General features: G+C 50.3%; 2 protein-coding genes and 1 pseudogene across 2 annotated transcripts; 1 reads left to right on the top strand and 2 right to left on the bottom strand.

Moving 5' to 3' along the window:
- Positions 1–11,160: 11,160 nt before the first annotated feature.
- Positions 11,161–28,886, bottom strand: LOC129530290 (glutathione hydrolase 1 proenzyme-like; annotated as a pseudogene).
- Positions 28,887–29,275: 389 nt separating this feature from the next.
- Positions 29,276–67,953, bottom strand: LOC129530382 (immunoglobulin superfamily member 3-like). Its single transcript, XM_055377163.1, is given in 10 exon segments — positions 29,276–29,552; positions 29,769–29,837; positions 31,781–31,850; positions 37,230–37,563; positions 37,565–37,641; positions 48,438–48,839; positions 52,113–52,514; positions 59,442–59,831; positions 65,258–65,668; positions 67,548–67,953. Coding segments are annotated over 10 exon segments (2,607 nt in total). The 3' UTR covers positions 29,276–29,506.
- Positions 55,768–56,712, top strand: LOC129530289 (N-lysine methyltransferase KMT5A-like). Its single transcript, XM_063703389.1, has one exon. It carries the CDS (start codon positions 55,825–55,827, stop codon positions 56,710–56,712), a length of 888 nt encoding a protein of 295 aa, XP_063559459.1. The 5' UTR covers positions 55,768–55,824.
- Positions 67,954–71,540: the final 3,587 nt, after the last annotated feature.

Raw genomic sequence — 71,540 nt, 5'->3', positions numbered from 1 at the left:
AAGTCTTGTTCTGTCACCAAGGCTGGAGTGCAGTGGCGCCATCTCAGCTCACTGCAGCTTCCACCTCCGAGGTTTAAGCGATTCTCATGCCTCAGCCTCCTGAGTAACTAGGACTACAGATACTCACCACCACGCAGGAATTTTTTGTTCTATTTTTTTGTAGAGACACGGTTTCACCATGTTGGCCAGGCTGTTCTCAAACTCCTGACCTTAGGTGATCGGACAGCCTCGTTCTCTCTAAGTACTGGAATTACAGGCATGAGCCCCTTGCCCGGCCTCTCACTACATTTAAGTGACGCCATGGCTCATGGCTGTAATCCTAGCACTTTGGGAGGCCAAGGCAGGTGGATCACCTGAGGTCAGGAGTTCGACATGAGCCTGGCCAACGTGGGGAAACCCCGTCTCTAGTAAAAATACAAAAATTAGTCAGGCGTGGTGGTACAAGCCTGTAGGCCCAGCTACTTGGAAGACTGAGGCAGGAGAATCACTTTAACCAGGAGGCAGAGGTTGCAGTGAGCCAATATCATGCCACTGCACTCCAGCTTGAGTGACAGAGACACTGTCTCAAAAAAAAAAAAGAAAAAAAAAGAGAAAGAAATATGATGCCGGGGCATCTCGGCCTCAATACCTGCGTGAGCACAGTCATGTCCAGGCCAGGGCTGCTGGTCGAGGTCCAGCCCCATCTCTTCCAGCAGAAAGGGAATAAGCTTGCGGGGTGGCTGGGGGACAAGATCCCAGGATCTCGGCCTCTGTTCATGGATCAGCTCTGAGACACCGAGTGAGCTCGGGGTGCTCTGTGCGCTTTGGTTTCCCCAGCTGTCAAGTAAAGGGATTGGATGAGGAAGTCTTGTCAAGGTGGAATGATCTCACATTTGGGGCAGCAGTGAATGATCCCACTCCGTGGGCCATGCCAGTGGCCTGGCCTCGGCTGAACACAGCCCCAACACTCTGGAATGGGGATGAGGGGGCAGTCAGCTCTTGCTCCTAGTAAGAGAGATGCAACAGGGCTCTGTGGCTGAGGTGGGTGCCTTGCCTCACACCTGTAATCCCAACCTTTGAGAGACTGAGGCAGGAGGATTGCTCAAGACCGGGAATTTTGAGAATAGCCTGGACAACATAGCCCGACCCCATGTCTACAAAATAATAATAAAACACACAGCTATAGTCCAAGCTACTTGGCAGGCTGAGGCAGGAGGGTCCCTTGAGTCCAGGAATTGGAGGCTGCATTGAGCTATAATCACACCACTGCACTCCAGCTTGGGTGACAAAGTGAGACCCTGTCTCTAAAAGAAAAAGAAATTGGCCTGTGAGCATGGGTTTGATTTTGAAACAGGACCCGGAGGGTAGGGTAAACGTGTGGGTAAATCTAAATGAATGTTATTGGTATAAAATGACAGTAGTATAGAAAATGATATCTTGTGGGGTTTAAAATAAGTAAAACATACTGAAATATGTATGGGTACAGTTATATATCTGGGATTTGCACTGAAATAATGTGGGGTAGAGGGAAGCAGGAAAGAGTATACATGAAATTAGCTTGGCCATAAGATTGTTGTTGAAATTGAATGGATACGTGGGGCTTCATTACACAATTCTCTTTACTTTTACATAGCTCTACACTCTCAACATAAATAAGAATAAAAAGACAAAAAACACACAGGTACATCTATGCACACACACATATTTAAAATACACAAAAATATTAGCGTATAAGTCACTGGGGGTAAATTTAGTTCCTGTTCCAAAGTCCTTGTACTGACTAGGAAGAGGATAGAAGTACTAACTCATAGGCTGGGCGCGGTGGCTCACGCCTGTAATCCCAACACTTCAGGACGCCGAGGTAGGCAGATCTCTTAAGGTCAGGAGTTCAAGACTAGCCTGGCCAACATGGTGAAACCCTGTCTCTACTAAAAAAGAATACAAAAATTGGCCGGGCATAGTGGTGCACACCTGTGGTCCCAGCTACTCATGTGACTAAGGCAGGAGAATTGCTTGAACCCAAGAAGTGGAGGTTGCAGTGAACCAAGATTGCTTCACTGCACTCCAGCCTGGGCAGCAGAGGAAGACTCTCTCTATCTCAACAACAACAACAAAAAGTACTAGCTCATGTTAGACTTTGATAAGTGAAGGATGCATGTTGTAAGCTCTAAAATAATCCAGTCATCTTTTAAAATAACTCTGACTGCACAGTTATGAAACTAATAGAGAAGGAGGAAATTAAATAATAAAAATAATAAATCCAAAACAAGATGTGAGAGGAGATAAGAAGAAATAGAATAGGCATGGAAAACAAATTGGTGGTGGGTTTCAACCCAAATAAATCATTAGTTACATTTAAAAGGACAATAAAAATTAAAATAATTGAAAATAAAGTAAAACCCAACTAGTGCCTTTTATATAAGGATACAGAGAGGTGGAAAATAATGAAAAATATGTCATGCATGCACTAACCAAGAAAGCTGCATAACTTTTTTTTTTTTGGAGATAGAGCCTCACTCTGTCTCCCAGGCTGGAGTGCAGTGATGTGATCTTGGCTTACAGCTATCTCTCCCTTCTAGGCTCAAGCGATTCTCCCACCTCAGCATCCCAAATAGCTGGGACTACAAGTGTGCCAACTTAGAATTATATTAGCCACACCCAGCTAATTTTCATATTTTTTGTAGAGGCAGGGTCTCGCCATGTTGCCCAGGTTGGTCTTGAACTCCTGGGCTTCAGTGATCCACCCACCTCGAACTCCAACAAAGTGCCAAGATTACAGCCATGAGCCACCATGCCCAGCATAACTATTTTTAATGAAGTAGACTTTAAGAAGAAAAGTATTATTAGAGGTAAGAGACACATCACGGAAAAGAAGAATTTACTAGGAGCCAGGAGCAGTGGCTCATGCCTGTAATTCCAGCACTTTGTGAGGCCAAGGCTGTGGATCACCTGAGGTTGGGAGTTCAAGACCAGCGTGACCAACATGGAGAAGCCCTGTCTCTACTAAAAATACAAAAATTAGCCAAGCATGGTGGCACATGCCTGCAATCCCAGCTACTCAGGAGGCTGAGGGAGGAGAATTGCTTGGACCCAGGAAGTGGAGGTTGCGGTGAGCTGAGATTGTGCCATTGCGTTCCAGCCTGGGCAACAAGAGCAAAACTCTGTCTCAAAAAAAAAAAAAGTTACTAGCTAGTTTCAGTAATTCTTAACATCCAGGAAACTGGATGTGAAAGCTTTTCAGAGAAACTAAACCAATAGATTATACATAGAGAGATATTTATTTAGGAATTGGCTCACATGATTGTGGGGACTAGCAAGTTTAAAATCTGTAGGGCAAGCCAGCAGGCTATAAATTCAGGTAAGAGTTGATCTCGAAGTCTGGAACCTCACATCTGTAGAGCAGTCAGGAGGCCAGAAACTCAGGCAGGGTTTGTGTGTTACAGTCTTGAAGCAGAATTCCTGCTTCTCTGGGAAACCTGTTTTTGTTCTTAAGGCCTTCAACTGATTGGAGGTGGCCCACCCATATTATGGTGGGTAATCTGTTTTACTTAAAGTCAATTGACTGTCAGTATTAACCACATCTATGAAATAACCTCCCAGCAAGATATTGACAAGTATTTGACCAAACAACGGGGCACCATAGCTTAGCCAAGTTGACACATAAATTAACCATCAGGAACGAGTAGAATATCCAAAAAACAACATACTGGGGTATTATATCTTATATAGCTATTATAATTATATAAAACATATAATTATAGAATGAAGATATTAAGATAACCATTAGAACAAAAATATAAACTTCTCTTTCTTTTTTTTTTTTTGAGACCAAGTCTTGCTCTGTCATCCAGGCTGGAGCGCAGTGGTGCAATCTTGGCTTACTGCAACCTTTGCCCCCTGGGTTCAAGTGATTCTCCTGTGTCAGCCTCCCAAGTAGTTGGGATTACAGGCACCCACTACCATGCCCAGCTAATTTTTGTATTTTTAGTAGAGACGTGTTTTCACCATGTTGCCCATGCTGGTCTCCAACTCCTGACCTCAAGTGAGCCACCCCCTCGGCCTCCCAAAGTGCTGGGATTACAGGTGTGAGCCACCACACCCAGCCAAAAATCACCTTTTTCACAAGGATCAAAGCAGTCATTATGCTGGAGATGACAGACCTCACTGTCACCATGCTCCTTTTGTATGTCTACTAGGCACGGTGCTGGGTCCACACTCACAGAAAGCTTAGGAGCTCGCACCCAGGGGCTCCGGCTGTAGCAGAATCCTAAGAATAAAACCTGGTGCTGAAAGAGTAGGAGATGAGGCCGGGCGCCATGACTCACTCCTGTAATGCCAGCACTTTGGGAGGCCAAGGCGGGCTAATCAAGAGATAGAGAACATCTGGCCAACATGGTGAAACCCCGTCTCTACTAAAAATACAAAAATTAGCTGGGCATGGTGGCTGGCACCTGTAGTCCCAGCTACTCAAGAGGCTGAGGCAGGAGAATCATTTGAACTGAGGAATCAGAGGTTTCAGTGAGCTGAGATCGCGCCACTGCACTCCAGCCTGGTGACAGAGTGAGACACCGTATCAAAAAAAAAAAAAAAAAGCAGGACACTGAACTCTGGGAGGGCCTCCTGGTGAGAGGTGAGCACAGAGGGGAGAGATGGAGGCAGGAGCATGGGCTTCTGGTGGCCCCAGCAGACCCTGTGGCAGTGTGGCCAGGGTCCTCTGCAGGGAGGAATCTTGGCCAGGATGACGCTGTAGCAGGCCTCTTCCTGAGGCCTCCAGCCAGCCCGGCCAGGGTCCCAGCATCCAGTGACCCCTGTTTCACAGCAGCAGCTGGGGCCAGCCCCAGGCTCTCTTCCACTCTCAGCTTCTTAAAACTGGCAGTGGACAGAGTTGTTTGATAAAACACTGGGGCAAACCACATCCTGCTCTTCACCAAGGGAGAGTTCGAGGGGAAGCTGGCAGAGGGAGCTTTAGAGTGGAGACCCCTAGCCAACCAGTGACCGTCAGGCACACAGCAGGTCATGCTATGGAGACCCCCAGACAGTCACTCGGTGAGACCCAGCAGGTCCAGACTCTTCAGAGATCTGTGGCAGCAGGTCCCCACTCCCAAAAGCCACGTGCCCATGGGTGGTCTCTGGTGCCTGAGACCCCAGTCTCATTTGCATCTTTGCAACTTCGAGTTTAAGTGGGTGTCGCATCCCTGTATGTCCTCCTGAGCAGAGGAGGGGCACAGCCCGGGGTGGCAGCTGGCATCAAACCCTCAAATCCCCTGAGAGCCACTGGGGAGAGTAAGCAGTCCCCAGCCCCCACATGTCCCTGAGCTGCCATTCTCAGCCCTGTGGGAGGAGACAGAAAGCCCTGAAGAGAAACCAAAGGATCAGGTCAGGAGGGGCTAGGGGGGTGGCGTGAGCAATCAGGACAGGGAATGATGGACAGATGGGAGAATGGAGGGAAGAAGGAATGAATGAAAAGGTGAATAAATGAACAAAGAGAGAGAATGGCCACTCCTCCCTTGCTTTAGTTTACAAAGTACTGGGATCGTCCCAACAGCCTGCAAGACAGAATTTCTGGGAAGCAGACCAGGTGGCTAGCAGGGAGGGGAGGCTTGCCCTGGCTTTTGTGGGCCCAATGGGAGGCAGGGGGCAGGAAGGGGCATCCTGTATGTGTCCTCCCTGCAGTGGCAGCAGCACCTTCCTGGAAGAGGATCAGGAAACACCCACTGTGGCCCCTCTCCATCACGACCTCATCCAGGACACCAAGTATCAGTCACTCAGCTCACGAGACCCAGGCCCTGACTCAGGAAGAGAGGATGTGAGGGGTGGGGCACTGGGCTCCTCAGGACTGAGAGACCTGAGATGTGGCCCCGGGCTGGGTGTTGGGGCAGACTGGCTATGGCAGCATTGTGTGTACCCCAGCAGGCCAGTACCACGCAGGGAGCCTCCAAACCCCTTCACCCATGACCCTGGGAGAAGACCCCAGCCTTGGAGAATTGGCGTCACTGAAGGGGCCTGCGCCGGCCAGCAGGGTCAGGCGGGGCCAGACAGGTTCCCACCTGGGATATGCACATGGGCCTCCTGAATCCTGGAGCCAGGTATGGACTCACACACCACCATTGTCCCAAAGTCCCCATCTGCCCCACGGGCACACCCTGCCACCTGTTCTGTGCAAGGGCCCTGAGGCTGTCTCCTTGCGCTCAAGCCCTGCAGGTGCTGAAGCCCACACACACAGCTCCTGCTTCCTGGGCCAGTGCACGTGCACACACACACACACACGCACACACACACACACCCACACATACACATACCCACACACAATCACACACATTCACACATACCCACACCCCCCATACTCACCCTCACACACACACACCCACAAACACCCACACATACACTCACACACACACTCACACACATTTACACACACCCACACACTCACACTCACACACTCACAGTCACACACACCCTCCCACAGCAAAACACAATCACACATATTCACACCCACCCACAGCCCCACACACTCACACTCACATATACTCACACCCACACACACCCACACACTCACACATACACAAACACAATCACACACATTCACACCCACCCACACCCCACAAACACACTCACACATATACCCACACACACTCACACTCACACATAATCTCACACACACACACACACATGCTCACACACACACACGCCTTCTCCAGGAGGGGCTGGCTGCCAACGGCCACCCAGCTTCCTCCCACGTCTCACTCACCGTACAACATTTGAGCAGACCTTGGAGTCAGCAGCAACAGCAGCGTGGACAAAGGCCTGGGGGCCACTTGGGGCCTGGTGTCGAAAGAGGAACACAGCCAGCACAATCACAGCCAGCGCCAGCCCCAGCCCCAGCCCCAGCAGGACCAGGTCAACCATGGCTCCGCAGTCCTGGGCCATGGCTCTGCAGCCCAGAGGGAGAGGGGAGGCCGGTGGGCAGACGGAGGGACAGATGGTTGGGCAGATGAATGGACAAGAAGATGCATAGATAGACTCACAGGTAATTGGACAGATGGACAAACAGGTGGGGGCTTAAGACAGACACGAAGATGGATCGACAGACAGGCCAGATAGCTAGAAAAAGAGGACAGTAAGAGAAAGATGGTCAGATAGACAATGGGACAGAGATGGGCTTACAGATGGGCGGACAGACAGACAGGTCTGAACAGCGGGCTGCCAGATGGACAGATGGGTGAATGGACAGATGGCTGGCAGCTGTGGTGAGCTGCTGCCCTCACCAAGTGCACACTACGGAGTGGCCAAACTCACGCCTCAACTTCTAGTTTTCAGCTCCTGCTTGTTCCTGGCAGGAGGCCAGGCAGCAAAGCGTCTGAGGGGAGTTTTCTTTGCCTAGAGAAGTCAGCTGCTGTGTTAACTCCCTCACTGCTGGTAGGTCCAAAGGCCCCACCTACCGCCTGCCAGAGCCCATGGTCACACTGTCGCAATGTGCAGGAGAACTTGGTGCCTGCTGCACTGCTGTTGCCAGGTAGGGGCAGGGCTCCCTGGAACCTCCACACCATTCCCCAGGTTCTCAGCAGCTCTGGGAAAGCAGAGCTGGGGCCGCTTAACTCTGCCCTGGATCCGGCAAGGCTGCCCCCCTCCCAGAGTGGAGCCCTGCTCCCCAGCTCCCATCTCTATCCCCTAACCCTCTCCGCATGGCCCAGCCTAGTCAGCATCAAGGTGGAGCTGAACAGAGGCAGAAGGAGTAGGACCCAAGGTGGTGTCACTCAGGACCCGGGTTCAAGTCCTTATGCTTCTGCAGCCCGGCCTGGGTCCCCCAACCCCCCCAGGGTGACCAAGGGCTTCCCAGTCTGCACAGAGGACAGGGGGACTTGACAGCATCAAATGCTGGTGACTACGAGACACTGACGTGGGAAATGCAGACAGACCATGCCTCTCGCCCTTGGTACCCGGCACCATCCATCCCTGGGACTTGCTGTCCTGGAAATGCAGCATTGACCTCCAGGGAGGGGGGCTGTGCCATGTGGGGGCCCCACCCCACCTGCAGCTCTTTCCCACCCTGGCTGCAGGTCTGCTTCCCTGAATCCAAATCCGCTACTACTGTGCTGGCAGCGCAGCCTCTCTGGGGACACTGGCCTGGCTCTGTTCTCCCCAGGCCTCAGGGTGCCTAAATGGGAGGCAGCCAGGGGAGTGAAGACCCACTGAGGGGCTCCATTGACCAGGCTCAGCAGGGGTGCAGGTGATGTGGGGTGGAATCCTTCCCACATGGCCCCCACAGTCCTCCCCGCTTCCTCCCCAGCTGAACACTGCCTGCTCCAGATGTCTACACCTGGAGTCCGGGCGCCTCCATCTGGGCAGCAGAGAAACTGAGGCACAGAGACAGACTGTGTCCTTACAGGCCACACAGCCTGCCAGGCCCCTATGTCTGGCCACAGCCCCTGGTCAGCCTGGGCCGCAGTGATTGTTTAGAGGTAGGCTGTTCCCACGGCTGCCTCTCATGGTATGGGGGCCTGTGGACGCCTCCTCCCGCCCCCACCCGACTCCCAAGCCTCAGTGACATTGCTCAACCAGGAGCTGAAGTGCATTCCTGGGCTCAGGCCAGCCCACCCATCGACCCGCTGCAGTCCTGGAAGCCCAGAGGCCTGGGCAGCAGGAACAGTGGAGACAGCAGTGTGGGGGACGTCCCCCCTCCTCTCCCCACCATCCTCGTCAGGCAGAGGCCAGGGTGCAAGGACCACCCGAGCAAAGGCCCAGGGAAATGAATGGGTGTCATTCTAGTCCTGACCCGAGGCACAGCCAGGAAGGTCCCTGCAGGGAAAAGAAAGAGATATCAGACTGTTACTGTGTCTACGTAGAAAGAAGTAGACATAAGAGGCTCCATTTTGTTGTGTAGTAAGAAAAATTCTTTTGCCTTTAGATGCTGTTAATCTGTAACCCTAGCCCCAACCCTGTGCTCACAGAAACATGTACTGTGTCGACTCAAGGTTTAATGGATTTAGGGCTATGCAGGATGTGCTTTGTTAAACAAATGCTTGAAGGCAGCATGCTTGTTAAGAGTCATCACCACTCCCTAATCTCAAGTAAGCAGGGACACAAAACACTGCAGAAGGCTGCAGGGACCTCTGCCTAGGAAAGCCAGGTATTGTCCAAGGTTTCTCCCCATGTGACAGTCTGAAATATGGCCTCCTGGGAAGGGAAAGACCTGATCATCCCACAGCCCGACACCCGTAAAGGGTCTGTGCTGAGGAGGATTAGTAAAAGAGGAAGGCCTCTTTGCAGTTGAGATAAGAGGAAGGCATCTCTCTCCTGATTGTCCCTGGGCAAAGGAATGTCTCGGTGTAAAGCCCGATTGTATATTCCATCTACTGAGATAGGAGAAAACTGCCTTAGGGCTGGAGGTGGGACATGCTGGTGGCAATATTGCTCTTTAATGCATTGAGATGTTTATGTATATGCACATCAAAGCACAGCACCTTTTTCTTAACCTTGTTTATGACACAGACATTTGTTCATGTGTTTTCCTGCTGACCCTCTCCCCACTATTACCCTATTGTCCTGCCACATCCCCCTCTCTGAGATGGTAGAGACAATGATCAATAAATACTAGGGAACTCAGAGACTGGTGCCAGCGTGGGTCCTCCATATGCTGAGTGCAGGTCCCCTGGGCCCACTTTTCTTTCTCTATACTTTGTCTCTGTGTCTCTTTCTTTTCTCAGTCTCTTGTCCCACCTGATGAGAAACACCCACAGGTGTGGAGGGGCAGGCCACCCCTTCAGGTCCCTGAATGTCCTTCCTCAGGAAATGATGGGGGAAGGGGTGATGAGAATGAAGGAGAGGATTTAAGTCCCTCACCCCCCGAGGTAGTCCTGGGCTGAGCCCCATGGGACCTGGAGAACCAGGCTGTACCCCACCAGCGTGTCGGGTCCAGGAAGTCTCATGGCCAGCTCCCACTTCTCTTGCTGCTGTGCAACCAAGAGCAAGGCCTGCCCCTCCAGCTTCAGTCTTCTCCCCTGCAAATTGGGTCACAGCCTTTCCTCTCAGGCCAAAATAAGGATTGAGGCCGGGTGCAGTGGCTCACCCCTGTAATCCTAGCACTTTGGGAGACTGAGATGGGGGGACTGCTTGAAGTCAGGAGTTAAGACCAGCCTGGTCAACATAGTGAGACCCCATCTCTATTGGTTTAATTTTTTTAAAAAAAATTAAATAAATAAAATAAGGATTGAAGAGTGACTTGTACACCAGTTGAGCCTACCTCCACCTCACCCTTGCAAAGCCCCAGAGACACAGCCCTCCAGAGCTCAGACCCAGTGGGACTTGACTCCACAGGCATAAAACCCTGTTTGTCTATGGGCCCTTTGGAATCACCAGGTTTTCGGGGCTCCTGAAGGATAGTCCCGACCTGGCCTCACCTGGCCCCTGGCCCCAGTGCCCCTGGTGATATCCAGGTGCTGGGCTGTGATCAGCGCCTCCCACCAGCCCACCTCCACCAGCCCTTCCCAGAACCCTGCTCCAGGTGTTGGAACTGTGCACAGAGGAGGGAGCAGGCCCCGAGGGAGGCCTGGAGGGGCTGCCAATGGTGAAGGCTGCTGTGTCTAGCTGTTTCCTTCTGGACCCACTCCCTCTGGGCTGCGTCCCCGGCTGGACCAAGCCCTGATCCCTGGGATCTGGGGACATCTTCCCGTTTGCTGTTCCCTGAGAACCAGGCCTCCCTCTGGAGAGGATCACAAGCTTGGGTTTCAGTCTGGGCTTGCTCTTGGGAACCCCCCAGGGGCGTGGCTCTGACCGAGATGTTTTCCTCCAGCCTGTTGCCCAGTCCCCATTCCTCGGACGTCAGCTTCACCGCCAGTGTCATCGGCAGGGTGAGCTGGAGGCCTACGGGTCTGAGAAGGCGCCCGAGTTCCCAGCATCAGCTGGCCACCCTCTGCCTAAGAAAGCGCCAGGGTCGTGACACCCGCTGGTGGCTGCTCCTAGGTAGTGTCACTGCCCAGCCCCAGTAAGGGAGGGCCTGGCCCCAAAGTCCGAGGGATCAGGGTGGGAAGGGGCAGGGCTTGGTGTGAACCTTCCCCTGGCCCCCAGCCATGTGCCCCACTCTCCCCATGCTGAAGATGCTGAGGCTAGTTCCAGTGCCCGCATTGTGAAGATCTCCGAATCCCACCTCTCTGTTCCTCCCCAGCCAGATGGCTCCATTTCACACACAATACACTGAGGCCCAGAGAGTGGGGAGACAGGCCAGGGAGGCCACCTGGAGCCTGGCACAGTGGCCTCATTTATTATGCTGCTCTGCTGCTCACAGGGGAAGCCTGTCCCCCAAAGTCCTCTTCCTCATCCTCGTGAGTATCTTGTCCCTGGATTGCTTGTCAGCCTTGTCTGCCTGGAGCAACCAGTAGCCAGCAGGTTCCCCGCCTTTCCTGGAGTCCGAGGCAGCTGCCCAGCCACCAGCCGTGCGGACGATGGCTTGCACCACAGCGATCAAGGTGGACGCGATCTGGGTGTGATGGTGCCGGGTCTCCAGGGCTGCAGTCACTGCCTGGGGGTGGGAGGAGAGGGGAAGCCTGAGCAGGGCTCCAGATGCCACCTGAACCACGCCTGTGTGGTCACAGGCCTCAGCCCAGGTGGTGCCATTTCAGGCCAGGTCATCAGGAAGAGCAGGTTGGGGCCTTCTGGGTCTCATTGGAGCAGGGGGTTTGGCCCTCATGGCACAGGGGCTCCAGATGGCCCAGACACTAGAGAGAGGACACCAACCATTGTCCACTCTGTGATGATCCAGGCCTCCAGCCCAGGATGCCCTGGGACCCCACACCATGACTCAGTTTCTCCAACCCTGGCCCACCTGGTCAATGTTTCTCTCCACTGTCGTAATGTTGGGCAGAAGCTGGTTGTGCAGCCGGGGCTCCTCCACGGCCCGCTTCATGTCATAGCCGAACCAGAGGTTGTAGATGATGGCCTGGGGCATGGGAGTGTGATCAGCATGGCTTGGGGGCTGTGCGGAGTGGGAAGGGCCAGGGAGAAAAGGGGTGACGCATACCAGTGCAGTGGCTGTGGTGATCTGCGTGCCCCCAGCAGCTCCCACCACCATCCGGACCTGGCCGTCCTGGCCCACCATGATCGTTGGGAACATGGATGGGAGCGGCTGCTTCCCTGCAGCTAATGGGAGAAGACAGGGATGCCCGTCAGCTGCCTGCCCAGGACACCCGCCCCTCTCCACCCCAGTCCCCCACCCCCGGACTTCCACCCCATACCTGGCTGGATGAAATTGGCAGGTGAGGGGGGTACCCCAAACTCATTGGTGATGCTGGGAGAGCTGAAGTCGTCCATTCATTATTGAACAGGATCCCGCTGACCAGGGAGCAGACCTTGGAGCCAAAGCTACCACCCAGCCGGGTCAGACAGCGCCCGACCTTGCCTGGCCCAGCCTGGTCCCTATCCACCCACTGAGGCTGTAACATACTCACTGAGAGGCCCAGGATAAGCTACCAAGATTGGGCCTAAGTTTCCCACCAGGAAAAGAGGTGACGGGGCCACCTTACTGGATAAGTGGGCGGTCCCTGGGCCACCCGTCTCTGGCACTTTCCCACCCAGGTGGCCCAGCAGCCCCTACTAGAGGTTGATGGTGCTGGTGGCGGACACAGCACTGCCGTCCTCTGTGATGACAGACAGGTGAGCAGTGCCCCTGTCATCCGGCGTGTAGAACTCGGGCTTGTAGTAGGAGATTGGGTGAGTGGTGTTGTCAGAGATCTGGGCCCGGAGCTGGGCAGCGAAGAACTCAGAGGTCATGTTGCGGACCACCTGCCGAGACCCCAGAGCTGGCCTGATGAGGTGGGAAGGGAGGGTGGGGAGGTGGCACAGGTCTCAGAAGGCCCCTGACTGTGACTCTGACCAAAACCTTCTAGCACCCACAACCTTCCGTGGCTCCCCAGGACCCAAGGGCAGGCCCAGGACCTTGCACGACCAGTCTGACTCCCTGTCTCTGTTGCGTTTCAGTAACTCTGAATGTCTGTCTGCCTGGTCCTGAGCCTCCAGACCCTTGCCGCATTCAATCACTCATTCCTTCATGCAAAAAATATTTCTAGAGTTTGCACTGCATGCCTGGCACTGGTGAATCAACAGGGAACAGACACTTAGGTCCTGCCCTCATGCCAAGAAAAACACACACACACAGGGAAAGTGCTGAAACCACAAGCCAGGTAAGGGGAATCAAGAGGCATGAGGTATGGGCAGAGTGGTCAGGGAGGGCTTCTCAGAGGAGGCAACGTGTGAAAAGAGCCTGGAATGCAGCCTAAATGGTCAGTGCAAAGGCCCTGAGGCAGGTGGTATAGGCTGGTGAGCGATAGGCAGAGAGTGAATGGAGTGGGGTGGGGAGAAGAGGATGAAGATGCAGGCTGGGGCCCAACCCACAGGACCTCCTAGGTCCCATAAAAACTGGCTTTTGCTCTGTGCCATGCAGGCTTAGGGCAGAGGAATGAGCAGGCTGGGGAGTGTTTTCACAGGGTCCCTCTGGAAGCTATGACAGGGATAAGGATAAATCCCAAAGGGGAGGCTGTGGGTATCAACCAGGCAAGAGATGATGGCCTGGGTGGGAGAAAGAGAAGAATCAAGGATGGTGCCGACTAGCGAAGTAAACCCTGCAGAAGGGGCAGGTTTGGGGATGGTCAGAAGCTTGATATTGGACACTTCATCAGACCTGAAGAGCATGGGTGCAAGTATAAAAAAATAAATAAATAAGCATGGGTTCACAGGCAAGGGCAGGCTGAGAGATGAACATGGAAGTATTGACATTGAGTGGCTGCTGGGTGCCATGAGCCTGGCCAAGGTCCCCAAGGCAGTGGCGAGGAGGAGATGAGGAGGTCAAGGAGGAGACAGAGAGGATGGACCCAAAGGCCGAAGAAAATGCCTCAAGAGAGTTTCAACACCGGGCGCGGTGGCTCATGCCTATAATCCCAGCACTTTGGGAGGCCGAGGCCTGAAATCCCAGCACTTTGGGAGGGCGGATCACGACGTCAGGAGATCGAGACCATCCTGGCTAACACAGTGAAACCCCGTCTCTACTAAAAATACAAAAAGTTAGCTGGGTGCAGTGGTGGGCACCTGTAGTCCCAGCTACTTGGGGGGCTGAGGCAGGAGAATGGCGTGAACCTGGGAGGCGGAGCTTGCAGTGAGCCGAGATCCCGCCACTGCACTCCAGCCTGGGGGACAGCCTGGGGGACAGAGCGAGACTCCGTCTCAAAAATAAAATATAAAATATAATAAAATAAAATAAAGTTTCAGCAACACCCCACAGATTAGTTGGCCAATCCCAGGGAAAGGTGTTCTGTCTGAAACTGCCCTCAAGGAAACAGAAAGGCAAATCCACGATGTGGGACATTTTCCAAGACTACTGCCCTGGGCTTTAAAAATCAACAAAACAGGCCAGGCACGGTGGCTCATGCCTGTAATCCCAGCACTTTGGGAGGCCGAGGCAGGAGGATCACGAGGTCAGGAGATCGCAATCATGGTGAAACCCCGTCTCTACTAAAAATACAAAAAATTAGCTGGGCGCAGTGGCAGGCGCCTGTAGTCCCAGCTACTCGGGAGGCTGAGGCAGGAGAATGGCGTGAACCCAGGAGGCGGAGCTTGCAGTGAGCTGAGATAGCGCCACTGCACTCCAGCCTGCCTGACAGAGCAAGACTCTGTCTCAAAAAAAAAAAAAAAAAAAAAAAAACACACACCTGTAATCCCAGCAATTTGGGAGGCTGAGGTGGGAAGATAGTTTGACCCCAGGAGTTTGAGACCAGTCTGGGCAAGACCCTGTCTCTAAAAAAATACAAAAATTATCCAGGTTTGGTGGCACGTGCCTCTGGTCCCAGCTGCTCAGGGGGCTGAAGTGGGAGGACTGCTTGAGCCCTGGAGGTTGAGGCTGCAGTGAGCCAAGATCACACCACTGCACTCCAACCTGGATGACAGAGACTCTGTGTCTAAACAAAAACACAACAAAAACAAAACAGCCAAGGGAGCCTACTGTAGGCAAAGAGAAGGGACAGCAGGTTGTGTCACCCCAACATCCTGCTCTGCTATGTTCAAGTCTCACTTTTGAGACACACCCTGAGGTGTGACATCAGTAACCTACTGTGGAATCCTTCAGAAAAACACGAATCCCAATAGATGTGGGTGGAGACGGAGAGAGTTAGGAAATCTGGCAGAAACGTCCACACTGCAGACTCCAGGAAAAGGGAACATTGATGCTTGGGCAGTTTTGGGATTTTTTTACATTTTTGTAGGTGCGAAAAATTTGCAAAATGAAAACTCGAGGAGAGTGTGGTGAGCTGTGTGAGATGCTGCTGAGTGGGGCCTGATGGGGAAACTGAGGCTGGACATGGCGATCTGGTGGCATGGGGATAGAGCAGGGGAGGGGATACCCTGAAGGGAGAGAGGACATAGCCCAGCCATGTTTGCTCTAAGAGGAGCAAAGGACAGAAGGAGGCAGCAGATAGAAATTTCTAGAGCAACAACAGCTGCCTTTCTTTCGGGAATAATCCGTGATAAAGAAGTAAATCGTCAGAGGCAGAAAGGAGCATTGTAGGAACAGCACCCCGAGCCAGCAAGTAGATGAAAGAGCTGGCCTTAGCCAAAAGGGAGGTCAGAGGGACATGCTGCAGTGGCTCTGTCCCCTCAGAGAGACAAGACACCAGGTCACTGGCTGCAGCGGGAGTCAGAGGTGCAGAATGCTCACGGGGAAAGAGAAGACACCACCCGGGCAGCTGACGCCCCTCCTGGGAGGTCACTGGTCAGTGTGGGGGGGTCTGCAGATCCACCCAGGAATGCCAAGGACCCAAGTAGGTAAGGAGGAATGTGAGGATCCTCAGCAGGAAGGGATATGACAGGGTCTTATAGGGACCCAGCGTGGAGCTGGGGCAGCTACTGAGTGAGTGGGTCAGGTGGTGCAGGGCTGAGGGTGGCATCTGGGAAGCGTTAGTTTGGAGTGACAGGGAGTGGGTGGCCGAGGTCTCTGTTCACCTGGCCCTCTCCCTTTCACCCATCCATCTCACCATGCCCGAGGGCTGCAATGCCCCCATGTGTTCCTCATCTCAGCACTGAGCACTCGAGAACCACAGCATGTGCAAAGGACCTGAGGTAGGAGGGTGGCCACTAATTCCCCACACTGTCAGTTCTGTGGGGCAGAAGCCAAGACTGGGGGTCACCCACCAGTCCATCTGAGCACACAGTAGGCCCGCAATCAAAGTTTGTGGCAGGAATGGATTCATAAAGCATATGTGAGGCTGTAGCCACCCTGGCGAGCCCACCCGATGCCTCTACAGCAGGCCCCACACCCACAGTGGGCCAGCCCCTGCCCCTTACTTCAGTCACATCCACAAACTTGGGGTCCCCAAGCAGGGTCCTCTTGGCGTAGGCAAACCGGAAAGCCTCTACGATGCGGTGGTACGTCAGGCCCTTCTGCTCGGGGGTCTCCACGCTCTCCCGGGAGAAGTTGTACCCTGGTTGATCAGAGCCAAGTGCATGTTGCTGAGCCCCAGAGACTCTGAGGGGCTCAGAGGGTTAACAACTGCCTGAGCCACTTTGCCCACCTCAAGGAGCATTTAATAACCAATAGCAGCAGCTGCTTCAGAAGGCTGTGGTGAGAGTGAAGTAAGGTGAGGGCTCCCGAGCCTGGGCCTCACGTCACGCATCAGCTCTGGCCATTCAGTGACCAAGTGGCAGGGTCACCCACTGGACCAGGGACCCTCTGGACCAGGCCCTGCAGCCCTGAGCTCCTGCACCTCTCTCCCTCCTGATGACTCCTGTTCCTCCTCCAACCCTTGAGCATTGCCCGCTTCAGCCCTGTCGCTCTGCACTGCCTCCTTCAGGACATGGTGAGCTGTGACGCAGGGACACACCTCGGGGGCTCAGTGATGGAAAGATGTGGCATGGGGGGCGAGCAGAGATGCAGCAGGGGTGGGGCGTGGGGAGAGAGAGGCAGTGTCATGGGTCCTACCACACGGCTGTGGTGCAACCACTCACCTTTGAGGATATTGAGGATGAGGGCCAGCACGGGCCCACTGAGCGGCGCACTGGGCACGTACAGCACCGCGTCTCCCAGGCTGATGTTCAGCGGGTGCTCGATCAGCTCAGCACAGTAGTTATTCAGGTCCTCAGCTGTCACAATGCCCCCTGCAATGGGACAGCAGCTCGAATGGGCACTGGGATGGGGCTGCACCACTGCGTGGAGGATGGAGCTGCACCAGTGGTGTTGGGGGCAGGCATGGCTGCACCATGGTGGTGGGGAAAAGGCTGTACCTACCAGGGAGGACAGAGTGCACTACTGGAGGGGTGGGACTGTGCCCTGGGAGGGGGCCACAGGCAACCTCACCTCCTTGGGAACCTCACCAGCTCTGGCACTCCTGTCTCCCTGACACTGCTAACCACCTGACAGCCAGTCTGGGGCCACCTGCCCTCTGCCTGCTTGGCTTAGTGGCTTCCTGTCTGCCTTCTCTCATCTGTGGCCAGAGAGTGTTTTCTGTTTTTTTTTCTTTTAGAGAAAGGATCTTGCTCTGTCACCCGGGCTGGAGTGCAGTGGCTTAATCACAGCCTTGAACTCCTGGGCTCAAGTGATCCTCCAGCAGACCCTCCCCAGTAGCTGAGACTAAAGGCACAACTACACCCAGCAAATTTTAATTTTTTTTGTTGTGTTTTGCTATATTTCTTTTTTTTTTTTTTTTTTTTTTTTTTGAGATGGAGTCTCACTCTATCGCCCAGGCTGGAGCGCAGTGGCGTGATATCGGCTCACTGCAAGCTCCGCTTCCCAGGTTCATGCCATTCTCCTGCCTCAGCCTCCCAAGTAGCTGGTAATGCAGGCACCCACCACCACACCTGGCTAATTTTTTTGTATTTTTAGTAGAGATAGGTTTCACTGTGTTAGCCAGGATGGTCTCGATCTCCTGACCCTGTATCCACACGCCTCGGCCTCCCAAAATTCTGGGATTACAGGCGTGAGCCACCATGCCCTGCCGTGTTTTGCTATATTTCTTTTCACTATGCTTTGAATTTTTTGTTTTCTTGTTCCCCACCCCCACCCCCACTGTATTTATGTAGATTCTCAATTTTTTTTTGTAGACTCACTATGTTGCCCAGCCTTGTCTTGGACCTCCTGGCCTCAACTTCTACCTCAGCCTCCCAAAGTGTTGGGATTACAGGCATGAGACACCAAGCTTGGCCTCAGAGGGCCTTTTCTTTCTTTTTTTTTTTTTTATGAGATGGAGTCTCACTCTGTGGAGTGCAGTGGTGCAATCTCGGCTCACTGCAACCTCAGCCCCCCAGGTTCTAGCGATTCTCCTGCCACAGCCTCCCAAGTAGCTGGAATTACAGGCACAACCCACCATGCCTGACTAATTTTGCATTTTTAGTAGAGACAGGGTTTCACCATGTTGGCCAGGCTGGTCTTGAACTCCTGACCTCAGGTGATCCACCCGCCTGGGCCTCCCAAAGTGCTGGGATTACAGACGTGAGCCATGCACCTGGCTCAGAGGGCCTTTTCTAACTGGAGAATTCCTGCCGGCGTCCCTGCTGCTTGGCCTCTTCTCCTCAAGATGAATGGATAGAGGGAGGGAGGGAGGCTCTTAATTCTCCTGGAGTCAGCTCCAGACACAGGGTATTGGCATGCCAATTTCCAGCCTCAGTGGTAAAGGTCGACAAGCTAATCACCCTCCTCCATGAAACAGTGACAAAAATTACCTGAAGAAAGCCACAGCCAAGCTCCAGGCCCCTGCCCTACAAATCCCCTTCCCCATGCCTCTCTCAAGGCGACCCTCATCCCTTGTAACCCTCTTCGTGAATCAAAGCCCCCTCTACTGGGCCTTAGCCCAGCTGTTCCTCTGCTAGGAATCCCTTCCTCTCTCTGCCTAACGAAGTTATCTGCAGCCCAGCCACCACCTCCTCCAAGAAGTCCTCCTGGATCTTCAGGCTGTATTCTAGTGCTTCCCTAGCCTTGGCTCTTGCCTACACCTGCATTTACCCCAACAGGGACTTGCTCTCCTGGACTGTGTGGCCTCTCTTGGTTTTGATATAAGCAGGAGCTGTGGACCCACATGGCCAGTCACTGACCCTCCTCCACCAGGAACTTCCTGCAGGCTCAGGCAAGACAGGAGGACCCCATGGCTCTGGGCTACAGCTCAGGGTTTCCACTGCAGAGTTCCTCACCCGGGCCCTTGAGGTTACCCACTCACCGGCCGCCTGGATGTCCTTCACAATCTGGGCCGTGAGGCTGCCGTTGTAGAAGGCCTGGGCACCCTGAATGGCCAGCGTCTCATAGGTGTCAGCCAGCCGTGGCAGGGTCAGTCTCTCCCCCTCCCGAAGCACCTTTCTATCCTGGCAGAACACCTCACTGGGGCAGAGGGGGCTCATGTGAGGCAGCAGGTGGGGTGGACTTAGCCAGACCACCCCACACACCTGCCCACACAGGAGACCAGCACAAAGCAGGGGCAGCGCCTGTCACAGGTGGGTGGCCCTGTCACTCAGCGCTCATCCTCCTAGTGTCCCTTCCGGGAACCTCCTAGTGTCCCTTGCCACTCAGGACACATGGCCAGCCACAGTGGCCACTGGGACCCCACGCTCAGAACGTGTCCCCACACGTGGTGGGAAGGGTCTGTATCTCCTCATCCCATTATCAGCGCAGGGTCCTGAAGGCAGAGGGCCGCTCCACTGCTGCTACAGCCTGCAAGGTCCTTGGGCTGTGCCTGCCCTGCCTGGGTCAGGGGGCCACACCCACAGACATACCACAAGACAGGCTGCTGCTCGATGACCGTCCGCTTGTTTTCCAGGGCTGCTGCCAAGCCCTTGCCCACGGGGAAGCCCTGGCGGGCCATCTGGATGCTGGGCTGGAAGAGGCGAGCCCAGGGCAGCCGCCCATGCCGCTGGTGTGCCAGCTCATAGCCTCGGATCTCCCCAGGCACCGCCACCGACAGCCCTCCTGGGGAGAGAGAGCCACAGTTAGCGACCCTGAGTGGGGGACATCGGGATCTCTCGCAGGCAGCATCCCAGGCACAGTCCCTGACTCGTTTTACAGATGGGGCAATGAGGCTTAGGAAGAAAGATTTTTTTTTCTTTTTTGAGTTGGGGTCTTGCCATCTTGCCCAGCCTGATCTCGAACTCCTGGATTCAAGCAATCCTCCCACCTCAGCCTCCTGAGTAGCTGAGATTACAGGCGTGAACACCACGCCCAGCAGAAGGGGATTTTTAATTTTTTTATTTATTTTTTAATTTAAATTTTTTTTTTAGGAGGGGATGTTTAAGTTTTTTTAAGAGGGGCTCAGCAGGCAGGAGTGTACATGGACCAGGGATGTCTGAGGAGGGCACAGGAGGGGAAGCAGTAGCATGCGGCTGGGTTTTGCTGTCCCAGGATGAGGTGTCTGTCTGTGCAGGTGCCTGCATGTCTAAAATCCTGTGCCAGGCCAGACCCCCTCCCATCTCGCTGACCACAAGGGCTTATCCTGTAAGACTCATGGGCTCCACCAGAATGTGCCAAAACAAGAGCAGATCCCACCCTGACCCAGGTCAAGCACAGGCCACCTTCAAGACACAGCCTGCCCCAAGAAAGGGCTCCCTTCCTCTTTTCTACTGCCCCAGAGAGGCAAGACTGAGCCTTAACCTCCATCCTGTCCCCTCTCGCAGCCTCAGTTTCTCCATCCAACTATAAGGGTTTTTGTTTGTTTGTCTGTTTTGAGACAGGGTTTCACTCTGTTGTCCCAGCTGGAGTGCAGTGGTGCAATCATGGCTCACTGCAGCCTTGGCTTCCCAGGCTCAAGCGATCCTCCCACCTCAGCCTCTGAAGTACCTAAGACTGCAGACATACCCCACTACACGTGGCTTTTTTTTTTTTTTTGAGATGGAGTTTCACTCTTGTTGCCCAGGCTGGAGTGCGATGGCACAATCTTGGCTCACTCCAACCTCCACCTCCCGAGTTCAAGTAATTCTCCTGCCTCAGCATCCCAAGTAGCTGGGATTACAGGCATGTACAACCATGCCTTGCTAATTTTTGCATTTTTAGTAGAGACGGGGTTTTACCAGGTTGGTCAGGCTGGTCTTGAACTCCTAATATCAGGTGATCCATCCTCCTCAGCTTCTCAGAGTTTTGGGATTACAGGCGTGAGCCACCACTCCCAGCCTAATTTTTTATTTTTATTTGTTGTAGAGACAGGGGTCTTGCTACGTTGCCAAGACTGGTCTCAAACTCTGGCCTCAAGCAATCCTCCCACCTCAGCCTCCCAACATGCTGGGATTACAGGTGCACCCAGTCTATAAGGGGTTTTGCCTTCCAGTTCTGACTTTTGAGGAGGTCATTGGAAACAGACCCCTGGGCCTGCTTCCCCCCGAGCCCCACTGCCCATATGGACACTACAGACACTGACCCTTTGCCCAGAAAGGTACAACTATGGCCTCTGCCCCCAGGTACTCTCCTGCTCTTGCGAGAGATGTTGGGGCCATTTGGCTTGGCTTGGCGGCTGCTGCTCTAGAACTGCCTCTCCCACCCTGAAGCCTGGCACAAGTTTCCAAGAGCTGGTGGTTTCAATTCCTAGAAGCTGCACATACATCCCGGAAGGTCTGACACCCAGCACATGATTCTTTCCACCTTGTAGTTAGACAGAAGTTCTTTTCTGTTTTGTTTTGTTTTTTGTTTGTTTGTTTTTGAGATGGAGTCTTGCTCTGTCTCCCAGACTGCAGTGCAGTGGCATGATCTCAGCTCACTACAACCTCCGCCTCCCAGGTTCAAGCGATTCTCCTGCCTCAGCCTCCCGAGTCGCTGGGTTTACAGGCACAGGCCAGCACACCAGGCTAATTTTTGGATTTTTAGTACAGATGGGGTTTTGCCATGTTGGCCAGGCTGGTTTCAAACTCCTGACCTCAGGTCATCCACCCACCTCAGCCTTCCAAGGTGCTGGGATGACAGGCGTGAGCCACTGTGCCCAGCCAAGACAGGAGAAGTTCTAATCTTTGATAGCAGACCAGGGTGATGATGCTTAGCAACAGTATTTTGTATATTTCAAAGTAACGAAGAGAGGACTATGGTGCTAACACCCAGAAATGAAAAATATTCAAGGTGACGGAGACTGCAAATACCCTGCCTTGATCATTATACACTCTATGCATGTAACAAGCACTCACATGTACCCATAAATATAGAAAATATCATGTATCAATATCAGAAAAAAATCTTCTCCTGACCTCAGGCCAATCAGACTCTCATGCCGCCACACTTGCCAAGTTCTCTGGTGACCCCCACACTGCCAGACCCAGTGCCCCTCTCAGCTTTACTGGGCTCATCACTCTCCCTGAGAGCCGCCCCTGCATCCCAGCACCTGGCTCCACCCGAGTCTCCCCCGCCTGCCATCCTAGCTCCTACTCTCCCCTCTGTCTTTGCTCTCTCTCCTCGTGGTCTGCTTGACATCTGAGCTTCAGCCTCCATTTATGCACTAACTCCCAAATTGACCTGCTGGCCTGGACTGCTCCTCTGATCACCAGACCTGAGTATCTACCTGCGTGCTGGAAGAAAACATCTCAAACTTCACCGTGCCCAAAACCGAGCTCTGAGTGTCTGCTCAACCTGCGTCCTGAGAACTCTGCCTGTCTCCATTAGGGTCACCCCATCCTTCCAGGTACAGACAAAAGATCAGGGGTCCCCGGGGACTCCCTACACAAGCATCACACCCAACCCATCCTCTAATCCACAGGCTCCACTTCCAAGTGTGTCTGTCCAGCATCAGCCACTTCCCAGCACCCTCTCCACGAATTACTGCAGTGACCTCTGGACAGGTCCCCACATGCTCCCTGCCCCTTACACAGCAATCCGTAGGCCAGATCCATCCCCTTCCACTCACACACTCCACGAGCCCCCACTTCCCTCAGACAGGAAGCAGAGGCTTCACCATAACCTAAGAGATCCCACACAACCTGGGCCATTTCCCTTGGGTCACTTGCTGCAGCCTCCCTAGCTCCCCACAGGGCTCTGTCCCTGCCATCACACCTGGATAGCAGACCAGGAGATAACTCCCCTGACCCCATCTCTGCCTCTGGGTCTTTGCTCAGATGTCTCCTTCCCTGACTGGGTCACCCTCCATAGAGTCCCAGATTTTGAGGCCCTCCAGGTCTGTTTTTCTACAGCCTGTAACACACCCACACCTGCCTAGTTTCTTTTCCCACCTGGAGTGTCACAGATTTCCTCTGCCATCTTTGTTTTTCACCCCAGCTTCAGGAACAACAGCTGATTCTTTAAGACAATGCTCAATACATTCTAGTTAAATAAATGATTCTAAGCATCCACAAGGTGCCAAGCCTATGATTCCCGCATTCTCTTACCCTGAGCAACTTCATGTCTACAGATGCTGAGTTTCTCAATGAGTATTAAAAACAAATGAAAGATTGGCGGGGCACAGTGGCTCACGCCTGTAATTCCAGCACCTTGGGAGGCCGAGGCAGGGGGATCACGAGGTCAGGAGATCGAGGGACCAGCCTGGGCAACATAGTGAAAACCCGTCTCTACTAAAAAATACAAAAAATTAGCCGGGTGTGGTGGCAGGCACCTGTAGTCCCAGCTACTCGGCAGGCTGAGGCAGGAGAATGGCGTGAACTCAGGAGGCAGAGCTTGCAGTGAGCCGAGATCGCATCACTGCACTCCAACCTGGGCGACAGAGTGAGACTCCGTCTCAAAAAAGAAAAAAAAAATCAAAGATTGAGTATGTTGCAGAAGACTCCAAAGGGCACCACCCAGGACCCCCACCTGAAGTCTAAGGCCTGCTATGGTGAGTGTGTCCTGCCCCTCCATCCTCCAACTTGTTTTTTTTTTTTTTGAGACAGAGCTTCATTCTTGTTGCCCAGGCTGGAGTGCAGTGGCATGATCCCGGCTCACTGCAATCTCCACCTCCTGGGTTCAAGCGATTCTCCTGCCTTAGCCTCCTGAGTAGCTGGGATATTACAGGCCTGTGCCACTATGCCCGACTTATTGTACTTTTAATAGAGAAAGGGTTTCACTACGTTGGCCAGGCAGGTCTTGAACTCCTGACCTAGGTGATCCATCTGCCTCAGCCTCCCAAAGTGCTGGGATTACAGGCGTGAGCCTGTGAAAAAAAAGGCCCAGCCTTTTTTTTTTTTTGACAGGGTCTCACTTTGTTGCCCAAGCTAGAGTGTAGTGGTATAATCATGGCTCACTGCAGCCTCAACCTCCTGGGCTCAAGTGATCTTCCCACCTTAGCCTCCCAAGTAGCTGGGACCATAAGCACACACCGCCATACCTAGCTAATTTTTTTTCCCATTTTTTGTAGAGATGGAGTCTTGCTATGTTGTCCAGGCAGGTCTCCTGGGCTCATGTGCTCCTCCTGACTTGGCCTCCTAAAGTGCTAGGACTAGAGGCGTTGAGTTGTTGAGACCCTCCCATCCTCCAACTTTTATCTCACAATCTATTGTGCCTCCTTTGGGGACAGACAGTGGCTTCCTGGATGGACAGTGGCTTCCCTTCAGGTACCTGGGGAATTTGGGGGCCTCCTCTCCACTTAAGACCAGATTAGAAAAGAGAGACTCCACCTCACATTCTAGAGCGCCATCCCCACAAATGAACAAATGAGTGAATGGGATGCCTGTTGAAAAGGCAGGATATAGACAGCCTGGGTTCAATTTTAGCTTCACCACCTCCCAGCTGTGTGACCTCAGCTGATTTGCATGACCTGTCTGAGCCTCAGCATCCCCACCCTGTAAAATGGGAATCCACACAGCATCCCCTAGCCCAAAGGAGCAGGGAGGGTTGTGAGAGGCTCGTGGGTGAAAAGCGCAGAGCAGAGCGTGGGCCCCAGTGAGCCCTGGTCCATGAGGTCTGCTAGCATAATAATTATTCTTTCCATGTGCTGCACAGAGTGGCCCCGGAGGCCTTAGCAGAAATAACAGAAGCTCCCGGCCCTTTACCGTGGTGGTGATGGTCCTGACCACTCATTGTGGGACGGTGCTATGGGGCCAGGAAGGGATGGGGGGTGCTAGAACTGCCCCTGAACCCTGACGGGAGCAGGCTCCTGTGGGCAAGGCCCCTTCCCGGTGGCTCAGCCAGCTCTGCACCCACGCCCCAAGTCTGCAGCATGGCTTACCCTTCTGGGACTGCTCCGAGCTGTTGAACATGCTGGCAAAGGCCAGCCTGGGGGCCACCTCGCGGGCATTGATGACCTCAGCTTTTCCTAGAAGGAGAAGCAGGTAGGCAGGCCCACCCACCCAAACCCTTTATGCCACGTGAGCCTGGGGGCCACCGAGCTGTGCCTCGCCCCAACCCACAACCCCTGCCCCTCTCCCTCTCCTCTTCCGAGGCACTCATGGGTGGTGCTGTTGTAGATGGTGAGGAAGAGGCCACCCTCGATGCTCAAGCTGTGGGCATTCATGAGCCCCACACACAACAGGGCTGCAATGGCTGCATCCACTGCAGAGCCACCGTCCCGCAGTGCATCCCTGCCATGTGGCACATAAAGGCATGAGAACCTGCAGGCTTCCACCCTGGCCCCGCATACACACCCTGCTGCCCACCTGCCCAAAGGAGGATGGAAGAGAAGTCCATTCGAGTTTTGGGGTTTTTGTTTTTAGTTTCTTTCTTTTTTGTTTTGAGATGGAGTCTTGCTCTATTGCCAGGCTGGAGTTCAGTGGCACGATCTCAGCTCACTGCAACCTCTGCCTCCCGGGTTCAAGCCATTCTCCTGCCTCAGCCTCCTGAGTAGCTGGGACTACAGGTGCATGCCACCATGCCCAGGTAATTTTTGTATTTTTAGTACAGACGGGGTTTCACCATGTTGGCCAGGATGATCTCTATCTCTTGACCTCATGATCCGCCTGCCTTGGCCTCTTTTTTTTTTTTTTGGAGACAAAGTCTCTCTTTGTTGCTCAGGCTGGAGTGCAGTGGTGTGATCTCAGATCACTGCAGCCTCAGTCTCCTGGGCTCAATTGACACTCCCATCTCAGCCTCCCAAGTAGCTGGGACTATGGGCACATGCCACCATGCCCAGCCAATTTTGTTTGTTTGTGTATTTTGTAGAGATGGGGTTTCATCATGTTGCCCAGGCTGGTCAAGAACTCCTGTTCTCAAGTAATCCACCCACCTTGGCTTCCCAAAGTGCTGGTATTACAGGCATGAGCCACTGTGCCCAGCCTTTGTTTTATGAGACAGGGTCTCACTTTGTCACCCAGGATGAAGTGCAGTGGCACAGTCTTGGCTCAATGCAGCTTTGACCTCCTGGGCTCAAGCAATCCTCCCACTTCAGTCTCCTGAGTAGCTGGGACTACAGGTAAGAACCACCACACCGGGCAATTTTTTGTCTTTTTTGTAGAGATAGGGTCTTTCTATGTTGCCCAGGCTGGTCTCGAACTCACGGTCTAAAGCAATCCTATCGCCTCAACCTCCCAAAGTGCTGGGATTACAGTTTCTTCTTTCTCTTTTCTTTTTTTTTTTTTTTTTTTGCTGAGACAGAGTTTCACTCAGTTGCCCAGGCTGGAGTGCAGTGGCGTGATCTTAGCTCACTGCAACCTCTGCCTCCTGGGTTCAAGCGATTCTCCTGCCTCAGCCTCCTGAGTAGCTGGGATTATAGGCGCACACCACCAAGCCCCGCTAACTTTTTATATTTTTAGTAGGGACAGAGTGCACCATGTTGGCCAGGCTGGTCTCGAACTCCTGACCTCGGGTGGTCTGCCCGCCTCAACCCCCCAAAGTGCTGGGATTACAGGTGTAGACCACCTTGCCCAGACAGTTTCCTCTTTATGAAGCAAACAAATGTACATGATTTTTATAATTGGGACAAAAAGAGAAATTGCTATACTTCATTAATAACATTTTTTTTCCCTGCTAGAGATGGTGGCTTACACCTGTAATCTCAGCACTTTGGGAGGCCAAGGTGGAGGATCACTTGAGGCCAGGAGTTCAAGACCAGCCTGGGCAATAGAGTGAGACCATATCTACAAAACAGTCTTTTTAAATTAGTCAGGTGTGATGCACGCCTGTAATCCTAGCTACTCAGGGGGCTGAGGTGGGAGGATCGCTTAAGCCCAAGAGTTCAAGGCTGCAGAGAGCTATGATCATGCCACTGCACTCCAGCCTGGGTGACAGAACAAGACCCTGTCTCAAAATATGAAAAACATAATATTTTTTCTGTTTAAGTCTTTAGAAGGGAACTGATCTTTATATATAACATGAGATAAGAGTCTAAAATAGAATAAAACAGTAGAAGCCAGGCACCATGGCTCACACCTGTAATCCCAGCACTTTAGGAAGCTGAGGCAGGAGGATCACTTAAACCCAAGAGTTTGAGGCTGCAGTGGGCTATGATCGCTCCCCTATACTCCAGCCTGGGTGACAGAGTAAGACTCCACCTTAAAAAAAGAATAAGCCCTTCATGTCCCTGTTTGGGCAACAGCGTTCCTTGGGGGGAGGGGGGAGGGATGGCATTGGGAGATATACCTAATGCTAAATGACGAGTTGGTGGGTGTAGCACACCAACATGGCACATGTGTACATATGTAACAAACCTGCACATTGTGCACATGTACCCTAAAACTTAGAGTATAATAATAATAAAATAAAATAAAAAAAAGAAAGAAAGAAATTGTCTCCTATCCAAAAAAAAAAAAAAAAAACAGAAAAGAATAAGCCGGGCATGGTGGCTCACACCTGTAATCCCAACACTTTGGGAGGCCCAGGTGGGTGGATTACCTGAGGTCAGGAGTTCGAGACCAGCCTGACCAACATGGTGAAACCCCATCTCTACTAAAAACACCATAATTAGGCCAGGCACAGTGGCTCACACCTGTAATCCCAGCACTTTGAGAGGCAGAGGTGGGAGGATCACAAGGTCAGGAGTTCAAGACCAGCCTGGCCAACATAGCAAAACCCTGTCTCTACTAAAAATACAAAAATTAGCTGGGCATGGTGGCACATGCCTGTAGTCTCAGCTAATGTGGAGGCTGAGGCAGGAGAATCACTTGAACCTGGGAGGGGGAGGCTGCAGTAAGCCAAGATTGCACCACTGCCCTCCAGCCTGGGTAACAGAGTGATACTCTGTCTCAGAAACACACACACACACACACACACACACACACACGCAAATTTGTTGAGCGTGGTGGCACACGCCTGTAATCCCAGCTACTTGGGAGGCTTAGGCATGAGAATCGCTTGAACTTGGGAGGCGGAGGTTGCAGTTAACTGAGATTGCACCACTGCACTCCAGCCTGGCAACAGAGCAAAACTCCATCTCTAAATAGATAGATAGATAGATAGAAAGATAGATAGATAGATAGATAGATAGATAGATAGATAGATAGATAGATAGATAGATAGACAGATAGGAAGAAATAAGTAAAAATAGCCACCAAACAACAAAACAGTGGAGTTTATCCAAAGAGACAGAGACTCTTAGAACTGAGAAAAGGGGCCCTGTTTGGCTCTAGGAGACCCACATCCTGCTCTCAGAGTCACCGTCCCCTTCCCAAAGGCTACTGAGAGAGTCCAAGCAAAGCTTACATGTGGGGAAACTGAGTCTCAGAGGGGTGAAGGTATTGCTCTGGTCCACTTGCCCAGTTTTCAGGGCCCATGTCCCATGCCCTGCCCCACTCACCTCCCAATCTCCGAGCACTGCTTGGCATCCGCAGCCACGGCAGCCCTGGTATACACATGGTTGTCAGGTTCCTTGGAGGCTGAGGGCAGCCAGAGACAGAGGACGACAATGAACAGCACCAGGACCACGGCCAGCAGGCCCAGCACCACTAACTTCTTCTTCATGGCTCTGCTGCTCCCACGGGGTAAGGAGCAGGGTCAGGCCCAGCCTCAGACATTCCCTGGCCCCTCCCCAACAGGGAACAGTCTAAAGTCGGGGCTCAGAAACACAAGGCCTGTGTCTCCTTCCTGCTTCCCAGAATACGTACAGGCTGTCCGGCCCCCAGACCTTTGCGCAGGCCATGCTCTCTGCCAGAAGCTCTGGGCCTCATCTCTGCCCTCCCAAATCCTCCCTGCTTATCTTCAGAGCCCATCCTGGTAAGAACCCCATCTCCAGCAGTGACCCTTCCTGGGAGCCCCCAGATTTCCTCACCCCTCTTTCTGCAGGGCCTTGCCTACCTCCTCACAGTGGCTGAGCCTCCACTGCTTAGGGAGAAGCTCCAGTAGGGATGGGCCTGGCCTGGTTTCTGCTGTGTCCCCCACCTCAGCCTAGAGCCTGGCACTGTCCAGGAGTCCTCTGAGGACCCTCCACCCCACCTGGAGCATGGGGTTTAGCTTCCATAGTGCCCACAATCAGAACACCCCACAGATTCACTGCCACGGGGACAGGACTTACCGTCCAGCAGCAGACGGGGGCCCCAAGCCTTGCCTGGGGTGTTGGCCATGAAAGACAGGAGGATTTGGTGGAAACACCTGAGGAAATAACTGGGGTCTCCCTCACACTCTGCTGAAGCCTGTAGCCACAGGATCTTCTTCAGAGACTCTCTGATCAGGCAGCCTTCTCATTCTCCTGAAGGTCAAGGGAGGTTACCTGAAGCACGCGCAGCCCAGACCTTTCTGGGGGACTCCGTGTTACCTCCCTCTGCCTCTGGCTGGTTTCTCTGTCTCCAGTTGAACTCTGGAGGCAAAGAGGCTGTCAGTAACACATTTGTTTCCATGAATTCTCTCAGCACGTCTCCCAGGCACAGCTCAAAGAGGGTTTTGCATGGAGCAGGGCAGGTAGGGGACAGGGAATTCCTGCAGAAGCCCAGGATGTGCATGTGGTAAGCATGGCAAAGGGGGCTCAGGGGGCACTGCCAGCCTGCCCTGCTCTGACGCTGGACTTGCCACTCACCTGCTGTGGGGCCTCAGGCAAATCACTGAACTGTCCAGCCTGGATGATGGCAGCACCTCACTTGCCTTGCTGCTGGGAGTGTTGTGAATAGAGTAGGTTAGACTGTGGGCAGGACTTGGTGAATGGTAGCTGTGATTATCATCATGGCTGCACTGGGGACACCCCCAGGAGGCCTGAGTGGCACAGGTCTCTTGCTCACTCTATGTCCCCTGTGGACTCCCTTCCAGGCTGTGCAGTGAGTGGCAGCAGTGACCTTTGGGAAGTCTCATGGCTATGGCAGCAGGTGACAGGTGTGACAACAGGGAAGAGGGATGTGGTGACAGAGGTTGGAGTTCCCCTCTCCCACAGTCAGTTTCCCACAAAGGGAGGTGTCTGCCAGCAAGCCCCTCCAATGAGCCCCAAGCTGGGTTTCCCTCCACTCCACCCTGTCCCAGTGTAGAGCATCTGACCTCAGAGGCAGACACACTGTCCAAGAGGTGGTCTACGAATGGAGTCCCTGTGTCCTCCCCACACACAGGGAACATCCAGATGCCATCGTGGAAGTGTGGCCACCTCCCCAGGCTTGGTGGGCCTGGGGCCGATAGTGTGATACATTTGACCCCCTCCCAGCCCTGGATGCAGACACCAAGAGCAGAGAGACCTGGCAGTAGTTATGCAGCAGCACACCACCCCACATCCCCAGCACAATCCAAAGCAGCCCCTCATCCCCACCGTGACCACCACAGCGTAAATCCGGGTGCCACCTGTTTCTGACCTGAACTCCCTCACAGCTGCTGCCTGCACTCCCTCCCTCCAACATCACCTTCCCTTCAGTCTTCCAGAAAGCAGCTAGAGGGCTCTGTCTGTCCAACTACAGAACAGGCCCTGCCTCCTCCTTGCCCCGTTGGACAGCTCACACCCTTCACCAGGCCTGACAGCGCTCTTGCCACTCCAACACCCTGGGTCCCAGCCGGGAGTCTGGGTCAGGATTAAGGGTTCCTGATAGAGACACCGATTCCTGGAGGTCCAAAGAGCCTCATGAGCTGGGCCAGCAATATGCAGCATCTATTATGGACACAGAACATTCCCATCACATGGCCGGGTGCAGTGGCTCACGCCTATAATCCCAGCACTGTGGGAGGTAGAGGCAGGTGGATCACCTGAGGTGAAGAGTTGGAGACCAGCCTGGACAACATGGTGAAACCCCCATCTCCACTAAAAATACAAAAAGTTAGCCAGGCATGGTGGCAGGTGCCTCTAATCCCAGCTACTCAGGAGCTGAGGCAGGAGAATTGCTTGAACCCGGGAGGTGGAGGTTGCAGTGAGGCAAGATTGCACCACTGCACTGCAGCCTGGGCAACAAGAGGAAAACTCCGTCTCAAAAAAACAAAAGCAAAAAACAAAAACAAAAGGACATTTCCACCACAAGTCATGCGGCAGGGGCCTGGCCTGGTGAGTGACCCTGTCCTAGCATGACAGCCCCCTGCACCAAGGAAGCTACCCAGTCCCATCCACTGGACCGGGTCATGCTGAGTGCCCTGGAGGGCATGGCCTCATCTCTCCCAGGCTCAGGGTCATGAGCTGAGCCCCCGGTCAGGGTCCTGGGGTGGTCCAACCATGACCCAGCCTCCCCTGTCTGTTAATCTGTCTACCCAAAGGCCCAAGTAGGCACCTGGAGGAGCAGGGGGCACCCAGCCAGGCTTAGACTGCTGGGAAGAACAGGGAGGGGAGTAGGCAGTGCTGGGCCCTGTCCCTTCCTCCCAGGGCAAGTCAGCAAGGGAGGGTGGGCCCAGCCTCCCATAGGCAGATGTCCCCGGCTCGGAGGAAGACACCCTGCTGAGGTCCTGGGCTTCCATTTCCCATCCCTCCACCCTCAAAACTCACTGAAAGAATGTCCAAGCCCAGAGGCCTGGTTCTCACCCAAACAGTGTGAGAGCTGCACACACTAGGGGAAACTGAGGCTAGAAAGTAGGTCAGCTGCCATGGTTGGCCTCAAACCCAGAACCCCTTCCTTGTGACCCTGATGGGCTTACCTGAGGCCTGGGGACAGTGGGGGCCCAGGAGAGCACCTCTTCCTCAGAAGACAGTTCTGGGCTGCACCCGCTGGGGAGGAAGAGACAGACTTGTCTGCCTGGGAAAGTCCCAGCCACAGAACTGGCTGGGCCCCCCCCACTCTCCAGAGTGGCTCAGAGCCACGCCTGCGGCCCCCTGCAGCACTCCTCAGGGGGCCTCCGAATTGGGAGTGGGATCTGGGGGTGGCCACCTCCGAGGAGGAGCAGAGGCAGGGAAAGAGCAGGAGCGGCCAGAGGACCCATGAGCTTACCTAGTCCAAGAGACCAGCCAGGGGGTGCCCAGCAGCCCTGGTGGACAGTGGGAGGCATCCGCACAGGGTGCAGGACAGGCAGGCCTCTCACAGAGATCCAGCCTGGCTGGGAGGATAGGGAAGCTGACGTCACAGCAGCAAGGAGGCACACAGTGACTTGGCACGGTGACTCGGCCTGTCACCACATGACTAAAGTTCACGCAGCTCTGGCAGGGCCCTGGATAGCAGGTGCTATGAGCCGGGGAAAGGGTTTCCTTCCTTTCAGACTCGGTTCCCTCCAAAGGGCACTGTCTGCCCACGAGCCCCTCCAGTGAGCCCCAGGCTGGGTCCCTCTGGCTCTCCCTGTCCCTGTTCAGAACATCTAACTCACAGCCAGTGTCCCAGAGATGGCTCTGGAGGTGGTGGAGTAGTGGTGCCCCTGGCACTAGACCAGAACCCAGACTAAGGGGCCTCACCACAAGCTGCTGTCAATGCTAAAAGTGTGTTCCGGGAACATGGCCTGGGGCCCTGAGTGCAGACTGGTTCTGCTCCCCATCCAGAAACATTAGCACCCCAGGCCCAAGGAACCACCTGAACAGCCCAGAAAGGCAGGGTCCAGAGAGGGCCTGAGCTGGCCCAAGCTCACAGAGCCCAGCAGTGCAGACTTGGCCACCTGGTAACTGCCCCAAGTTACTGCATGTTTCTGACCAGCCCACGAAGAAGTCTGAGCCAGGAACAGCTGTGGACCCAGCCCAGGGGACTTTGGACAGTGCTGCCCATTCCCCTGTGGCCCTCATCTGCCAAGGATGTGGGCCAGAGTCTCCTTGAGTCATGGCTCCCTCCCCTGATCCTGGCCTGCTGTGTCTACAGTGCCAGAGAGCCCCTGCAGCCTCCACCTGAGGTCTATTTCGTGCCCATAACACCTACCCCACAATCATCCTTCCAGGCTGCCCCAAGCTGACAGAAGGGGACATGAAGGCTGACCCAATATTGCTGCCTGCCTGGGTCACATAGGCCTGTCCTGTCATCCACTGCTCTCAAACGGGCTCTGGACAGAACCCACCAGACACACAACTGTGAGATCCTCAATAGCCCTAGGATGGAGGTGCTATGACCAAGCCCTTTCTCAGGCTATTCCTCCCCCTGAAGATCAGGGTGACTGGGAAGATGGCAGGGCAGGAACCAAGGCCCCATGACCTGTCCCTGAAGGCTAGACAGCCAACAGGAACATCAGGGGATTTGGCCCTGCTAAGTGGCTGCATTCCATGGCAGTCAGCCGGGAGGGGTCTAAAGTGGAGAGCCACAGGGCTCTGTCCCCTGCCCAGCTCAGCAGTTTCCTCTCTGCCTGAGAGCATATAAGACATGCATGTTCTCACTCATAGGTTGGAATTGAACAATGAGAACACTTGGACACAGGAAGGGGAACATCACACACTGGGGCCTGTCGTGGGGTGAGGGGAGGGGGGAGGGATAGCATTAGGAGATATACCTAATGTAAATGACAAGTTAATGGGTGCAGCACACCAACATGGCACATGTATACATATGTAACAAACCTGTACGTTGTGCACATGTACCCTAGAACTTAAAGTATAATTTTATATATAATACTATATATATTTATATATTATAATATATTATATAAATTACATAAATATAATAATTATATATATATATACACACATATATATGACATACAGGATTCACAGCAGCAGGTGGGCAGGAAGAAAGTCTGAGTGGGTAAAGGATGGCCCAGATCCCTGCAGCTGACCCCAAAAGAGAAACCCTGGGCTGGGGAAAGTAGGGAGACAGAGCTGCCTTCAATAGGGCACAGCTGAAGCCTGGCAGCAGCTGAGGATTCCAGAGAGGGGAGACAGGAGGGGAGGCACTTTATCAAAGGACATGTTAATAGAGGTAGGGCCTACAGAATGAAGGAGGCATTTCCTCACATGCTGAGTGTGTCACATTCTGTCCCAGTCAGCCCTCTACCCCCTGAATGCAGAGAGGGCACCTAGGGGGAAGTGGGTCTGGGGAAGCCATGTCACCTGAGGAAAGACTGCAGGGGCTGGCCTAGAAGTCTTCTCCAGACCCCACAGCTCTTGTCCTGGGCACATAAGGTAGTGAGTTCCCTTTCCCGAGAAATGTGCAAGCCTCACTCACCCGGAGACACTGACTCTGCTATCAATACCACCCACTTCCAACACACGTGCAAGCACGTGCACACACACACAACTGAGCCTTATGTAGGCTGAGCAGAGCAGCTTCCCAGGATGCAGCAGAGAGAGGAGTAGGAGGAAGAGGTAGACACGGCAGCCAGTCTGAGGTTTCCTGGTTAATCCTTCAACCCAGCTTGATGGCTTTGTCACCACAACCCCAGAGCCACAAAGGTGAAACCAGAGCACAGCCCCAACCCCATTCACAGGCAGGAAACTGAAGCTTAGACAAAAGGGATTTACCAAGGTCAGCTGGCTCCAGGAAGTCTGCAGACCTGCGGGAGAGCCCAGGACCCACCCACGCCTTACCCTGCCAGCCCCCAGCCTGGAGTCGCTATCCCTGGATATGAGAATGTACAGATCTCTGGCTGCTTCCCCAGGACTGTCTACACCCCTGGACTGGATGCTTACTACTCAGATGTGGAGATGGAATCTGTCTCTCACAGTTTCCACCCTTGCGGCACAGAGTTGAGAATCAGAAAAAACACCCCTTCAGTAAGATTTAATAACCACTACCTGCTGGAAACCTGTCGAAAGAACTATATATATCCCTATATATATAGCTGAGAGGTAGCAGGTGCCCCCTGGAGTTGGGCAATGACCCCTCGCACAACCGGCCCTGCCCCACCCCAATCCACAGCCACAAACAGAACCCAGGAGCGAGGCAAGCATGGCCCAAGGACACAGGGTCCCCCAACCCCATCACAGCTCTGGCTGTACTCCAGAGCTGGCCCCCCACCCCCACTCAGGGCTGCCAGATCCTCCAGGGCCTGTTTGTTCATGCTGCACTCTTTCCTCTTAATTCCAAGAAGCCACGGCTCTCTCAAGAGCTTCTTCGCACAAGTCAGGTGACTCCCCCCAGCCCTCCTTCACCCACCCGCATACCTCACTCAAACTCACGCAAACTCATCAGCCAAGAAACAGAGCCCCCCCCCCAGCCCAGACCCAGTCGGATAAAGAACCCAGGGCTCTCCCCTTCTGTGGGATCCCTCTGCAGGATGCGCCCACACAAGTCTTGCCCCCTTCACCCCAAAGTGCAACTCACTCCCACTGCACGGGTACACAAACCGAGGCTCGGAGAGGAAGAGGAACTCCTCTAGAGCACAGCAAGTATATGGCAGAGCTGAGAATGGGACTCAGGACTCCAGACACTCATGGGAGTGCCCTGACCTGAGCTTCCCCACCTATGATGTCCACCAGCTCAGAGAGGGTGAGTGGCGCCTCTGGGTCACACAGCCCTGGGGCGCAGCCAACTGCTCTCACTTCTGGGCTCACCCGACGCCCGGTCTGGTCATCCAGCAGCACACCAAAACCAAGCTAGGATTCCCTGCTGTGACCCAGCTCCTCCTTCCCTCCCCCAGTGGCCTGGGGGCGGGGCAGGGAGGAGGGGAGGCTTTAAAGGCACAGGAACTGCTGCAGGTGGGATGTGGGCTGGCTCCTGGTCCCATCCCTGGGGCTGTGTGATCTGGGACTGCTGCAGGCTGCAGGTCTCTCTGAGCCCGGTGGGGTCTCAAACCCTGAATGAGAGACCTGAACTCTGAAAGCCTCGGTGGGGCTGAATGAGGCTGGGTTTCAGCGGGAGGCAGATTAGACCAAAGGTTCCCTGGGAGATGGGGCCACAGAGCTGGGCTGCAGCCAGATGCCCATGCCAGGAGGAGCTGGAGATGTAAGCATCTGAGGCCCCACAAGGTCTGAGGAGCCTAGATCACCTCTACAACCCCAAGGCAGGGGATGCTTCTCCTAACAGGCCCTCTCCCCAACTTTCAGGGCTATAGGCTGGGCTCTAGGAGCTGTTACTCCAAGGACCCTGGTCACCTGGACTGAACGGAGTCACGTGATCCAGGAGGGTCCTTCCTCAACCCCCAGTTTCAGGGGTCTGAGCAGACAGGCTGACCAAGGACCCCAGGCAACGGAAGCAGGGGGATGAGGCTCATCCATCCATCATGCCCTCACCTGCTCTGCCCCATTCAATGAGATGAGATAGGGTGGGTGCCCCCACAGGGTTGGCAGGCCGAAGCCTCTAAGCCCTCAGATCAAGGTCCACACATGGTCTGCAGCCTGCCAGAATTGTCACTCTTAGCAAGGCTAAGAGTGGCAACACAGCACCCTCCAAGGCCCATCAGGAAGGACAGGCAGAGACAACAACGAATTGTAGGGATGTGATAATGAGGGATGGAGAGGCCCTTAAGGCTACACTATGTGAGAAGTTGAAAGAACCAGAGATTTTTAACAGAGAAGGGGCATACATTTCATGTATTTGAAAAGAAATGACGCAGACTTCTCTTTGGTTTTTCCATGGGCAGATCTCAAAAGGGAAATTACAGGAAAGTGAACTTTTCAACAATTGGAGCTGCCCAAAAGTGGAACTGAGGCTTGCAGAGTGAGTAGCTCTACCTCCCTGGAAGCATTCTGGCAGAGGTTGAGTGCCACCTGTGAGGGAGAGGAATAAGGGCTACACCATGGGGTCGAGGAAGGGCCAGAGGAGGAATGATTCAGTTTGGAGACAGGAAAGGCTTGTCTGGGCTGGGCTGGGAGCTAAGGAAGAAGGGGGATGCAGATGCATAAGACCAGAAAATGCCTTCTAGGTAGGAACTCTGGGTGTGGAGCTGGTGTCAGCCCAAGATTCAGGGTGCAAGCTGCAAACCCAGAAGAAGATTCAGGAGCTGCCATGAACCCTGCCTTGCCACATTTTGCTAACCACAGCTGCCCTGCTCCTTGGTGAAGATGCTATCCACAGAAGCAGGGTCAAGGATGCTTCCATGAGTCTGCCGTCAGCATCAGGACCCACTGCAGGTAAAATGGATGGGATTGCAGTGTGCTAGGGTGATGGTCTGTGTACCTGCACTCACACTCAGCATGCACCTTGCAGACAGTCTCTCCACACCAGCCCCACAGAGCCCCACCCACCCCCAGGCAGTCTCTGCACTAAACCCACTGGCCCAGGACAACCGTGCCCTGCGGCCTTACCTGGCTGTTTCACAGTGACTTCTGTGCACCCAGAAACCTCCTCTGCCAGCTTGTACCAGGCGTAGTTGGGGCTCAGCAGCCACTCCTCCACGTGGCAGTAGTAGCTGCCGCTGTCGCTGACCTCGGCTCTCTGGACGGTGAGGCTGAACAGGCCCCCCGACACATGCCTCTCAAACTGAAGCCTGGCTCTCAGGCCCTCCTCCTCCGCGTAAGTACCGTATTCGAAGGCGGAGTTGTGGGCGGTCTTCAGGATAAGCTTGCCGTTGGCATCTGAGGGCTTGTGGACATACCAGAGCACCGCAAAGTGGGAGTTCTGGCTGGTCTGAGACGTGACTGGAGCAGTTCAGCTGAATGGGCTTGTTTTCCACCAGGGTGAGGGTCCTCTTCGATTTGCTCACCTGCAGCTTTGTCACTGCAAAGGAAAGGGGAACACAAGAATCACCACAGACTCCCAGAAACGTGGCCCATCCACCTTGAGGCTCTGAGTCAGTTTTCTTCCAGCACAGTTCCTGGGAGATTTAACACCGACTGGCTTCAGTGTGAGGAAGGCAGCACGGAGCCCAGGCCACCGCTAAATATCCTTCCCTGTCTCCTCCTTGCCATGTGCCTGGCTTAGGCCTTCACCATCTCTCCCCTATCCACTGCCTGCACAGCCCACCATCACAGGGCCTCTGAGGGTGATCCTGCTGAAGTACAAATCTAGCTATATCAGGTCTCTGCTTGAAAAGTTTAATGGCTCTGAACTACTTACGGGCTAGAGAGAAACAATTCCTTTTCACAGCACAAAGTCCCTTCAGGATCTGGCCTTCACCCAAGTGTCCTGACTCATCTCTCACGACTCACCCTCAGGCACCCTCCACAGGTGCATGCCCCTGGTGCAGTTTCCCTGAGTGCTGGCCTTTGCCCTTCCTGTCCTCTCTGCCAGTCTCCTTCTGCCACCTCCCACCCTCACCCTTCTCTCCACTTATCCCTCATTCCCATCCCCCTGGGCTCCATACCCTTCCTCAGCACCCTCTATATGTCTTTGGGCTGTGTGTCCTCACATCTCTCTCCCATATCCTAGATGGTGAGCTCCCTCAGGGCAGGGATCAAGCTCTTTCCACTCAATCAACCAGTATTTACGGAGTGCCCACTCAGTTTCCCACAGGATGCTAAGTGCTGGGGATGCCCTGAAGAGTAAGCCAGAGTCCCAGCCCTCATGGGGCGGAAGGCCTAGCGGACATTCTTATCGCTGCACCCCCAGAGCCTAGCACAACACCTGGGCCAGGAAAGCATTTGATCAGTGTTTGCTGAAATAGGTGAATGAGTGGGTGAGCGAATGAGAGCACATTGGAGAAACACGGCAACAGGTAATTAGAGGATGCTGCGGGGGCGGGGAGAGGCGGCTTCCTCTAGGGGAGTGAGAGAGAAGGCTGAGAAGACAGTAAACCACGGGACAAGGCAAAGCCAACTGCAATCCTCCCTTCTTCTCACTGTCCCGCTCCAAAAACAGACAAGAGGGCAGCCTGTGGAGCGCCTCCCCAGCAGCTAATTAATGGCGATGTTCACCTTGCCAGTGGCAAGAAGCCAAGGTCTAATGAAATCCATCTTAGGAAGGTGATTTGAGATCTCACCCACCCTATCATCATTAACCTTGGCTCTGCATTCCCCCACCCATGCCTCTGATGCTACTAAAACTGAAAAAAAAAAAAAACAATTCTAAGTTCCTCTTAGGGAACTAATAGCACAAGCATTGTTTCACCTCCACCACTCTCTTCACACTTAGTTTTTCCGCCACAGGGACCAAACCACTTCCCAGCTGAGAAAGAAAGCAGGGGCAAGGTGCAGATTCCACCCAGGGACAGCAACCTAGGCCTCCTCCAACCGAGCTTGTGTGGAGGGCAGGGGCAGGGGCAGGGCAGGGATGCCTGGCCAGGCTCCAGCACTCTGCTGGTCAGACTCTTGTCTCTTTAGTCCAGCTCAACCCCAGGAACTGCATCCAGACCCAGGACCCAGCCCACTGGTCATGACCCTGGTCTGCCAGCTGGCTTAAGCTTGGTTTGGCAGCATCAAGGGTTGATTGAGTCCCATGCATCACAGAACCAAAACTTGTGAAAGCCACAGACTGCCACTTGGTCTCCCTGTAACACACAGACAAATGTTCTGAATGGATGGAAGGATTTAGCAAGCCAAGGTGTGGCAAAGTCCAATTCCCAATGCCATGACTGAGCAACACTGCGGAGCATCTCCCGCCGGTGAATCAGACATTCTCTCCAGGAAGACTTGTTGAATTCACAAACCCACAGACCTTCTCACGCCATCAAGAACACACCAGGCACCACTTAGAGAGAAATCCTGTGTGCCACGGCCCCACCCTCCCGGGTTCATCTTTTTTGTTAGCAAGTCCAATCTTCTGCCTTCTCCCTTCTTCAAATGCAGAAAGTCCTCTAGGGCACACTAGGAATCCAGGACAGGGTTTACCATTAAGCTCCCAAGCTCTGGAAGTTAGATTTGCGTTCACTTGCCTGTCGACTTTTCAGATTGGATTCCTATAATACTTGAAACAACCGGCTCCTTTTTCATTCTTTTCCAACCCAATTCACCGCATGCAAATGATATCTATATCAGTGCAAATGACACCACCTGAATTATCTGGTACTTGGCCAAAAAAACTGGGTTGTTCAGCATGGAGTAGAATGAGGTTTAAAATGTATTATTAATTGGGACTGGATTATTTTTGCAACTGTTACTAAGGAAACCTCAATTGCTACAGTAACTGCATATGTTAAACTGGAATCCTGTGAGTAAACTTCTATTCAGTCACATGGTCTGAGAACAAGAATTCAAGGAAGAGAAATGTTCCAAAGCATTTCCATTTTTTTTCCTTCCCGTGTCAAAATATTGTGAAGTGTTGAGAAGCTTGAAAGAGAGGCATTTTTTAAATTTGGTGCATGTCTGACAGGTGGGCAAGGGGTCAGCTCTTATTCTATGCTCTGGATTTCCTCCCACATCTCCAGGGCAGGTAGGACCTTTCCTGAGGCACAGGGGAGACTGGAATCTCCACATATAATTAGGGAGCCCTCCCATGTCCTGCCAGAGCCCTGCCCTGGGTGATGTACAGCTTGCGTGCACCACCTTCCTCCACAGAGCTAGGAGAGCCCTGCCCACTTAGAGACCACAGGTGTTTTCATCTGCAAAATAAGAACAATGTCTCTAACTCCATTAGGAGTTTTGTGCAGACTAAAAGCAATTGTCTATAAAAAGAGTTTAGCACAGAACCTGGTATATAACAAACACCCAGTGAATTTTAGCTATTTTCATTCCTTTTTGGTTTCTGTGCCTTGTCCCAAGTTCAAAGTTCAACACTTAGATTGGGAGTTGTCAAGCATAAGTGGTAATCTTCCTGCTCAAAGTGCTGTTCTCAGACCAGCAGCACTGGGAGCTTGTTAGAAATGCAGACTCTTAGGCCCCACCCCAGACCCAGTAAGTCAGAATCTGCACTTTAACAAGATCCCGAGGTGATTCACAAGTAGCTTCAAGCCTGAGAAACCCTGGACTTGGCGTGTGAGTGAACGGGCTTTGAGAGGCCATAAATGCAGACGTGAAAGAAAAGAGTGAGGCTTGGTTAACCCCCAACAGTGAATTGGCAGGAGGAAGAAAGAATCCAGCAAGAGACAGGCAGAGGGTCCGAGAGCTGCTCCTGCTCACGCCAGCAGCTGCCTTCACAGCAGCCCCCAGGGGCCAGGCCCTGCTTTGAGGGAGTGGCCCTTTCTTTCTGCAGCTGGAGAGTTTCCTTCCCAGGCTTGTGATTAAAACTTGGAAGATCTGTGTTTTGTATGGTAGGAGAGGCTGTTGCGTTTGTTACAAGCCAGGGTAGGGTGGTTTCAAGGTGAGACAACAGGAAGAGGGAAGAACTCCACAGCGGAGACCAGCAGCAGCTTTCTCAGCCAGCCTACCCTCCCTTCAGATTCCACTCTGTGCGTGCTCTTCTCACTCAAAACTCATTTATTTCTTCAATAAAGGATTCCCTTATGCTCCACTATAGCTGTTACTGCTGCCTTACAACGAAGGTAATTTTTAAAGTCTTCTCTTTCTTACAAAATTCTAAGCATATGCAGGGCAGGGACTCTGACCCAATCATTGTTAAACTAATCAATGAATAGTTGAATAAATGTGGTTACTTTTTAAAAGGAGGGGCAATTCTGATTTTGATAGAAAAGAGAACATTTCAAAAAGTATGTGGCCTCTGAGCTAGGCCCTGAGAAACAAGTGGAGAAGGAGAGTGAAAGGGCACGCCAGAGAGAGGGGACAAGTGAAGAAAGATGACAACTACCCTGTGCACTCTATTCAAGGAGGAGCAAGTTCTCAGGTGTAGTGGATGAGGTTAGAAAGGTAAGCTTCAGCCACACTAGAAGGGGCCTGCAACTTGTACTTGATCCTGACCACCTGTGGCCCTCAGGGTGCATGCCATGGATCTGCAGATCAGCATCACCTGGGAATTTGCCAGCACCTGTTAAGTCAGAAAAACTGCGAGTAAGGCTCAGCAACCTGCAGGCTCATGAGCCCTCCAATTGATTCTGATGCACATTCAAGTTTGAGAAGCAACAGCTGTGCTGCTGAGGTGGTTGCCGGTAAGTCTGGAGAAAGCGGTTTCTGTGCAGTGGTGTGGGCAGCAGCCAGAGTGGCAGGTGCAAAGAGATGGGCACTGAGGGAGGAAGACACTGCTCTTTATTAAAGACAACAGACAGTAATGCTAGAGATAGAGGCGGCCAGTGTCTGCGGCAGGAGAGATGTTTCAAGTGGAGAGAAGCAAGTCAGATGAGAGACAAGGAAAGAATGCAGGGTGAGCTGCATGGGAAGCCAGTGGCACAGGCACCTGCCAGTCAAACTGTTACTACCCCTGAGTCCCTCTGTCCTTAACACCCCTTGGCTCCCTGCTCTCTCCACATGACCATTCCCTATTTGGGCCCTCAATGATCTCCTTCTCAGGCTCTTATAATTGGCCTGCATATGACACTCCCTCCCTCTCGGCCTAGCCACAGCCAGGGGATTTCCCTAAATGGCAAATGGGGCATGCTACTGCCCACAGCTGCCCACCCCACAGTCCATGACAGCAGTTCTCAATAAGGCAGCTAATTGCAAGCAGGTCTCTGGTTGCCATATTGATTTGGGGAGGGGTATATATTCAATAGAATAAAGCCATTAAAGATGTAAAATCATATATGGGACAACTCCATGCAACAAAACTCTGCCTCGTGTCCTGTGTGACTTTCAAATGACATTCATGTGGGCAAAAATTATGCCTCTGAGCCTAGAACCTACTTTCATTTTACTATAATCACAATACTTTTATTTTGCATGGTTTTAATATATGCCAGGTCAGTCAAGAGAGGATTTTCCTTTGTTTTGTTCAGAATTGTAGCAAGAGTTACTCAGGACTTCAGAAACCCTGTCAGGATGGCAGTCCTGCTCATGGTGCCAAGTCTGATACGGTGACTGTTAGTGTGCATTTAGGGACAGCGTTGACTGTGACTGTGCCTCCTAGCATAGCTGTCCTGAGCATTTACACATTGAAACACATTATTTTACTATGAACTACTTTATAAAAAAGAATACTTTCTTTATCCCACAACTAGGACAGTATAGCAAATTTTAAAGATATGATTAGGAATGTTATATTGTATATGAATTTCATTTCTGGGTAAAGGGAATATTATAAATTATTACAAAAATGGAGTATATGATCTGGGTATGAGCTAAAGTCCTAATTTCTGAGTTTAGGATGTTCTTATTTATTTAGCAAACTTTCATCTGGTCCTATGTGCTCAGCACTATTCTAAGCACTTTATAGATATTAACTATTTGGTCCTCACCAATCCTATGAAATAAATATTATTCCCAATTTTATAAAGACACTTGCCCAAGGTCACACTGCTGGCTTAGTGGTAGAGCTGGGATTCAAACCGAGGCCGTCTGGTCTGTCCTTGCTTTTAGCTATTACATATGCCCACCCTCACCCCATGCTCCCATGTACAAAAGGGACTTCTTGATCCCTGCCAGCTTGCCTGGGGGTGAACCCCTCCCAGACCCCATGCTTTAGTCATCTCAAGATAAGCATGCTGCTCCCACCCTCCATGACTATCTTTATTCACACTCTTCTCTGAGCCTGAAATGCTCCACTCCTCCTTCCCAACCTCCCACCCTCACCCCTACCCCATTCCCTCCTCACGCCCCCTGCCCCCTGCCCCGTGTTCATGCCCTGTGCTGGCTCTGCCTCCACACCTGTAATGCTTTTCTGCTCTCCTCTGTCCCTAGGCCTCCTGCCTCCCACAGAGCCTGCAAGGCAGGAATGTGACACACCCATCTCAGCAGCCTCACCAGCATGGCAACCTGGCACTTAGTAGGTGCTCAATGCATGCAGAGAGACAGGGAGGGAGGGGCAAGGGGAAAGCAGCAAGAGTCTGCAGGTGGAAATAGCTAATGAAGGTTACCCAGATGTGCCCTACCCTGCCTTACCTGTCTGCAGGCAGGGCAGTGACCCTGGCTCGTTGATGCCAATAGCAAGTGCCCCGGTGTTACCATGACAACAGGCCTGAGGCATCTGGGAGGGGCTGGGCTCTCATCTTAGGGCTCTTGCACTCATGCCCATTCTATCTTGGCACAGACAACAAGCAGAAGCCACCTGGGATGGAAGAAGGAGAACCCCAGACTCCCCTGAAAGAAGGCAGAGGCCAGTCCTCTGAGGGATGGGGCAGTCATCCCTCAGAATGTGAAAGGAGAGCCAGTGTTCACATGCTCTGGACTCATGGAAGTCAAAGAAAAGCCCTCTGATATCCCAATCTGCCAGGTCAGCAATAAGAAATAGAAGAAAACCGATTTGGCAACATCCAGAGGGTATTAAATATTCATCCTGAGTGCCCATCAGTAAAATCCCAGCAGAATACACCCTCTGACAAGTCAGCTTTCCACCACTGGAGGCTGTCCTCATGGGAGCTTGTTTATGGCTTTGTCAATTTTAATAGCCAAACCAAGATATTGTCGTAAACATTTGAAAAATGAGTGCTGACATTTCCCTTACTGCTTCTGTATTTAGGGATGTGTAATTGGAGGGCGTTTTGAGCTAAAGAAAATCAGAAGGAAGCAAGGCAATTATGCTTTACAATTAAAAGAGAAAACTGATTAAGAGCTAACAATCAAATATGTGAACTGGCTGAAAGTCTTGCCTAAGCACCCCTTGAGGGGTCACACTATGTGATCAATGGGGATCAGACGAAGCTAGATCAATGGCAATATGACAGTGATGGCATTCCTTGAAGATTCTGTTGGGGATGTGCATACACAACAGGAAGCACACACAGGGCATGGTCAAATAACAGATCCACAAGTCAACTGTGCCATCCAACCAGAGATTCTGATGAATACTGATATGGGGGCAGGATCAGCAGGGACGAGTCTGGGGCACAGACCACAAAGAAGCTTGCTGTGATAAATGATATCACAGCAGTGGAAGGCTGATGGTAAATGGACCAGCATGAGTGAGTCAACAGTCCCTGGGTTCCTATTTGATTCTGATGGAATACGAATATTTAACACAATATTCTTTAAAACGGGGGTAGCAGGGGACACTTCTATGGAAGACACCAGAGCAGGGCTAAGAATCTATGTTTTGAGGGGCAAGGTACGCAGGGAGAGCAAAAGAAGAGAGGATAGCGCTGGTATCCCCAGGTCTTAGAGCCACCTTGTGGCAGAAGCTGGAAGAATCAGGAGTTAAAAGAGGCACAAGATAAAACTTCTACACCATCAGCAAACTGTGTCTTGAGGAACCTCTACCAGTGTCTTATGACCCCAACTTCCAAAAAACAAATTTAAGGATTTGCTAAAGGGGATTAGGAAATCAGGAGTGGTTAACCAGAGAGAGGAAACTTTAAATACAAGCATACGGTACCAAAGAAGATTCCTGAGAAGAAAAGCACTTGTCTAGAACATATAATAATAAAATTAGGGACTTGGACTCTGGAGCCAAACTGCCTGTCTGGACTTGAATCCTGGCTCTGCCACTTACTATGGCACACTGGGCAATTTATGTAACTTCTGTGTCAGTGTCCTCATCTGTGAAGTTGGGTAAAACGGTCCCCCTCACAGCACTGCATGGATTAAGAAACAAGGAACTAAGTTATTATGTGTAAAGCATTCCCAGTGGTTTACAACAAATGCTCAGTGAATATCAGCTGCTACTGTTGTTACTACCAGTAACGCTAGTGCCATAACTCCTCCACATCATCAATCTACAAGGAGAAAATTCTTCTGTAAAGGACAGCATTAACTGAATGCAGAAAGAAGAATCTCTGATTGCATAGCCTTTAAAAAGGTCAAAGTCTCCCTACCGCAATTACTTTTAAACAAGGCACACCTGGATTCAAATCCCAACTTCCCCCACTCACTAGGTGTTTAATTTGAGGAACTGAGAACCTCTCAGAGCCTCTGTTACTTCATTTATAAAATGGGAAAGCAATATGTTCCTCCCAGGGTTGCAGTGAAGATTAAGTGAGATAATATACACCAAGTGTCCAACAGTCTCCAGCACACAGTCAGCTCTCATGTATTTTTCCACTTCTATTTCCCCAAAATCAATGCACCAGCACCAAAGTATACAGGAAAGAGTAAAAACTTTTATGAAGCTCCCTGGAAAATATTAAGTGCTAAATGCATAAATATTTAATAGAGGAGAGACAGTAACACTTAAGGGGATGCACTCTCCTGGTGCCTCAGCTGTCCTCTGGGAGTCCTGCATGGCCTCAAGCACCCACCTTTGCTCTTCCTAGCCTCCAAAGGGCCATAAAAGTATATTACTGTGCACCTTTAAGTAGAGGCCTCATAACAGCCCAAGTACAGTGATACTCATAAGTCTCCTCTGCCAACCACTGTTCATTCTCATTTTACAGTGAAAACACAACAGAAACCAACTCGAGACACCCAAGACACAAAGACAACCTCAGAGCAGATCTGGGGTCTCCCAACCCTCCAGCTACTTTACCCAGGAGGCAATTATGGTATAAAGGAAAATGTTTGCTCTATGGAAGTCAGAGATACCTGGGCTCCAATCTCAGTTCAAATCTCAGTTTTGCCCCTTAACCAGCTGGCTTGCCTCCATCAAGATTCCTGACCACTTTGAGCCTTGGTTTCCTCATTAGCAAAATAGGGATACAAACACCTACATTATTAGGTTGTTGGATAAATTTAAAAAAGAAAACATGAGTAAAGCACTAAGCACAAACCTGGCATCCAAGAGGTACTTCATACATATTTCTCCCTGTCTGCCTTTAGTAACACCATAAATTAATCCAAATAATTAGAACCTTCAATGAACTCATTCTGTATTCTTCCCTTAGGCACTCCAGTCTTAGATTCCAAGTAGTACCAGAAACAGGCAAATACTAGGGATGGATTCAAAAAGGCAATGTCAGACAAGGTCTTGAGGTCAGCATCTCCTCTACCTTCTACAGCTGCAGAACCATGTGATGGGCAATGCTGCTCAGAAAACTGACTTTGAGAGCCAGAGGGGACCAAAAAAGGTGCAATTACAATCCTAATGTCCCACTCAATAACGCAGGCAAGTAGGTACGTCGACATTTTCCACAACAAGGGTTCACATAAAATGGGGTCTCTGCTTAACCTTCCACTAACCTGAAAATCCACTTAAGTAAGACAGCCTCTTCTCTGGGCCTCTTGTCAGTCAAAGTTTAGGCTCTCGTTGGCCAAGGGAACAGTCTCATCATTTATACAACTCACTTGTTCCAAATCTGGTACAGAACAGAACTCTGTTATGGGGTTGGAAGAGGTGAAGGAGAAACCCAAAGGTTACCGTTATTTAACCTCATGTTGTTGAAAACAACACTGTGGCCACCTAAAGTAGTCGGGAAGACCAGGTCAGGCCCTAACCATGGCTGTTAGTGGACAGAAAAATCCCTTTGGCAAGACGTTCCAACCATCTTTGCAAAGTCAAACCCTTGCCCTTGCCTGCACAGGTATCTGTCCTAGCCGAGGCATAGGCTGGGTGAGGGAAGGAACACAGGAGCCTACCGCCTGGGCTCCACCCTCCACCAGCTTCTAACCTGGCAGGAGACAAGGACAGATGGAGGAAAACCATAAGAGCTGCATGTACTTAACTCCTCCCGCATGTCAGCGGAAGAGCCTGATGAAGGCGAGAGTGTTTGCAGAAAGCCCTACTGACTAATGCTCTCCAAATTAATCCATCCTGATGATCCGCTTTGAGACAGACTCAGCCTCCATAGAGAAAGGAGCTCAAATTCAGGGCCCATACAACTGGACAGGGCCTGGGTGCAGGCAACATTGTGGGAGAAAGACAACCGGAGTTCAAATCCTGGCTCCACCATTCACTAGGTACATGACCTTAAGCTAGTCACTTAAATCTTTCCTGGGGTTGTTGTGCAATTCTAATAGAATAACTGACCTTCAGCACCTCATGCAAAGAAGATGCTCAATAGGTGCCTATTACCCTCCCTCTTTACTCAGAATTTCCTTGTCTATGAACAGGAGACAATGATATCACTTCCACATAATTGTATGAGGATTACAGGAGATGAGGTTAAGTAAAGAAAAGGGCTTTCTTTAAAACAATTGGCCTGTGCATTTCACAAATGTCCATGTCTACAGACACACACATACACACACACACACACACACACGCAAACACACAGGTTAGGGAATTGTTCTAGATTAAAGGAGTCTAAAGAGACAGGGTAACGAATGTGATGTGTGATCCCTGGTTGGATCCTAATCTGAAAGGGAAAAATAAAGGGCATGATTGGGACAACTGGGGAAATGTAGGTGATAGGACTACACTAACGTAAAACCCCAAGGGTGTGATAATGGTGCAGTGGGTGGGTAGGTTCTTAGGAGTTACATGCTGAAGTACTTAGGGAGAAGTGTCCCAATGTCCACAGCTTTGCCTCCAATGGCTCAAAAACAACAACAAACATACACACAGAGGAAGAAAACAAATGCCGTCAGACAACAACTGGCTATCAAGGAAAGGAAATACAAGTGTCCACTGCATGATTCTTAAAACTTCCTATTGATTTGCAATGTCTCTAAATGAAGAGCTGGGAAAGGGGGAAGTGATGCTAAGGGCTCCATGCACACTTTTCTTTTTCTCTCACGTCTGCTCAGGCAGCATGGGCACATAGCCCACAGGTCCTCAGCACTCACCTGGCTGCAGCAGCCTGATCACCAGCAGGCTGGAGGTCCTCTCTGCCAGTTGTGTCCAGGTGTTGTAGTTCTTCCGCCACAGCTCTGCCACACACTGGTACTTGCCTGCTTCCGTGTCACTGGCTCGGCTGATGCTTAGGCGGACGTTGTTGCTGGACTCAGCCTTCTCGGTGGCAGTTCGGGTTCGGAAGCTGGAGGACCTGTTCCCCCACTGGACCCCTCCGTCCCGGGTGAAGGTCACCAAGTCATGGAACTCCACCGTGCCCACCGGCTGGAACCGCCATGTCACTGACACGGGGACCTGGGCAGGGTAGTGGGGTTTGATGATACACTGCAAGTCAAAGGAGTCGCTGTAGGTCACCCCCGGTGTCCGGGAGATGGCTGTGACTGCGAAGCCCATTTCTGGAGAGAGAGCAGAGAGATTCAACCAGAGGAGGCATGTGGCTTTCTCAGGGCAGTATGACATCAGCAATGGGGCAGCTGGCAAAGCAAGCAGTGTGGAGCAGAGGCTCTCGGGGCCCCTTTTGGGTTCTCAGGCTAGTGTTGCTTTTACTATCCTGCTGAAGCCCAGTCCAAGAGTTTCCAAGACTCCAAAGAAAGGCCCACCACAATTCCCCCTGAACAGCACTAGCCTAACCCTTCCCAATGAGATCCTCGTGCATTTGCTCCTCCCCTGGAATTAGACATCACAATCCTCTCAGGGACTGATTGCATGTAGGCAGGGTTGCTCCTAGAAATATTGAGATTCCATGAGAAAACAGGAAAAGAAAACCCCAAAGCCAATTTCCTCCATTGCACAGGAGGAAAACACAACCACACAGCCCCAACACCTCTTTTCCTGGTCCCTTAGTGCACTGGTGCCGAGAAGGGAAGCAGATGGAGTCGGCCTCCAGTCTCTTTCTCACGTCCCTCATGAAATCCAAGAACAGAGCAGGTGGGGACCTCCAGTGGGGTGGGACAATTGTCCTAAATGCAGGGTTCTGCAGTCTCAGTGGCTGTGGGTCTCTCAATATTCCTTATTGAATGGGCAGCACTGCTAAGCTCTAATACTGACTCCTCAATATGAGTACCTCAGAGTTCCTTCAGCCGGGAAATACTGTTTAATATTCATACATTGATCACAATCATAAAGCTAACAGTAGCCAGTATTTATTGAGCACTATCTAGGTGCAAGCATGGTGCCAACTGCTTTGCTCTCATCATGCTCCACTGAATCCCCAAAACAACCTTGTAGAACAGGCAGGCTTGTCATCTCTTCCTGCAGATGTAGAAACTGATGCAGAGAGAGGTTAGATAAATTGCTCAATATCAAGCATTTGGTAAGTCAATGACAGAGTTAGTCTCCAACCACATGTAACTGATTCCAGGGGCCTTTTTAGGTTACTTTACCCATGGAAAGCATAACACGGTGGTTAAAGGTCCAGACTCTGGAGCCAGCAGCCAAGCCTTTGATACTTCCCAGCTAAGTGACATTAAAGTTACTTAACTTCTCTCTGCCTCTGTTTTCCAATCTGTAAAATGAGTCTCTGTGAAGATTAAATAAATCAGTGTTTATAAATATTACAAATAGTACCTGGCACATGAGATATACTATATTTTGTTAAATATTTTGTTAAAAAATGAAATAGAAATTCAAAAAAAGTACTTTAAACACTGTAATGTGAAAGACTGGACACAGGATGAATCTTTTGGCTTTCTATGGGGAGGTTAAGTTGGCAAATAGGTAGGTACAATTTGCTGAAAACTCTGGACCTTTGATTTGGATTTCAGGGGCTATCTCTATATACCCTTTAAAAAAGTTTATGACACGGAGGCCCATCCTTAAACATGAAGCATCTCTGACAGTCACTGTGCATCTGTGTGTAGTAGGTGTTGCATGAGGGTGGTGTAGGACAGAACCTCAGGGACAGGACCCACACCAGGTGCTCCTGGCCTCACACCTGAAGGGGAGAGAGCTTCCCCAAGCAAATGACTTTGTCTAGTCCTGACACAGACACATGCCACAGTCACAGAGCACCCAAGCTGCTCTAACTGAACAGCCATAATGGCCCATTGTACATTTGGGACCCGCATCTAATTATACTGATATGAAAATTCATGTGTGTCATTGTTAACTTTAGACTGAAAAGACAACCTCAATTAATCTAGAGTGCCCTCCCATTCTTCCTTGTTTAGTCCTTTGGGCCACCTGATTATGGCTGCAACCAGAGGTATCTCAGTGGTGGAGATCAGGTGAACAGTGCTGGCCTCCAGATCCCAGGGCAGAGCCCGTCAGTGCCCCTGGCTGTGAGAACCACCAGACATATGGTGAGTAAGAAAAAACTCAGGGGATAACCTGATACCATAAATTACTTCTAGAGAAACAATCCTCACTAACTCTAATCACTCATTGGACATTCCTAACCTTCCAGGATGGTTAAAAAAAAAAACAACCAGTACTGGACATCCAAAAGTTGTCCCCCAAGTTCCATCTCACTGGGTCCACATAGTTGCTGAGTATGGACACAGGAACTGAGCTTATCAGGAAACGCAATCACTGGAGGAAGTTTCTAAGACAGAAATCTGAGCCATATAATTACTGCAAAAAGCAGGTCAATCTTTAGGATTAAGCTTTAGAAAACAAATGTAATTCTAATCTCAAAGGGGTAAGAAAATGGAGGACTCTGTCAAGGACAAAAACCACTCGGGGCTGCCGTCTTTACTGGAAGTATCCAAAAGCACCACCATCCCGACCTGCAAGGAAGGTGGTGACACAGTCCCAGGGAGTGGGACATAAAGTTGCTGAGGACAACCGATGTCTCCTGATAAACAGGAAGACCTGACATAACAAATTTCTTTCCCAGCAAAGTCACAGACTGGTCATTTAAAATCTAATATACTGTTTATATCCAGGCAGATAAATGTTGATAGAAGCCTCTTTACCCCAGTGAGAAGCAAATCTAATCTTCCTTGGTTTTAGCAAATCTCAAGGTATCTTTTCATTCCATGCTAATGAGGGAATAGCTTTGTTAGGTATGGGCCCCATCAGGTAGTAGAAACTTCTAGCCTTAGGCAAAGTATTTAATGTGTCTCAGTCTCAGTTTCCTCCATAAAATGAAAGTGTCTGTCACTTGGCTAGGTGGGGATTCAATGGGACAACTAAGCTTAAGTGTTAAGGATTAGCCAGGAACATAGTAAATGCTAAATAAATGACAACAGATAATTTTATACCCTTCTCTGCTCTCTTTCAGGAAGGCTGGCCCCTGAGCAGCAGGGCAGGAAAGACATGCCACACAGTGCTCAGCCACTCTGCTCTCTTTAAGGCCAGGCTGGCAGTGGCCATGCTCTCCACCTGGGGCCACCACTATGGCTGGGTGGCTTCACTAACCTGGATGGAGTTCTGATAACATCACTCTCTCCCAGCCAGACGAGGAGTAGTCACAGCTTCCAGCTATTGCTATCCCTCAGGAGCCCCATCATCCACTCTGGGTCCCTTAGTCCTTGCTAGCACTATCTTAATTAATTAAACCCTTATAAGAAACAAAATAGATATAAAGGAAAGTACTTCAAACTGTATAGGTAAAAGACTGGCCATAGTTTCCTGCTAGAACTCTGACAGACAAAAATCAGGATAAGGTGTTTGACACTGAAGCTGTCTCCATACCAGACCCACTGCCAGTCCCACCGCTCACTCACCAAGAGCTATGATGGAGATGGGAGTGCTGGCCCGGCGCTCCCCAACAATCTGCCACTCGCCATCCACCACCCGCACCCATTCAGTCACATGGCATTCATACTGGCCCTTGTCCTCCTTCCTGCTGTTGAAGATGCCCAGGCTGAATGAGTTGGGCTGCACCTGCTCCATCTGGACGCTCCCAAAGCTGCTGCGCTCCCAGTAGGACGAGCCTGGCTGCACGGTGCCATCCCGGTCTAGCCACATGATATTGCTGCGGCGGTTCTGCCTGTCCACAAGCTGCCAGATGACAGAGAAGCGACCCTGCAGCCTGCCTGCCATGCGGACGCTGCAGGAGAAGCGCAGGTCCTTGCCCTCAAGGATGACGCTGGCATTTCTGGCCACCTCCACGGAGATGCTGCTCTCTAGGAAGAGGGAGAGAGAAACACCCTGGAGGCTTTATGGTCTCCACAGCGCCCTCCCCACAGAGGAAACAGGAGGAGGGGTGCAAATGGAATCATATTCAGGTACGGTGAGCCTCAGAGGGTCAAAAACACTCTGACCCTAGCTGATGTAAGCCCTGGCTGGTTCTGGGCATTGCTCCCTGTGGTTTTAGATCTGATAATCTAGGATGTTCTTTGCTGTGTGCAGAGAACTGTGATAACGAGGTTCTAAGACCTGAGCCTGAATAAGAACCTAAGAAATACAACATAGTGGCATGATGATTAGGGCATAAAACAATGTATTGGGTAATCTATTCAGCTGGAGTTCAGGGTTTTTCAAGTTGAATTTTCAGCAAGAAGAGTAACTCCAAAATCCTACTTCACTTCCCTCTTCCTACCATTCGATACTACAGCAGTCAAATAAAAGCTGAACATCCATAATGTGCCATTTGAGGCCTTCAGGACAATTTAGGAAATATGAAAAAAAAACTGACAGTAAGTATTTGGATGATAACGTGTGCTTAAGTGTGGGTAATAAGGGAGCACAGATGGTCTAGTTTCGCAGAGTGCATGAGGAGCAGGCTTTCATTCTTTCATTAACACACAGGAAGAAAACAAAGCCAGCAGCTCGTCATCCACCACTCTCCCGCCTGTCCAGTCAGCCCTGGGGCTCCTTTGCTCTCTTTCTAGAAACATTCGGCCAATCAAAATTTGGGATAAGGATTCCACTCCCTTCTCTGTCTCATCTAGCCTCTGCTGCTCACTTAACTATCTGAATTCACTCAATCAAATTATTTAAACTCGACATGCCTCAGCCTCTTCTTCTGTAAGACAGGTAGAGAGCCACCTTTAATTGTAGAATTCTTTAAATATTAAAAAGTAAATGAGATGATGCGTATAGATTCACCTAACACATAGTAGGTTTTCAAAAACTGGTCATCATGATCATGATTAATTTTACTATTCCACATAACTCTTTGTTTTTATAAACATCACAGATAGCCTAATATGTTTTAATTATGCCTGTAGTATTTTGTATAATTATCTATATTGAGTTCAGAAGGTCTGTAAGTATTAAAGAACACAAAGTAACTAATTTGGCTCCAATTTTGGGGTACCACCCACATTAAATACATGCAATAATTTAAACCAATTAATTAAATCAAATCCCAGATTTTAAGAGGCACACCCAATTACCAAGAGAAAACACACACATACACATAACAATGCATTTGAATCAAATCTTTTCTCTCCTTTATTTCCCCAACAAGCAGAAACAAAGACGAGCACTGAGCCTCAAAATGTAGCTCTTATTATAGTGAGGATGCCTGCTAGCCATTCTGGATGTGCTTGTTTTATGTGAAAAATAAAACGTCTGGATGGGGCAGGGAATAGCAATTTTCCCAGGAGGGCAACCTCCCCCAGGAGTCATACCAGGATGATTCATAGAGATAATCAGGCTCCTGAACAGTCACCATCTATAGCACTAATGGTTAAGGGGATGCATTTGGAGACTTCCTAACTCTGTAATCCTGTGGTTCTTCCTTAACCTACCAAAGCTCCAATTTCTCATGTGAAAAATTGAGATACTAATAGTGCCTACTTCTTAGGGCATGACATTGACAGGATTAGATGAGGTAATTATTTTTCATCATCATTAATAACAACAATATTCCTCTTTAGATTAAAGACTCATCCCCACTGTTACCAATTCAAAATAAGGGATTAAAAGGGCAACTGCAGCATCAAGGAAGAAAATCCTTTCACTTGTCTTAAGTAGGAGAATGACTTGCAGGACCTTACTCTCATCCCCTACTGTCATCCCAGTGGACTCTTACGCAAGTCCTAGCTCATTTATTGAAAGGGCTACTGTTTGGTGGTGCTCTGTTGCTTGAGCAAGCCTGGAAACCCACATAGTTAGAATGTGGGGCTACAAGAAGAAATGCTGTTTTATTACAGCAGCTGAGGCAAAGGCAACTACAGACCTGGTGCCTCACTGCCCACTAACACTATTTACAAGAATCTCCAGGCCTGAGAAAAGGCAGCCGACAATTTTAAACTCTCTGGATTAAGTGAAAACTAGGACAGAACTAATAAAAATCTGAGTACACATTCGCAAATGAAATTTCAAATCAGGAAGTTGATGGTGTAGCACAGGCTAAGCGCAGGGCGGTGGGTGTGGAGTTAGAAGCAAATATTTCCTAATGCAATGCAAGCTCAACCACTAACTGAACAATCAGCTCTGTCACTTCCTGTGTGGTGCTCTGATTTCTTCATTCATTCGATGGATATCATATTGGCCTCTACGAGGATTTGAGAGGTGGGAGCGGAGAAGATGATATATGCAGAAGCACTTTGGTCTCTTAGGAGGAAAAGCGCCATTAAAATCCAAGGCATTATCACCATTACCGATGTGATTGTTGTTGTTCTTCAGCCGACTTACCCAAGTGGCCTTGGGACAGGATCTGGTGGTGCTGGGGGATTTTAACTACCCAGTTATCTGCTGGAAAAGCAATATAGCAGGCCACAGATAATCAAACCAGTTCTCAGAAGGGGTTGGGGGAAATCTTAGTACAAAAAATATAGGAAGTAAACAGCGTGGCTGCCCTTCACTTGATCCTTAGAAAACAATGAGGAATTAGTTGCAGATTTAAAAGTAGAGAGTCCGTGGTTAAGGCAAGCACAGACTGACAGGAAAATAGTAAAGACAGTGGGCATTCAATTCAATAATTTCAGTTGTACGGTATTCAGCGAGCACCTACTCTATGCAAAGCACCATGCTAGGCATTGCAGGGCGGAAAAGGCTAAGAAACAAAAGAATTTCAAGATAATTAGGTGGAGCGGGCGGGCGGGCGGGCTGCTGAGGATGCACCGCCTGCGCCTCCCTCCCTGCGTGCCTCACTCCGGGCGGCCCGGGGCTGCCGCGGTGCGCGGGTGCCGGGCCCTGCCTTGCCGGCCACGGGGGAAGGGGGCGCCATGGGGCGCTGCCGGCCCTTCCCCGGGGCGCCGCGGCAGCGCTGGTGGCGGCGGCAGCAGCAGCAGCAGCGGCAGCGGCAGCGGTGGTGGCCCGGTAGCGGCGGCGGCTAGGGCGCGGGGCGCGCTGCCATGGGCCTGGCCGGGCTGCAGGCAGGAAGATGTCCAAGCCCCGCGCGGTGGAGGCGACGGCGGCGGCGGCGGCGGTGGCGGTGGCAGCGACGGCCCCGGGCCCGGAGATGGTGGAGCGGAGGGGCCCGGGGAGGTCCCGCACCGACGGGAGAACGTATTTACCGGGCAGTCAAAGATCTATTCCTACATGAGCCCGAACAAATGCTCTGGAATGCGTTTCCCCCTTCAGGAAGAGAACTCAGTTACACATCACGAAGTCAAATGCCAGGGGAAACCATTAGCCGGAATCTACAGGAAACGAGAAGAGAAAAGAAATGCTGGGAACGCAGTACGGAGCGCCATGAAGTCCGAGGAACAGAAGATCAAAGACGCCAGGAGAAGTCCCCTGGTACCTTTTCCAAACCAAAAATCTGAAGCAGCAGAACCTCCAAAAACTCCACCCTCATCTTGTGATTCCACCAATGCAGCCATCGCCAAGCAAGCCCTGAAAAAGCCCATCAAGGGCAAACAGGCCCCCCGAAAAAAAGCTCAAGGAAATACGCAACAGAATCGCAAACTTACGGATTTCTACCCTGTCCGAAGGAGCTCCAGGAAGAGCAAAGCCGAGCTGCAGTCTGAAGAAAGGAAAAGAATAGATGAATTGATTGAAAGTGGGAAGGAAGAAGGAATGAAGATTGACCTCATCGATGGCAAAGGCAGGGGTGTGATTGCCACCAAGCAGTTCTCCCGGGGTGACTTTGTGGTGGAATACCACGGGGACCTCATCGAGATCACCGACGCCAAGAAACGGGAGGCTCTGTACGCACAGGACCCTTCCACGGGCTGCTACATGTACTATTTTCAGTATCTGAGCAAAACCTACTGCGTGGATGCAACTAGAGAGACAAATCGCCTAGGAAGACCGATCAATCACAGCAAATGTGGGAACTGCCAAACCAAACTGCAGGACATCGACGGCGTACCTCACCTCATCCTCATCGCCTCCCGAGACATTGCGGCTGGGGAGGAGCTCCTGTATGACTATGGGGACCGCAGCAAGGCTTCCATTGAAGCCCACCAGTGGCTGAAGCATTAACCGGTGGGCCCCGCGCCCTCCCCACCCCACTTTCCCTTCTTCAAAGGACAAAGTGCCCTCAAAGGGAATTGAATTTTTTTTTACACACTTAATCTTAGCGGATTACTTCAGATGTTTTTAAAAAGTATATTAAGATGCCTTTTCACTGTAGTATTTAAATATCTGTTACAGGTTTCCAAGGTGGACTTGAACAGATGGCCTTATATTACCAAAACTTTTATATTCTAGTTGTTTTTGTACTTTCTTTTGCATACAAGCCGAACGTTTGTGCTTCCCGTGCATGCAGTCAAAGACTCAGCACAGGTTTTAGAGGAAATAGTCAAACATGAACTAGGAAGCTAGGTGAGTCTCCTTTCTCCAGTGGAAGAGCCAGGACCTTCCCCCTGCACCCCCGACATCCAGGGACGGGGTGTGAGGAAGACGCTGCCTCCCAATGGCCTGGACGGGATGTTTCCAAGCTCTTGTTCTCCTAACGTCTCGACAGGCGCTCACTGAAGTGTATGAATATTTTTTAAAAAGGTTTTTGCAGTAAGCTAGTCTTCCCCTCTGTTTTCTCGAAAGCTTACTGAGCCCTTGGCCCCAAGCACGGGCCGGGCATAGATTTCCTCTTCCACAAGCTGCCGCTTTTCTGGGCACCTTGAAGCATCAGGGCGTGAAATCAAACTAGATGTGGGCAGGGAGAGTGTTGCTTACCTGCCCTGCTGGGGCAGGGTTTCCTGAAACTAGGTTAATTCTTTATAGAAATGTGAACACTGAATTTATTTTAAAAATAATAATAAAAATTAAAAATAATTTAAAAAAAAACCACAGAAAACAACTTACATGTATACAGGTCTTGAAGTGAGTGAAGTGGCTGCTTTTTTTTTTTTTTTTTTTTTTTTTTTGCTTTCTTTGGCTTTTTGTAGAAGAGATTGAGAATGGTACTCTAATCAAAAATAAAGTTTTGTAGTGGAACCAGAGATTACTTACCTGACATCCACCCCCATTCCCCCTCATCCTGCTGGGGTTGAAAGTTCCAGACCTGCTGTCGAGGCCTTGTGTTTGTCAGATACCCAGTGTCCTCCTGCAAGGATGCAACTGAGCTGAGGTGTGAGCCTAGGAGCCCAGGACCCCTGACCCCAGCCGCTGCTGCCAGCCTCAGAAAGGCACCCAGGTGTGCAGGGGAGCACACAGGGCCCGGCAGCCCCCAGGAATCAAGGATAGGGCTAAGGTTTTCACCTTAACAGTGAAGGCAGGAGGAATAGGTGGCTGCTTCCTCCCGCCCTTCACAGAACTGATTCTCACACACTGTCCTTTCAGTCCAGGGGGCCGGGGCTCAGGAGCCATGACCTGGTGTCTCCTGCCCACCCTGGTCCCAGGTAAATGTGAATGGAGACAGGTATGAGAGCCTGTCCTCCTCTTTGATTTTCCCCCCAACCCCACCTCGGGCCTTACGACGGTGTTACCTAAGAAAGTCTTCCCTCCCACCCCCTCCCCCATGCTAGCCTGGTCAGTGGTCAGCAAATTGGAAGAGGATCCGACGGGAGTATAAATGTGAGACACAATGTCTTGATTATACCTGTTTGTGGTTTAGCTTTGTATTTAAACAAGGAAATAAACTTGAAAATTATTTGTCATCATAAAAATGAAACAAATTAAAATATGTATTGCCAGGAAAAAAAAGATAATTAGGTATGTGTGTGCATGGTTTTTAACAAAATAATAATAAGCATAAAAGAAAATAATCCAGTTGATGAGAAAAGAAGAAAAGACTGACAAGAGGACCCCTATGGCTACTTTTTACTTCACACTTGAAGAGAAATATTTTAAATATTAAAACATAAATAAAAAGTAAAGGAAATTATTACAAGGCTCAGAGAAAGAATAGTTTTAGCTGCTGAGAAAAGGTTAAAGGTTAGTCTTAAAACTTTACCACTTGTTTAAAATCAGAGCATCATAGGTTTTTATTCTCTTTACTAAAAACAGAACTATGGGAGAATGAGATTAATAAGAATATCTTGATACTATGAATGTTTAAACACAACACAAGCAAACACCGGTAGTTTCTGGAATCCCTAGCAATGGCCACTACCCACCCACACAAGGCCAGTCTACATGAAGGCTGGGAGCCCACTGAGGCAGCCTCAGAAATCAGCTAAGCTTAAAAGGCTATGCTCCAGGAAGATGTGAGAGGTCCCATCCACTGACTTTTAGAAACACAATTTCAACAGGGAAAAGCCATTTAGGGAAATGCCAGCCTTTATACCTGAAAAACCCAGATGGCAAATCCTTAATAATGCACTTTATGATTTAAAATCCTCCCATAAAAGACCAGCTCTCCTTAAGTGAGATTTCAAGGCAGGCATCTATCTACCCACTTCTTCTGGGACTTGATTCCCACACAAGAGCAAACAGCTTTCTGGGATTCCTGGTTTCCCTCCAAGCTGAGCTGGCACTGCTTGTGTATGCACAGGGCTGCTAGCAATCAGATAGGCCTACGCCCAGCCCTATCTGGGCACCCTGATCCTGGACACCCCTGATCCTGATCCTCTGCTATGGGGAGACTGCTAAATGTAGGCAGGTGGGCTACAACAGGGAAGAGAGGCTCAACGGTTTTTCCCCCAGCTCTGCATTAACCTCGAGGGTTCCATCTGTCTCCCCTCATCCTCACCACACTATTCTCTCTCCCCCTACCTCTCCTAAATGATGCTGAGCCAAAGGAGAAGAAAGCAGCACATCTCTCTACTTACCGAGGGGGAGGACTATGATGGGGATGTTCTTGGGACGCTTGCTCTCCTTATCAATGAATTCCCCCGTCACGGTTTTCTCTCGCTCAGTCACCCAGCAGTTGTATTTCCCTCTATCTTCCTGGCGGAGGTGGTAGATCTTCAGCACAAAGACACTGTCGCTCTCTTTGGCCACGTTAAGCTGTCCCCTGGCTTCCCGGTGAGCAAATTCGCTGTTGAGGACAGGCACAGCGTTAGGGCCTATGGTGGCGATGAGCAAGCTGTTGAAGGCCCAGGAGACAGCAAAGTAACCGTCGGGAACATTCTGAGCCTCCAGGATGCATCTGAACTCCACCGGCTCGCCCACCGTGTGCAGCCGCTTCTCTGTTTCCAGCCGAACAGTGAATTCTTTGTCTGAGAGAACAATTAAGAAAAGAGACACATTCTGGGTGAATGAGGGCCCCAGCCAACTAAACCACATTAGCACATTCCCACTATCTTTCCTCTTCTTTACAATACTAATTGCGGGGAGGACCACAGCACTTGGCTTGAGAGTAAAATCCAACTCAGACCCAGGTTATCTGAGGTCCGGAGAAACGCCTGAATATCACAGACAGAATTCAAAACTACTTCAGCCCAGACGGTCTAAGCAAACTGTTACCCCAGTTAAACCAATGGGGCTCAGTCTGAAGCTTTAGATGTCTTGCATGAGACCCCCAGTTCAGTGAGAAGCTACTAATATCACTCAAATGGTGGATTACAAATATCTAGCCTTGATATATGCACCCAGAACTCTATTTAAGCAACAGCATTATAAACATTTTCAGCAGATATTGTAAGACTTACCCCACTGAGGTCTGTGGGAAAAAATTACAGAGTGGCCTAGGTGCTGGCCCAATCCTAACAAATGCTCAAAGATTAAAATTCCCTCTCTACCCCCCGCCATGTGAATACTAGAAATAAGATGTAGCTATGACAAAACCCTAACAGAATTACATAGAAAAAATAAAAACTAATGTCTGTTCACTAGTTTACCACCTGTCAGATCAAATCTTTAGGCAGATTTCAATGGAAGTAGGTACTTTCCCACTGAAGTACCTACTAAGTACTACTTTAGTGGGAAAGTACCTACAAAGTACTCAAGCCTGGTTAAACCTTAGTAGGTACTTTCCCACTTAGGAAGTACTTAGTAGCTACTTTAGTAGGAAAGTACCTACTTCTGCTGAAAGCCAGACAGCCTCTGAAATGATTACTAAACCCAAGCAGCCTCCAAAGAGCTAGGTGTTTTTTAAATTTTTATTTATTTACTTATTTATTGTGACAGGGTCTCGCTCTGTTGCCCAGGCTGGAGTGTAGTGGCATGATCATGGCTCACTGCAGCCTCGACTTCCCAGGCTCCAGCCATCCTCCCACCTCAGCCTCTGGAGTAGCCACCATATCTGGCTAATTTTTGTTGAGTTGGGTGTTTAACCAGGCGTGAGGGGGTGACCAAAGAGGGGCTCATCACCACTAACAGCATCATCACAACCTGTGTACCAGTGTACAGTGGCTATTAATCCCATTAGACAGCTATCGTATCTCATAGGCACCCAGGGCAGAAGTCAGGGGGAAGAAAACGGAGTTAAGGGTTAGAGACTGGAGCTGTGACCACTGCCCAGTTCTAGCTCTGTTCCTCTAAAAAGAACACTGAGGTGGAAAAAATCTCATGGCAGAGATGTTTGAATTCCATGTAGATTCATTAGCTCTGACCTTGTCTGCCTTCCCTAGACTGGCATGTCTAGTCTTTCCCACTATCTTCAAGATCTTGCCCATTCATCCCGTCCTAGGCACTCTTCAAGCAGACGAGGTTTCTGTTTCCCCGAGAAAACATAAGAGTCACGCATGAGCAGCATCCACATTCCTCTTTTCCAGCCCCAGCTCAGCTTTACCCCTCCCGCTCCTCAGGCTCTCCAGCCCCTCCCCCCGATATAGGCCAGTGTCCTGCTGCAAACACCCCTTCTTTCCAGTGACCTAACTACTTCCTCTAGCAGCCAAACTTCCTGACAGGGAAAACCACGTCATCAACTCCAGGGCCTCCCCTCCAATGAAGTAGCTGCCGTCACAGCTTCCAGCTCCCAAGAGACCAGTCTTAAGAGGCATGGATTGAAGGAAGCACATTTCACTCTGCCACCATCTGCCTGGATGAACACACCCATATGGGACAGTCCCCGTGTTATCTGCTGGATATTATCTCTCACGTCAACCCAATTAGTCATTTATAACCCGACATCAATGGCAGAAAAGCACTCCTTCCACATAAACACCACTGGAGCTGTGCAAGGGGTACCCTAGACCTCAGACCTTTCCATTGCTCCAGGTTAGCCTGGCTGTAACTCTGGCTTTCTTCTTTCAGCGGCCAAAGACTCTGCTTATCTCAGGGGAATCCCCCCATGCCTTGGTGACACCTTCATGTTCCCAGGTTGAAGACACAAGATTTACCCACATCACCCCCGTTTCTGCCCTTGGTTATGCCCAGTCAATTACATCTCTAGAAACTGACCTGTGCTTTTTCCAATACCCCTTCCACTTCATCTCACTGAAATTAGGCTTCACTGACTTAGCAAATGTCACGAATGATCCACCCTACCCCTACCCCTACCCCCATCCTAACCAAAGGCTTTCCTTAAGCAGGTTGAGGCCTCTGAGCCTGCTCTATGATCCCTTCTCTCCTGCTCTTCTTCTTGCTGGCCTGCCCACTCTGTTCCACTCTCTCACCTGTTTCTCTGGTCACCTCTTACTGCTGCTGTTCTCCCAGGCCCTTTCCCATTTTAACCCCATGGGCTCTTCCAGGGCCCTGATCACTCTCAGGCTCGGTCTCTGAGCCGCAGACCCCTATGTCTGAGGACCCACTGGGTGTTTCGCACACTGAGCATCTCTATCAGAGTCTATCTGATGGATGGGCTCTTTCATTAGAATTTACAAAAAGAAAAGGCAGCCAATGCTGCCACAAATGCAAAGGTCCCGCATGTCTTCATTATTGTTCCTTCCCTCCCACAGTTCAAGGAACCCCCAGAGCCCCAGCCCCAGCCCCAGCCCCTGGGCTTCTAGACAGTTGGACCCCTCCTTCCATTGTGCTCTTTATCCTTTCACCTCTGGCACCCACTGACCTAGCCTTGGCTCTTATTAGCTCTTTTCTACCTGGTCTCTTGGCTTCAGATGCAACGGATTTAATCAACCTCCAGGTGGCCTCCATAGGTTTTTCTTTCTGAAACCCTGATCTGATTGTCTTACTCCCTGCTTAAAAATCTCTACCTCCTCTCCAGCTGTCTGCAGCAGAGGTCTTCAAACTTTATGAAGAAGAGGACAAAGGAAGGGGACTTTTTATTCATACAAAATCTTCTGCTGCCAAACATAGTTGAAGCAAGGGGGGACCACCCAGGCCCTCGCATGCCTTCTCCCTGCACTCCTGGGTATGCACACGTGCACATGAACACCAACACACACCCGTGTCTAACCTCCTAGGCACCTTTGAGGGGCTTCCAGGGTTCCAAGAACAGCTTGAAAACTCTTGCCCCACAGAGTCAAGCCCCGGCTCTATATCACTGCATTTGGGGCTTTGGGCTCTCTTTCCTCTCATCACACACATCTGGAACTCAACATCTGGAACTAGTCATACTTGACTCCTTTCTGCTTGCCAAACATATCAAACACTTTTGCACTTTTATGCTTCTTCTACTGCTGACTCCTCAAGCTTCCAGACTCAGTTCAAGTCAAGAAACTTATTGGTGTTCCTGGATTTGTCTTATCAACCATCCCATTCAGAGAAAACTATGGTTGCAAGAACACTTCCTATTTCCGGTATTCCCAGAGCACTCTATACAAATGCTATCAATGCACTTAGCACATTTTACTTGTCCATTGGTTCTCAGGTCTGCCTAAGTGCAGGGACCAGTGCTAGTCATCTTTGAAGCCCTTAATGCCTATCACCATCACACCTTCAATGCTGTGGAGACTGGCTACATGTTTACTGAAATAAACTGAGAAGGGTAGAGTTGGAGATGCAACTGCTGAACCTAAACAGCACAGGAATGCAGAGTGAAGTCATCAACGTTTTTTTCACTTAGTTTTCCTTTTGATGGCTTAGTCTAGATACACTTTCAGGGTAAATTCAAAAAGTTCTAATTCCAAATTGGTAAGATTAAAATAAAGATTAACTGATGCAACCTAATTTAAAAGCATTAAGACTCAAAATTTGGCCCAAATTTTTGAAGTTGATCTTAAAACTATCCAGGAAGGGAAAGGATAAATATAAAATAAAGCCCCTTGGATAGATTTTTTAATACTGAAAAATCCAGAAGCTGCTAAATATCCTACAGAGAAGATAAAGTGCTCCCTAGTCCTACCAACCCCTATGGTAAAAGATTTCACATCCATTAGATGACTTATTAAAGTGATGTCCAGAGAATTGCTTCTGCCCTAGAAGCTTTGCTTGAAAAAAATGTAGATAGCAGAAGAATCACCTGGGAAGCATGCCAGAAATCCAGCTTCCCAGGTCCCATCCCAGGAGCCTCCAATTGAAGACTTCTGGGAAGAAGCCCCAAAATGTGTACTGTTAGCTGAGTCTGAGGCATTACTCTAGAATGGCAGAGAAAGTATGCAAAGACCCAGACAACTAACTGCAGCAAATGGGACAGGGAGCCCAAGAGACAGGTCCTGAAGAAGGACTCCACCTGTACTGCAACTCACCAGCTCATTTCCCACAAAGCCACACTCACTCACCAGAACCACCACAGTCCTCACTGGAAGTGGGCATCCTCACAAGGAAAGGCTTTCAGGCCACTCATCACCAACTTAGTGATGGCACAACAACCACGCTCCAACCAAAGCTGGGGGAACTGAAGGCCCATGTGAGACCCTGCCCTCAGCCCAGCAGAGGCAGCCAGCAACAGCTGTCAGCTCTGGCCTGGAGCCTGGTGGGCTCATGAGACTGGGGAGTAGAGTCTGGGGCCACAGGAGATACCAAGAGAAGCCAGGGAGGGTTTCAGCTGGCTGTGCCACCATCATTTTGCCTCAAGACAAATGATGGTGTCTAAAGACATCATGCAACCTCCTCAGGACCCCTTCCAGGCCTTCACTTAAGAAAACATCTACAGTGGAACTTGGTACTCTCAGACTGGCCTCATCAACATGCCCTATGACTCCTCTTGAGCCCCAACATAAAGTAATCTGCATTCAGCATCCTCACCTGCAAAATAGGAGTACTACCACCAACTCACCTCACAGAACGTCTGGGGGATGGTGAAGTAATATGTGATAAAGCATTTTGGAAATTACAAAATATCACCAAAGACTATTATTAGATAAAAAAATAATAATTTAAGCCAAAATTTCTCTAGTTCATAATGTTAGACCTTGGATGGAAGTCTCATTATCTCAAATGGCTTCTGCAAATGAAACCAGATGGGTACCCGAGGAAGGCTACATCATTAAACGGGGCAGCAACTGTGGCTAATGGGAATGAAAGCCCAGAGTTTTAAGATACAAATGGTTTCTCAGAAATCTCCCAATTTTTAAAATGAGTTTCTAATTCAAAAAAGTGTAAACACCACATAGGTGGAAGAAAGCATGTCTCTAAGCAGGATTCAGTCTGTGTGGCACCTGCCTGTGACTCAGGTCTTAGGATACCTATGTCCCGCACATCCCTCAGCTCCCTCCGGCCGCACACAAGACCCGCTTTAACTTCACATGAAAACCTGCTGTCCTGGTAGAGGTGCCCAAAGAAGGAGTCTCCACATTCTCCCAGTATCTGACAGCTTTCACCACCAAGTAAAGTACAGGACAAGAGGCTCAGAGGGACTGACCAGTTGGCTGGACGTTGACCACGGCTCCCTCGGAACGCTTTCGGGTCATAGCATACCATGACCCATCCGGATCCTGGATCCACTCGGCGGCCTCGCAGTAGAACTCGCCCTGGTCAGAAGGCTGCACGTGGAAGATGGTGAGGCGGAAGGTGGTCCTCCCCAGCTTGTCCAGCAGCACCTCCCCCAGGCTCTGCCTCTGGGCATATTCGCTGCCGGAGTGAAGCATGAAATCTCGGCTCAGGGAGATGACCTCCACGGGCTTCTCACCAACTTTCTGCCAGAGCCAGGCCACAGACAGGTGGCTGTGCTGAACGGTCTCCGAGGCCACCTCACAAGTGAGCTCCAGTGGGTCCTGCTCCACTCTGTGCAGAGTCTGGGGCATGGCAGTGGTCTGCAGGGAGTCTGGGATCACTGCAACACAGAAATGTCCTGAGACTGCAGTCACAAAGCCACAGAATCTGAGACTCCCGGGGCTAAGCTCCCATTCCACGCAGGTGTCACTGCACTGAGTCCCTAACAGTCATCCTTGAACCATCGATTCAAGGCCACAGACAGCCCCAAATGCACATAAACGGAAAGTTTTCTGTTCAGATTTGGAAATGCATTATTTTGGTGCTTACACTTACCTGTCTCGAATTTTAATAACACTTGGATAAAACATGGGGTGTATTTCATATTACATAATAAATGAACTCCCTGAAAATACTGTCTTTAAACAATTGTCTTATAGGTCAAATAACATTTGTTGTTGATTCTGGCACTGCTTTGAGATACTTTAATTTCACTTCTGACTGATCCTCTAATGGAAATACCTCCTGGAACTTTTAGTTTTACATTTCTATACAACATCCTTCCTTTCCTTCCCACATCCCCATCCTGTAACTTACTTCAGCAATGCAGCCCTAGGAAGATGATTTTTTTAAAAAACCATTTTTGGTAGAAACTATAATCATCATACCCTATTTTTAGTGGGTTTAATTTTCACGTAATTCATCGATCAAAGGGGTCCTCACTGGAAGGAAGCCACAGTCTGGAGAGATTCAGGCAAGAGAAGAGATTTTCTCCGTGATCCCTTGGTCAGAATCATACCCTGATCCTTGCTTGCACCTTTCTGGAGATTAAATAGCACCACCTCTCTGTATGATGAGAGTACCCTAGTCACAACTAGTATGTGTTTTCTCCCTGTTCTCACCCAAGGATTGGGTCTTACAGGTCTCCTGCTGGGAACGGCCAAGTGCAGTGGCTCACACCTATAATCCTAATACTTTGGGAGGCTGAGGGAGGTGGATCACCTGAGGTCGGGAGTTCGAGACCAGCCTGACCAACATGGAGAAACCCCGTGTCTACTAAAAATACAAAATTAGCCAGGCATGGTAGTGCATGCCTCTAATCCCAGCTACTCGGGAAGCTGAGGCAGGAGAACTGCTTGAACCAAGGAGGTGGAGGTTGCAGTGAGCCCCATTGCACTCCAGCCTGGGCAACAAGAGCGAAAGTCTGTCACACACACACACACACATGAAAAATAAAAGGTCTCCTGCTGGGACACAGACTAGTTAGAGAAAGGAAAAATAAACAAATGATAGTATGTGTATTAATAAAAGAACTAGCAACACCCACTGCTTAGTTGTGATAATAAAAGCTGGACATTAAGATAGGCAGAAAAACAGAACAGCCTTGATATGGTTAACCCTTTGACACTGGCAAACACTGTGACCAGTGCTGCCCACACTGGAAGCTCCTGCATCCCTCTTCCTCATGTTTCCTTCAGCATTAAGGAGCAACAAGGGAGACAGCCAGTTCATAGTTCCTTACGCATGGAGCCAAAGGACCTTCAATGTACAAGGTCTGAGCAAGGACCCACAGCCGCATGTGCTTCCTGCTTCAGCAGTGCCCCGTGGGTCTCAGAGCTACCCAAAGGCCTATCCTTCCGAGAGGTTTCTCCTCTCTTCCAACTGATGTCATAAGTCTCACCTTCCTTGTCATTCAGATCATCAACCACAAACGTCCTTGCCTTATATTTTCATATCCCTTTTCACCAGTTACAGGGTTAGTTAACTTATGAAATTCTTAACATCTGCATTAGATCTTTTTAAAGTTTCACCCTCAACCACCTATTATTTAGAAGTGAACACAGAAATTTAGTTTCCTTGTGCTATCTGTTGACCCCTAAAATATGTTGGGAGTTTTGGGATTTTTTTTTAAAGTCAAATGCGTGGCATAAAGCAAAATTACACTACTAAAGAACTGAGTCAGGCCAGACGCTGGCAACGTGAAGACAGCTTCTCCTTACCCACTAGGTTCATCTTTGCACTGTAAATCCCAAAGTATTGCTTATCGGTGCTGGGTGTGTGGCATTCATATTCTCCGGCTTCCCGGGCCTGAAGATCTGTGATGTGCAATAGGGTTGGGTTCCCCTGGACTCTTTCTATGAAGATCTTCCCTTCGCGGATGCGCTGGGTGTAGATGGCATAGGGGAAGGAAGAGTCCATGGTGCTGACGATCTGCACCTCTCACTCTGGCGACGAAGGCAGGTAAAGGGACCACTGGAAATTCTGATCAGAAGGTCCCTGGTAGCCACTCACCTTGCACCAGATAGTGATGTGGGAGCCCTCCGTGCTGTACAAGGGTCCTTCCTGAATGGTGACCTGCCGCTGTGCTGACACCACACCTAGGAGGGAGAGAAACACACGCAACATGCTCACTTACTTCTCAGACCAAAATGCAAAGTAGGCAGCAATCTCCAAAGGGTTTGTTATTTGTGTGACATGATAATAATATAAACAGCTTACTGGCCCTTTCAAAGGCACTCTGTGATTTATAAATATTAATTAAAACACTCTGTGGTAAAGCACTGTCCCTAATTTGCATATATGGGAATTTGATCATGCCAAGATGTGCTTTTGTTACTTACTCAACAGCTGACCCTTGGGAATTTCATTTAGCCCCTCTGTTTGTCATGTATATGGCAGTTTATATCTATTTATTAATGCTGTGTATAAAGTTTTTAATAAAATAAGCAGGAAAAGTTGAATCCTTGGCATAAATTCAGATGAAAACAAATAAAAGCAACCATCTAGAAATCTGGCTGAAATTAAATGCTTCTTCCTTGGTCCGAGTGCTGTTGGGAGGGAGTCCTGGGAGCACCTTTTTACTGGTGCTGCACCCTTCATTTTCCCATGTAGCTGCTCCCCAACACCACCCCAAGGAGCATTCCTTAGTTTCTCTTCCCTCCATAAATGGAGGCAGAGCTGAGCTCCTGCAGGCTGCTATCGTTTTAAGCTGAGCACACCCAAATACAAATTTGAAGGGCTGAAACAGATCCCTGATGCCCAGATTCCCACAAACTGACAAAGGGGGGAACTAACAGTGCCCAGCTAAACCTGTGACAAGGACAGTCAGGCTACCCTTGAGTTTCCCACTCAAGACTCCCCCGCTGACCTCCTGCCTTCTGGCTCAGATACTGTTCTCCAAGGTCACTTCTGCCTGCCTTCTCCTTGTTCTTCTTAAAGTGGCATGGTGAGTTTAAGTTCTCATTTCATGCCAACTCAACACTGATTGTGCCTGAGCCACTCAGAAGGTGGGAGGGGGCACACCGCTGCCTCTTCATTTCGGCAGTGGTCACGTACTGCAGGTTGTGAAAAGCACAGGTGAGTTATAGGCGCAGCTTTGCCACCAATTGGAGCTGGTTGTGTCATCTCAGACAACTTGCTTTTCTTCTCCAGACCTTGATCTTCTCATCTATCACATGATTTCTAAGAAGGCTTTAGAGAGGACTAGCATGGGTTCCGATGCTGGCTTTGTCACTTATTAACTGTGGTCTTGGATAAGCTGCTTAACCTCTCTAAGCCTCAGTTTTCTCATCAGTAAGATGGGGATAATAATGCCTGTCTCATAGGGTTATTGAGAAGATTTAGTAACATCTGTAAAGACCCTAGCACAGAGCCTAGCCCACAATCAGTCCTCAATAAAGAGCTGCTGGCTAAGACATATTTCTGCTGGAACATTCTGTGGCTCTGGATCCATAGAGGACAGGATTTGGCCAATGACTGCTTAATGACATTTCAATGGCCCCTTGACGATGACACCATCACTGGGCTGCCCACCTCATCCCACAGCTGCAGCCCATTCTTGTGATAGCTTCCATTTTCCCCCACAAATGGGAATGGCGGCAGCCCTGGCTATGCCTATCTGAAGTGGATCCAGCTGGTGAACAGCCGGGACAGCTCAAATACTAGTGGAGTGCAGCTCTCTGCCCAGCCTAGCAGGTGACTGTGCCTCAGTGTAAGCTAATCTAATCTGCAAGATGACAGACCTCAAAACGGCCCATACAATGAAATGCCCATGGCTTGCAAAACTTTAATTCATGCAGAACCTTTCCTCACAAACAAAATCTTACACAGAACCCCATCTTGGCTTCAGCAGAATCAGGAAAAATAAAAAATTGGCAGGGGAAGGAAATAAACAGAACAAGTGGTATCTGAATTTATTTGATATATTCTGGTTGATGGCATTAATTATGATATTTAAAGTCACCATGAGGACAACTCATTAGTAATATCAGTATGTTAAAATATGCTGCATAACATTTTTACGATATGTACTGTCATGCACTGAATAACATTTCAGTCAATGAGGAAACACATGTGCAACAGTGATCCTGTAAGATTATAATGGAGCATATATAGAGATCTAATATATGGCACTTAATGTTGGCGTGGCAGATCAAGTAGAGGAAATGACTGCTATTTAGTAATGGTGCTGGGACATTTGATTTTCCATAATAAAATATATAAATGAAAATATATATCCCATCTAGGTTTGTTGAAATACACCCTATGATGTTCACACAAGAATGAAATTGCCTAACGACACATTTCTTAAAACATGTCCCCATCATTAAGTGACCCATGACTGTATACACACACACATATGGTGACATTTGAATCAAATGATTGCAGTATTCCTGAAACACAGACCATTTTGCAAACCTTTTACCTACATTCATAACATTAGGTATCCTTTGAATTGCAGTGTTCTATGACAGAGCAACTACAACCAAACCCCATCCATCTCCTGCAAAGAAGGCTAGAGGCAGGTCAGGGTACACCAGCATCTTCAAGGACTGCTTCTCAGTCCTGGACCTACACTGGAATCACCTGGGGAGCTTTAAAAAAATAACAGTGCCTGGACCCCACCTGACATAACTGGTCTTAGGATTAATTAGGATTTTTTTTGAAGCTCCACAGATGATTCAAATCAGGTGTAGCAAAGCACTGTTACTTTAAAGTGTCTCTACCTACATGGTGCCAGCCAAGTGCTCAAATGAAATATCTTAAGGCTCTCACTAGCTTTAAGTTTCTCTCTTTGGTAGAGACCCAATCACTGGTTCAAGGAAGTTTCATTCTCCTCCAGTCTTCCCCAGTGCAAAAGAAAAGAGCTGAGACCCATCAGATACTGGCTTTTGTGATGCAATAATGAGTTTAACCAGAATGCATCCTATTTACAGACCTTACAAAGGCACTCGGCCAGCGGATCATGCATGTCCTCCCCACCCAAAGGTAAACAGTGTTAAGTGGCCTGAATAAGCCAGGACAGCAGGGTCAAATCTACTTGTCTAGGCTGGAAGCAGGTTATAAACAATCCGGACAAATAAATAACTACTGCATTGCACTTTAACCACACACATTCAGCTGCACCTGTTTATTAAATACCTCCTTAATTTCCCTCTGCCCCACAAAGGGCTTCTGACCCCTGAAAATAATGCTTCTCAACATAAAAATAATTGTTTTCTCCTTGGCAGTTTAATTCCCCTTCCACACATCCCACCCCACCCCCCATTTCCCTATAATGGTAATACACTGCTGCGCAGACCTCTGCTGCCTCCAAAGAGACACAGGCACCCAACCCTGACCAGGGCATCCTCTGACCCACAGCCCCTCTATCTCCCCTCTCAACCTACAATAGAAAGTTCCTCCCAGGCAAGGATCTTTTTTTTAAATAACTTTTTTAACTTTAGACATTCTGTACTCTTTGGATTACTCTGCAATAAGCGAATATGACTTCTGTAACATAAAAAGAAAGATCAAAATGTTATATATAACTGCATGAAAAGAACTAGAAAGAAAATACTAGGTGACAGGATGGCAAGTGATTTTTATTTTTTTCTTAATATTTTACTCCTTCCCCCAGTCCTCTGCAATGAGTGTGTACCAGCTTTATAACTAGAAAAAAATTTTAGCCAAAAAGAAAAATAATGCATGTTTGCTATATAAAATTCACTACT

Source organism: Gorilla gorilla, chromosome Y (assembly GCF_029281585.2).
Source record: "Gorilla gorilla gorilla isolate KB3781 chromosome Y, NHGRI_mGorGor1-v2.1_pri, whole genome shotgun sequence".
In the NCBI taxonomy this organism is placed as follows: domain Eukaryota; kingdom Metazoa; phylum Chordata; class Mammalia; order Primates; family Hominidae; genus Gorilla; species Gorilla gorilla.
The sequence above is the reverse complement of the archived record's forward strand: the minus strand, read 5'-3'. Positions and strand labels throughout refer to the sequence as shown.

What these genes read in the sequence shown, in the direction of transcription:
- LOC129530289 (XM_063703389.1), top strand. Translation starts at nt 55,825, where the DNA reads ATGAGCCCGAACAAATGCTCTGGAATGCGTTTCCCCCTTCAGGAAGAG.